The sequence below is a fragment of the Coptis chinensis genome, chromosome 2 (assembly GCF_015680905.1).
Source record: "Coptis chinensis isolate HL-2020 chromosome 2, ASM1568090v1, whole genome shotgun sequence".
Taxonomy (NCBI): Eukaryota; Viridiplantae; Streptophyta; class Magnoliopsida; order Ranunculales; family Ranunculaceae; genus Coptis; species Coptis chinensis.
Genome location: NC_141457.1, coordinates 2,353,647 through 2,425,735, shown reverse-complemented (window position 1 = coordinate 2,425,735; position 72,089 = coordinate 2,353,647). Strand labels below are relative to the sequence as shown.

General features: G+C 37.8%; 2 protein-coding genes, 1 long non-coding RNA gene and 2 pseudogenes across 4 annotated transcripts; 4 read left to right on the top strand and 1 right to left on the bottom strand.

The window, feature by feature from the left end:
- Positions 1-27,673: 27,673 nt before the first annotated feature.
- On the top strand, positions 27,674-29,100 carry LOC147514347 ((S)-tetrahydroprotoberberine N-methyltransferase-like). Its single transcript, XM_086594370.1, has 3 exons — positions 27,674-27,926; positions 28,036-28,144; positions 28,719-29,100. Exons 1-3 carry the CDS (start codon positions 27,743-27,745, stop codon positions 29,080-29,082), a joined length of 657 nt encoding a protein of 218 aa, XP_086450496.1. The 5' UTR covers positions 27,674-27,742; the 3' UTR covers positions 29,083-29,100.
- A 4,549-nt stretch (positions 29,101-33,649) lies between these two features.
- LOC147514346 (uncharacterized) lies at positions 33,650-39,934 on the top strand. Its single transcript, XR_015213191.1, has 3 exons — positions 33,650-35,005; positions 35,098-35,187; positions 39,567-39,934. It is a non-coding gene; the product is annotated as an uncharacterized LOC147514346 (long non-coding RNA).
- Positions 39,935-47,439: 7,505 nt separating this feature from the next.
- On the bottom strand, positions 47,440-48,819 carry LOC147514345 (transcriptional corepressor LEUNIG_HOMOLOG-like). The gene is made up of 5 exons (XM_086594369.1): positions 48,706-48,819; positions 48,294-48,389; positions 48,123-48,220; positions 47,755-47,864; positions 47,440-47,675 (listed from the first exon to the last, which is right to left on the bottom strand). The coding sequence occupies exons 2-5, from the start codon at positions 48,323-48,325 to the stop codon at positions 47,469-47,471; spliced, it is 447 nt and encodes a 148-aa protein (XP_086450495.1). The 5' UTR covers positions 48,326-48,389; positions 48,706-48,819; the 3' UTR covers positions 47,440-47,468.
- Positions 48,820-51,146: 2,327 nt separating this feature from the next.
- Positions 51,147-54,294, top strand: LOC147514344 (L-ascorbate oxidase-like; annotated as a pseudogene). The gene is made up of 6 exons (XR_015213190.1): positions 51,147-51,348; positions 51,441-51,530; positions 52,022-52,234; positions 52,337-52,525; positions 53,711-53,814; positions 54,086-54,294. The product of XR_015213190.1 is annotated as an L-ascorbate oxidase-like (transcript).
- Positions 54,295-57,064: 2,770 nt separating this feature from the next.
- LOC147514343 (methyltetrahydroprotoberberine 14-monooxygenase pseudogene) lies at positions 57,065-71,218 on the top strand (annotated as a pseudogene).
- Positions 71,219-72,089: the final 871 nt, after the last annotated feature.

Sequence of the window (72,089 nt, the reverse complement as noted above, 5' to 3'; positions counted from 1 at the left end):
TTCACTTGCATAAGAGTTCAGCTCCCCCACAAATCTCTTTGATGGTGGCTCTAAACTCTAGTTCACCGTTATGAGTTCTATCTCTAGAAATTCACAACGATAAACTTGAAGTCCTAGTTAAGAGACAATAAATATTCTAACTACCAATCATCCCCACGTGGCTTTATAAACCCCCTCTAATGGAGGTTTAGCCTTGTGTCATCGGACTCATATTAACTAAATAATTAAATAGAGACATAATGATAAAAACAAGAATTGAAAGTAACTAAAAGCTTTTATTGAAGAACAGTTTAATGGAGGCTACAAGAATAAACTAATTCTAACCCTAAACTAAACTAAAACTAATGAAAGACTAAGGGGTTTGAGAGATAGAAGAGGAGAGCTTAAGTTTAGCCTTAACCCTCTTTATATAGAAGAGGGTTAGGGTTATATTTTCATGCATGGGTAAAAAAGGGAACTTTGGGTCTCTAATGTGAGCCTAAAGTCCATTAGGTTAAGTCTAAAGAGGCCATAGCTGTTGGAAATTACTTCAGTATCTTTTTCATCAACTTTTATAGCTTTGATTAGGACAAAGCCATATTCATTGGAAATCTGATTCTAAGCCAGTCGTTTTGACATAAAGTAGGCCCAATTCCGATACCCGAGTCCAAAGATACGCCCATCTGAAGTTATGATGGATTTTCGTCTTTTTTCTACCCGGATTGACTTTGACTTCCCAGCTTTGATTGGGCTTGAAAAAGGTTTTTCTTCATGATTCTTGGGTTTTAAATATATAACTTCCTCAACAATCATATTGACTCATTTTCCATGAAAAAGTGGTGTCTTTAGTCACCTAATCAACTTCAAATCCTGAAATGCACAAAAACACGAAAACAGTACTAACTCTTATTTATTATAAACATAATTGGCCTAAATAGAATGCTATTAAGGGGTTTAAACTACACTTTTGGAGTGCTTATCACCTACAAAATTCATTGCATGGGTAATGACATGCATTCGCATTAACACTTATTTCTCAATTATGATAAAATGCTCGCCATATGGCTACTTCAAAATTCATTGCCTTGTGGAATTTCAGGTTTCTAGCTTCAGTTAGAAATAAAACCACTAGTTAGTTTTAGCTATTTGACGGTGGAAAAAAAAATAGTAAACAATCTTTACATGTCGCTGATGTTTATTCGGGATAAGGATCTCGTAGCATATGGCTCTACTTGATTAGTGGAACTTACATTCATTCTTGTTTGCTAGCAATTATGTTGTAAGAGTGGGATTCTTTTGATAACATTCATCTGTGTAGATTATCAGTATGTTTGTGTCTTGGTTCTTTTGTTACTATTCTCATGAACTCTCTTACTCTCCTACATTAGCTACTTTGAGTATTTGCAAGATGATGCACATTTAAGATGTACCTTTAATTAATTAGCTAAATGATTATGCAGCTAGAAAGAGACGCTACATCTGAAGCTATTTGTTTCACCTATGTGCATGTGCAAATATAGCGAATTGATCGAAGGCTCGAAATCTGGTGAGATTCTCTTTTTTCTTTAATTATTTGATTTAGTTTTGTAATTTTAGTGTCTATATTCAAACTTTTTTAGGGTAGAAGTCTATATTTAAACTTGTTGATTTCTATGCTATTCTATTCGAGGATATATATTTATTTGTTTTTTAGCTTTAAATGGGTCACTTTAATTTGATGCACCTGTTCCAACCTTCACATTCTTCACACAATATGATCTTATTGGTAATTTGCTAGACAATTTTCATTGTGTTTTATTTGCAATTGCTTGAGGGTTTCTCAGTCTTGCATTGATAGTCTTCCCACACACTATGCTTAAGCACCTACTGATCTTCTTATAACTTGCTTGGAAAGTTGTTTTGTCGACTTTCTTGGTGTTTCTTTAAGTTCTATTTTCTCCCTGCATGCCTCTTTATACTTTGTTGTATTCAAAGGGCTGGGATTGTTTGTGTTTAATAATTAATTGTTTCGTTTAGACCTTTTATTTATGTGGTGAGCAATTGTTTGTGTTTAATAATTAATTATTTCGTTTAGACCTTTTATTTATGTGCGTGGTGACCTGGTTGCTAAGTGGACATGAGTTTAGACTATACATATCTATTAAGAAGCTTTGCACGTCACTACACCAGAACAGTCATTTTCTAACAGACCAAAATTTCTGTTAGTAACGGATATATCCGTTATATAGTGTGTCACGGCTATATTTGTTACTTACGGAAGAAATCGTTAGGAAATATCGAGAATTAAAATTAAATAACCTGGTCACGGTTAGTTTGGCATTGTCTAACGTTTATAACCGTGAGTAATATTTCAAAACAATTGAAATATATCCAAAAAACAAAAAATGAAAAAAGAAAAATTGAAGCAGCCGCTTTTGGTCATGCACGCATCTCTGTTCTTCTCTCCGTCTCTTTTTCTGCTCCACCATTTTTATTCTTTCGCTCCCCCCAGACAAAGGTAAACAATGGTTTCTCATTCTCTCTCTTTCCCACTAACCCCATTTCATTCTCTGTCTCTCTCCCAATTAACTGGAGATTTTCGATTATATTAGTTTAAATCTCAGAAATCCACCACCTTAGTTGAGAGGAAAAGAGAAAAATTTAGGAAGATCTGGAGAAAAAGAACGATCTTTAAAGGAATTATACGTAAGCTAACTGATCTCTCGTTCAGAATCGTACTCTCTATTTCATTCAAATTATTTCCCTCAAATTCTCTGTTAGCAGTTCTAGGGTTTCGACGTTGTAATTCTCTCTCTCTAAAAACAATTAACTAAGCATTCTGTTGTTTCTATTATTCTTTAATGTTTTATACTTCGTTGAGTTAAGGTTATCATTGGCCAGAACTAGCTTCAATTTAATGAGTTTGTTTCTTCATTATTATTTTTTTATTTATTTAATTAGTATATTGGGTGATGCATCTTTCTTATGAAATCTATTTGTTTTGCTAAGGGTTTGTTTCATTTGGGGTGAATTATTAAGTGAGGAGTTGTATTTGGGTTCAGTTGATTGGATTTATAAGAGATGAAAGATTGAAAAATGTTTTATTCTTGTTTTTGTGACTTTGATGTTGTTAACATCTATTGTCTTTATGTATGTTCATCGATCTTATTTTTATCATCGTCCAACTCGAGCTTAGAATGAAATATCGGGTTTCATAGTATTTCGATTAATTAGTACTCGTTTGATCTTGTAGTGTGCGAGTTTGTACTTGTTTGTTTTGTTTAAGTTTGTACTTGTCATTTGTAGATTTTTTTTTTTTCATTAGGAGAAATTTTTTTAATAGGACTAGTTTTTTTTATGTGTTGAAATGCAAACTGTGATGATCGGGTTGATCAAGAGTTTGCTTGAGAACTCAAACTAACTATGATACAAAAATGAAAAAGAGCAGAAAAAGTACATGAAAGTTTAATGGTTCATACTAGATTTTTGCCAAAGTTATGGCTCACACTTTTTAGGTACATCATTAATTGAATGGGCCATTTTTCCTTATGGAACAATAGATCTTTTACGGAAGGATATCCCGGTTAGTATGTTTTTCATTGGAAATATAAATATTTACAATTTACAATATCATTCGTCTTTTAACTAGAAGTGTATAGTAGCCGAGGCCGAAAATAGTCTTTAAAATTAGAAGTGTAAATTTATAATATTAGGCTGCGTTTTTACTCCGTGTATCCATTTCAACTATTGTTGTGTTATCGTGGCGGTTGTACAATTTCTAGCCTTGAGATTAGCAAAGCATATTTACTAGCTAGAGTTGGATCTTGTTCTTCATCCGAGTACTCCCCCATTGCCTTCTATGTGTTCTTTGCATATCTTTTTTTCTGTTTTATCCGTCTCTATTCTGAGAACCATTTGATTGTCTAAATGCTATGGATAATGTCATTAGTGGGTAGCAGGGTTAGGTGGGCTTCGTAGTTCTTTTTGCTCCTTCCTCGTGGCTCGAGGTGATCTCCTCTCACCTCCCCTTTTTGTATAATCTATCGAGTTAAATTAAATTACCAAAAAAAGAGAAGGGCGATCCGAAACCAAGAATGGATCTGAAAATTACTAGGCTTTCCTCCCAAACATGCATCGATTGTCTCTACCACCATCATACGCTTGTCACAAACTGTTTCATCCAATCCTTTTTCGGAAGTTCAAACTGAAAATCGGATGGTTTGGCTTTTGGAATTTTCTAGAGGTTGAACTTGAGAATCCAATAAATATTGATTCTGAAAGTGAATGCTATAAGTCATCATTACCCAATAGTTTTGCTTCTCTTCAGGTCATGTCGGTGCTTCTCTAAGTCCCATGTTGCGATCTAAGTTGGTTCCACTCGGTTGACTCTGCGTTGGAGTTCAATACTTCCGGCGTCTTGGGAGTGGTTATGCGCCACAATCATCGAGGAAGTAGAATGATGTTTGATTCCTTCGACTTGTTTTGAGCGAGAGGAAGTGTACAAGTCCGTGGTTTGGTTGTCCCAACTTTTGTTGGCATTGGGAGTTAAAGCCACCGCTTGAAGAATATTAAACTTGTTTTAGTGATTATTTTTGTAAATTTGTCGGTAGAGTTGGATGTTTTTAAGCTATTGTTAATTTTTGTTTTCCTCTTGAAGGTTCCCATATCCTTGGCAATAAAGGTTTTGTCGGATTCGAGGGACATTGTGGATACATATAAAGCCACCTCCTTCCGACCCGGTTTGTGGTTTGGATTCACATCAATGCCTCGAGATAGACTTCAACCTCGAGTCTTCCGTAGGAGACCACAAAATTTCTAGCGCACAAGTAGCTTTGCTCTGGGGAATCGGTTTAAGGTCGGTTCCGCGGATGTTCTCTCTCAATTCTTTAATTTTTCTTTTATCGAATGAGGATATTACGTACTATATTTCTCGATAAATTTACATATATGCAGTATTCATTTTGCCTAGCCGATATAGTTATAATTCAATGTGGTCACTAGAGAGGGTTTGGTAGTTATCCTGGTTCACTATGGGAATGTTATGTAACATTGAGAAGATTTTCTTATGTCACTCTTGCAGGCATCCATCCGTGAAACTTTAGTTCTTCCGAACTGTGAGGGTGTATGCATCCCATGGATGTTAGCGAGAAAAGGATGACTGGGCTCCTCGAAAGATCGCGCCATTTGTGCGGATTAATCAAGAAACCGTGAATGATTCTATATGGGTGTGAAGTATCCATTTGTCAACCTTGTGATGCTACAACCAAACTTGAAGCTAATACATCCAACAAACAAGGCTTTAACCGCCATATAGAGGTCAAAGCGTGAAAACCCGTACCAAGTGTTCAAGTGACTAACTTCGTGAACTATTTTGGGGATTTGGGATGTTTATCCCAAACCGGCTCAACTCCATCATGTTCCAACAGTTCGTCCAAGCCTCTGCAAGAATTGAGAACCCCACTATTGATTCTGAGAACCATATGAGACCAACAATAGCCGATTTGGAAAACCCGGATAATCAATCAGCATCAAGGTCAGTTTCAGTGAGAGAGAAGCAGACACCCATTGGCGACGATGGGAATTCAAAGAGAGTTTTAGGTACATCACATTGAATGGGCCATTTTTCCTTATGGAACAATAGATCTTTTATGGAAGGATATCCTGGTTAGTATGTTTTTCATTGGAAATATAAATATTTACAATTTACAATATCATTACGTCTTTTAACTAGAAGTGTATAGTAGCTGAGGCCGAAAATAGTCTTTAAAATTAGAAGTGTAAATTTATAATATTAGATCTGTTTTTTTACTCCGTGTATCCATTTCAACTATTGTTGTGTTATCTGTGTGGCGGTTTGTACAATTTCTAGCCTTGAGATTAGCAAAGATATTTACTAGCTAGAGTTGGATCTTGTTCTTCATCGAGTACTCCCCAAATCCTTACATTTGATCACAGTTCATAGTTGGTACGAGAATCACATCTGATAGAAATTGTACCATAGGTTCATATGTTTTTTTCCCCGATTGGCAACTTATACAATTGGTGCGTGAAGGGATCCCCTTGTACAGTGCTTCTTAGACAAATCAATTGACTTTCCCATGATCTTAGATCTTTGCAATTTCATTGCATTTTTTCTTTCTTTCTTTCTTTCTTTTTTTAGTTTAAAGGTTGTTGATCATAGACAACCGGTGCTTGCAGGAGTGAAATGGGTGCGGTATATTAGAAAATCCGGTTGAAACAACTAGATCCGGAATAAGCTCATCAATTTGAGAGAGAGATTGATTCTTTTGACAAGGTAGGTATAATCTTTGTTATCAAATTACTTAAAAGCTTTTGGTATTCCTTACCGTTAGAAATTCCTTTCTATTATTTTGATTTTCTTTGGAGCCGAGCGACTAATATATTGGATGTATTTATGTACTTAAGTGCATCTAGAATTGCATGTGGAGTCTTAGCATGCATTTTCCCTCTTGTCTATTTTATCATGGAGTTTTTCTTTTCATTTTTTGAGGTGGATATGTTCTCTGTAAGCTTGAGCTTGAGCTTGAGCTTGTTTCTCTTATTTCTTCAACACCAGAGCTTTGTTTTTTGATAAGTAGGACCCCCGACCACAAAAGAAAAAAGCATAAAAATTTGTCTTGTGGTTATTTCCCTTTTTTCTTTTACATATATCCTTTTCTTTCAGATATGAATTTTAGAATTTTATCTATTCTAAAGTGAATGCATGCTCATGCCAGTATACATTGAGGGGCTTTGACTAGGTAAATGCTTTGACTCACGCCTTAGCATTTAAGAATATATTCTCCACTTAGTGTGATTTCTGCCGTCAGTGAAATTGTAGAGTGGCTTGGTAAATGAGCTGCAAGAGCAATTCTAATAAGCGTGTCGACTGGCTACCTACAAATACCATTTGGAATGTTACTCAAAAAAAAAATTGTTCAAAACAATGGACACAAGAAAACTAGTTCTCATGCGTGTCAAATGCGATAATAGTATGAGATCTCTTATGTTCAGTCCTTTTCTCCCAAATAGTATTTTGAGATTGGTGAAGTTGCTTGTTGGTTAGGAGATTGTTTAAGGCCCCGGAGGCTCTTGAAACGATCCCATCCTTACATCCTATTGGGACTTTCTAGAATCCTCCCCATAGATATGGCTTGAGATTTATTTTATGTTACTGCCGTTGTCATGACATGGAATTATTTTGGGGTTGGGTTTATATCGACTTTGAATTTTTATGTCATGGCTGGGAATCTTTAGAGTACATGACTTGTGTAGTAATTATAAAATAGCTCTTTAGTTTCCAACTATTTTTGTTAGTTATATATATCCCGATTTACCTTGTAATTAATAAAGGCCTTTTTGTAGTTGTGATTAGGTTGCATATGACAACTAAAGTGGAGATGAAGAGATATTTGGAGCAATTAGTGGTCGGTCGAGGGATATGTATACCCTTTATGTTACTAAGAATGTCGTAGGTTCATAAAATGGGATTTGGATTGCTCTGTTATCTTCGGTATGTTGGGTAAGCTTTTTTTTATTAGGTGGCTTACGATTATACTTGCATTGAATTACATGTGTCATATGGATCTAAATGTTTTACTTCATTCCTAAGTATGTGTGAGCCAACTAAAGGGTGAAACTTTATTGCATTTCCAAATGCTTACAAGTATTTGTTGCACTTTTACTTATGTCTTGGCATTCTAGTATATTTGTTACTTTCGTTCTAGGAGACAATGTTATTGTCATTGGTTGATCTTCTTCCCTCCATTTGTGTCCATGTTCTTGTCTCCTCTTTGTGCTAGATATTTGGTTCTTGCAAACATTATAGCGGTATAACAAGAAATCCATTTGACGGGTAGGAGGCAAAGCTGGAAGTTCTTACTAATTAACACGTAAGTTCTTAATTTGCATGTCATATTTTTTTCTTCTTGTTTATATACATTCTATTTTCGTTTTCTTCTAAACCTTAGATAATGTGCAGCAGGTTAATGTGCCCAAGAGAGAATGAATGATGTGCCACAACTGCTTGTCTCCTTAATTTTGGATATGACTGTATTTGTGTCTCACTCTATAGCTGGACGAGGAAGCTTTTTAATGGATTTGCTCCTACTAATTTCTCCATTGTTGTGTATGAACATCTATATGTATGTTTGATTTGTAAATTGGGATTTGGATTGTTGGCTTTATTTTATTAATGTTTAATCGGTTGGTGTTTCTTGTTATTCATTTTTTTTTCTTCGATAAGTGTTTCTAGTTATTCATTTGTCACTTGACTCGTGGAATGTGATATCTTTGTATGTACAGGGTGAAAACTGTGCCCGGGAACATTTTGGCCCAATTTTTTTTTTTTTTTTTTATCATTGGACTGTGGTTTAGTAACGGATATAACCGTTACTAAAATTGTTACTAATAAGTGCGCCAAATTTTACTAACGCTAATATTCGTTACAAATGAACTATTCCAAGAGGCAATCACCCGTTGACTATTTGTTACAATATATATACTAACGGATATAACCGTTACTAAAACTAATTTAAGTAACAGATATATCTGTTACTAAAATTTGCGTAAGTGACTGTAACACTCCAGAGCTAACGGATATAACCGTTAGTAAAAATATAAGTAACGGTTATGGCCGTTACTAAACACCTTTTATGGTGTAGTGCGTGGTTGTTGATAAGCACCCAAAAGTGTATTATGAAACCCCGTTGAGACATATAAATTTGGTTAACTATGTGTTTAATAATCATGAAATAAATATGTTTTCATACTTTTGCAGGTATTCGCAGTAAACATGGAAATATGGTTTAAACCTGCAATAAAGCACGAGGAGCGACATGTATATGAATTCTTCCAAATCCGCATGAAGCATCAAACTTCGAAGCTCCTACCTCTTGAACCGGGACTCGAATCGACAAGTGAGCTGCTTTCGGACAATCGTATGATGAACTCTATGCATAGGCGGGGAAGTTGTAAAATTGCCCAAAGACCGGACCGCCATGGACTGCACATAGGACCCACTATCACGGGCCCACAAGATTGGATGAGTCATCAATCATGGAGCATGTCAAGACAAAAATGACAAATTATTGGTGCAAAGTTGACACCTTGCATGTAATTAATTAGATTAGGTGTTAATAGTGAAAAAAAAGGCAAGGTGTCACTTTGTTTTAATGTGGTGGATAAAAATGAAGTAAATGTGGTTTGATGTTTCACATGGGAGGAAATGAGATGTCTCTCAAATAAAGAAGAAAACAAAACAAGGGGACACTCCATTTACTCCCTTGACTTCTTTTCCTTACCTTGTATTATTTTAGTTCCTTAGTCATTCTTCTTATTTAGTTCCCACTCTCTTCCTTTCTTCCCTTTCGTTTTTTTTTACGTTTTTTTTCGGATTTTCACTCGAAAACAACCTGTTCGCTCACGGATTGTTTGCTGTGCTTCCAGGTACCAAAAGTTAGGACTGGGAACGTACACTTCAGGCGATTATAAGAGTTCTGTGAAAAGTTGAACTCATTGTGCCATCAAAGACACGTGTGCGCGGTATTGGACATGCGTCCGCTAGTCTTACCCTCGTCCACGGGTGAATTTGTTATGTTGGTGCTACTAATTTACCTCCAGCATCCCCTGATCTACCTTGATCCATATCCAGGCCTAAATCTCTGGACCTGTACCTGAAATTTCGAATATCTATTAGGATTAATCACGTCGACGATTGAAACGTCTGTTTCACTCTTTGGCGGTTTAGCGGGAAGCTACAAGTTCCAACGCTTTACTGTTTTTTTTATTGCATGAATGCCATGTACGTAGTTATTATAAATTAGTTTATGGATTATTATTTACGTCTTAGGCTAAAAATATGCATGAATCATATTAATACACCCGTAAATATTTATATGCGATTAAGTGGGTATGAATTGCATATTAATGTATATGTACATATCAATGGTATTGTTTTGCATGGGTATCTATATTTATATGTATAAGTGTCTATTATTGCATGTTTAGTATTTTCTCACGATATCATTACCGCGGTATTGTCTAATAAGTTGATTTTGTCAAGAAAGAGGAGAACATTCCAACGAGGGTTAAAATCTGAGTTGGGTAAGTTGTTTCTAAACCTACGGGGGGTAAAGCTGCTCTCTATATGACACTCGCAATCTCAATGAGTATTGTCGAAATCGAATTATTATGCAATACAAGAGTTGTTTTTTAGTTTATGTATAATACTTTGCATGTTTAGTTTTGTCGTATTTATCTGCGTATGTATACTATATTCGCATGCTAATATATTTAGATACGTATGAGTGATTCAAATTTGCCTGTTACTGTTGATATACGTTTACGTAATATCGATTTACAAATTAGCATACATATACGTATTACTAATGTATATTTGCCTGTACGTATGGAAGTATTTATCGATGACACAAGCTTGCCTATTCGTATAGCTATATGTATGAGTAGAGTATCTTCACATGCTACTGCACCTAGTATTGTATAAGTAGATCGTATTTGCATGTTTGTATTTTAACCCTTGCATAAATCTTAAAAATAATAATAATAATAATAATAATAATAATAATTAAATTAAAATTAATACCGCCTTTGCATAAATTTTAATTCCATAAATCTTAATCATATTCCAATGGTGTCTAGGAAACTTGAAAGATTGAGGTTACTTAATTAGAACCATGCTTGCACAGAAAGCCTCCCTCATATCTCTCTTGTGACCTGGCTGTTGGTTTATGCACACGTATTCCTAGATTCACTGCTACGTTAGCAGCAGTTTAGGCCTATGTTGTTCAACTCTAATGTTTAAGATAATAATAAAATTCGAGTCCTACTAAATTCCTTCTGTAAGTTAGATCTAATTTTATGCTTGCATGAGATTAAGGTCTGGTTCCACTAAAGAAATTGAACATACCTATCGTCGAAAAAAATACGATAAGCAATTGCGTAAGTTCTCACCTAAAAATTGTTCTTCTTCTGTTAATTACCTTCATCACGATCCTTCGTCGCCATCAACTTTTGTCATTATGGCTGACGATCCTCCTCCCAACCGAGAAGCCCCTCTCGGACTTCTATCTTGCATTACAGGGAAGGACCTTCTTCCTATCAAACTTGAAGACATTGTCGGTGATTTTCAGATCCCACCAAACGTTTTTCAGTTTGTTACCTATATATCATGGTTTGGAGCACGAAAAACCTTACAATCATCTTCGTGAGGCTTCAACAAGTGGCAACAACATTTCACCATCCAGATCTCCAAGGAACAACTCTTGCTTCGACTATTTCCATTCACTTTAGCGGAAAAAGCGTCAATTTGGCTAGCGGGGACAACAGCCACGATCCATAGACACATGGAATAAACTAGTTCAAGCTTTCATGCTTCAGGTTTTACACTTTCGAAAAAAAACAACCGAAATGCTTGAGAAAATTCAATTCTTTCTTTTCGTCAAAATCCTCATGAATCCTTTTTACGAAGCATGGAGTTGTTTTTATCGATCTTCGTTAGAATGTCCTCATCACCAATTGGACAAAGGCGTCCTTGTTCGTTCATTATTTAATGGTCTTTTCGATCATCAAAAAAGAAACTCTTGATATAATGAACGGCGGTTGCTTCATGGACAAAGGAGCTCTTGAAGCTTTATACTTTTCTTAAAAAACAAGCGAAAAAAGGTACACACTGGGGTAACACTGAGTCGTCTAGGTCATCAAAGGACAATGTTACAAAAGCCACATCTATTTTTGAGGTAAAACCCGATCCCAAAATAAAAAATTTGATAGAATCCCTAACTAAAAAAGTAGATGCCCTTGCAGTTCAAGTAAACGATCAACTACCAAAACCAGTCATGAACGTTGACACTGCCCCATGTGTTCTTTGTCTTGGTCCTGACCATCCTGATGCATATTGTCCCTTGTTATATGCTTCCCCTACTCAACCATCGAAGGAGGCATGTACATTCAACATTCCCAATGCACCGTGGAGACAACATCCAAATTTCGCTTGGCACCAAAATAACCAACAAATGGGGGCTCCTCCAGGTTTCGCTAATCTACCTGTTCAACCTACCAACAATTTTATTCCATACCGCCAAGGAAATAATCAACAATACCAACAAGGTCAATTTCAAAATAATTCCAATGCTAACTATCAAACCAACCGCAGCCTTGTTCCAGCTAATCCAGATCCCAACTATAATCAACAACTTCTTAGCAATAGTCGTGAACTACTACCTGTTGCACAACCTGCGCAACCAGTTTCGGATAGGACAAACGAGACTTTCTTAGCTTACATGAACCAACAGTCTCAAATTTTAACATCTATTCAACAATCACTTCAACAATTGGCGCAAGAAAAGAGTCAGAAAGGCGTGTTTCCTGGACAAGCAGTTCCAAACCCTAAACCAGTAAACACAGCCTTTGAACTTACTAATGCACCTGGTACAAGCACCTCCAATCAAGGTGAGGTGCATGCAATCACTACTCTACGATCTGGAAAAATGGTAGACAATCAAATATGTATGCCAGATGATCAACCAAAGGAAACCGAAGGTTCCAATGAATCTATTTCTAATAATGAACCTCACTGAATGATTCACGGATCAAACAAAGTCAACATCTCAGAATTTAGGAAATAAGCAAGAAGACCCTTTTCCAAATTCGTCCTAAGGGCACCGTTTCCGGCAAAGAATAAACCCGATGAGATTTTTTTGCTGAAATTCGAGAGACTTTTAAAATTTGACGATCAACTTACCTTTTTCGATGCCTTAAAACTATTACCAAAACATGCAAAATTTCTGAAGGATATGTGCACCACAAAAAGGAGAACTAATGTTCCTTAACAAAGCGTTCCTCACCCGAGCGGTTTCCATCTATCACATAACACAATGGTATAGTCAAATACAAAGACCACGGTAGACCAGCGGTTCCATGCACCTTAGGTGACAAATATCACGACTCTTCCGCATTTACTAGACCTAGGAGCTAGTGTGAACTTACTTCCATATTACTTATTTAAACAACTAGGTCTTCATGAGCTCAAACCTACCACCATGACTCTACAGTTAGCCGATCGTCCCATAAAGTATCCAAAAGGAATTATGGAAAACGTCCTCGTAAAAGTCCAAGACTTCTTCTATCCTGTAGACTTTGTTATTTTGGATACAGAAGTTGCATGTGATTCCATTCCTATCATCTTAGGATGTCCGTTCCTAGCAACTGCTAATGCTCTTATTAACTGTAGGGATGGTTCAATGACCATGTCCTTCGAAATCTATCGGTAGATGTAAATGTGTTCAAATTGATGAAACAAATTCAGAGCGACATTGATGGTGAGGTGAAGACGGGGTTTGACAAAGATTCGCAAGAGTATTTAACAAACTCGTCCCCGAAGATGAAGTGTACCAATTTCTTTCTTTTAGCGAATCGAGTTTGAGGGCGATGATTATCTGAAAAAGTAAATGAGTTATTAGAGTCAATACCATTATTTGACCCTACATTTGTGATGTCCGAACTTGGATGAACATCAATGCATTTCTTGCATGGATGATGACTTTCCTCAAGAATCTTTAATACCCCTCCGCCCACCCCCAATTTAAAACCTCTTCCTTCGAATTAAAATCGTACGGCTTGATCCAAATGGTGGTCGTCACCCGGTTATCATTTCTTCACAATTAAGCGATAATCGGGGAAGCTCGTTTAATTAATGTCATTCAACAACATCGTTACGCTATTGGATGGTCCTCGGCCCGACATTAAAGGCATGCACACCTACTTGTGTGCACCCATCGCATACACCTTGAAGAAAATGCTAAGGCGTCGGCGTGAACGAACAGCGTCGACTAAACCTTAGCATGAAAAGATGTAGTGCGAGGCGAAGTTTTAAAATTACTTTCGATCGCGGGTATTATTTACCCTATCTCGATAGTGTTTGGGTGAGTCCAATACACGTTGTTCCCAAGAAATCGGCATTACGGTTGTGAAAAATGATAAAGATGAATGGATTTCATTTCGTATCAGTGAAATGGCGAATATGCATTGACTATCGCAAACTTAATGCCGTCACTCGTAAGGATCACTTTCCACTCCCATTCATCGATCAGATGCTCGAACGTTTAGCTGGTCATGCATATTACTGTTTTCTTGATGGTTATTCAGGTTATTTTCAGATAGTCATAGACCTGGCGATCAAGACAAGACCACGTTCACCTGTCCATTTGGTACATTTGCATATAAACGAATGCCTTTCGGCCTTTGCAATGCACCTGGTACTTTCCAACGCTGCATGCTTCACATTTTCAGTGATATGGTTGAACGTTTTATGGAAGTGTTCATGGACGACTTCTCCATATATGGAGATTCTTTTCGATAGTTGTCTATCAAATCTTGAAAAAGTCTTTACACGTTGTGAAGAGAAAACCTTGTTTTTAATTGGGAAAAATGTCATTTCATGGTTACAAAAGGAATAGTTTTAGGACATATCGTTTCAAAGGACGGAATCGAAGTCGACAAAGCTAAGATAGAAAAAATTGCTTCACTTCCTATACCAAAATCAGTTCGAGACATTTGCGTATTTTTAGGACACGCAGGTTTCTATAGGAGATTTATTCAAGATTTCTCAAAGGTTGCTCGACCTTTAACCAATCTCCTGCTTAAAGATGCTGTTTTTTATTTCAGTTTCAATTGCAAACAAGCCTTTGAAATTTTAAAAACCGCATTAACTACCGCTCCCATAATTCAACCACCTGATTGGTCTAAACCTTTTGAATTAATGTGTGACGCGAGCGACTATGCTATTGGAGCTGTACTAGGGCAACGCCGAGAAGATAAGCCAGTTGTCATTTACTATGCGAGTAAAACCCTTAATGAAGCTCAACGTAACTATACCACCACTGAGAAAGAGTTTCTTGCCGTTGTATATGCTTTGGATAAGTTTCGTCCTTACCTAGTGGGTTCTCCAACTATTGTCTACACTGACCATCGCACGCCGTTATCTATTAGCGAAAAAAGATGCAAAACAAAAGTTGATCCGATGGATTCTCCTTTTGCAAGAGTTTACTCTAGAAATTAGAGATAAAAAAGATTGCGAAAATGTGGTTGCAGACCATTTATCACGAATTGTCAGTGATGTTGATACTAATACCGAACCTATCTGTGATTCCTTTCCAGATGAACACTTGTACTCTATTTTTTCGTCCCCTTGGTACGCTGACATAGTAAATTACTTAGTTACCGAAGAAGTCCCTTCATCTTGGTCTCGTAATGACCGGAAAAAATTCTTCTCCACTGTGAAATTTTATTTCTGGGATTATCCCTACCTCTTCAAGTATTGTTCAGACCAACTAATCCGCCGTTGCATCCCTGATTGGGAACACAATGATGTGTTATCCTTATGTCATGAACAATCTTGTGGTGGTCATTTTAGTAGTAAGAAAACTGTGGCCAAGGTCCTACAATGTGGATTCTATTGGCCAACTCTGTTTAGAGATGCACATGAGCATTGCAAAGCATGCAATCGCTGCCAGCAGCTAGGACGCATTACTCAACGAAATATGATGCCCTTAAATCCCATTTTAATTGTGGAAATCTTTGATGTATGGGGCATCGACTTCATGGGTCCATTTCCAAATTCACATGGCTTCCTATACATTCTAGTAGCAGTTGACTATGTATCAAAATGGATTGAGGTATTGGCATGTCGTGCTAACGATCATAAAAGCGATCGTTTTTTGTTAAGTAAAAGAAAATATTTTTCTCGATTTGGTGTTCCAAAAGCTATAATTAGTGATGGGGAAAACATTTCTGCAATAAAATTTTGAATCATTAGTAAAGAAATATGGAGTCACGCACAAAGTGGCAACTCCGTATCATCCTCAAACCGATTGGTCAAGTAGAAGTCTCTAATAGAGATCAAATCCATTTTGGAAAAACTGTCAATCCATCTAGAAAAGACTGGTCTCTACGATTATCGATGCCTTGTGGGCATCTGGAACAACTTTTAAGACACCTATAGGGATGTCTCCTTATCGCCTCGTTTTTTGGAAAACCTTGTCATCTGCGGTTGAACTTGAGCACCGCTCTCATGGGCCATCAAAAGCCTCAATTATAATACTAATGTGGCGGTAGCGAAGAAAAAATTGCAGTTAAATGAGCTTGAGGAAATTCAGAGTGATGCCTATGATCTCTCGAAATCCTATAAAGCCAACATGAAAAGAGTGCATGACAAGCACATATTGAGAAAAGAATTCAAAGTGGGTCAAAAAGTTTTGTTGTACAAATCAAGATTACACATTTTTCCAGGAAAATTAAAGACTCGATGGTCTGGTCCTTTCACCGTCTCTGCTGTCACCCCTTATGGGGCTATTTCTTTGAAAACGTAAAATGACAATAAATTTCAAGTAAATGGCCAACGCCTTAAACATTATCATGAGTTACGCTCTCCAGATGTCGAAGAGACTCTTCTAAATGATCCAGTCTACATAGACTAATAGATTTGATGGTGTACTTATTTCCATGTGTTTAAACAGAGAAAGTACGCCATTTGGGTAGCCGGGCCCTCTTCTATTTTCTTTTCTAAAAATCCCTAGAGTGTGTGTGGTTGCAAGCGGAACCATAGTCCACAAAAACTCTACTTGGTGAACCGTAAGTATAAATGTCTTCTGATAATCGAGCAAACGTGCCTCTTGAAAAACAATGGGTACCAAAAATTTCAACTCCTTCTTTCTCCTCCCTTTTCTATTCTTTTCCTCACGAACTCCAACTCATCATTTGGTCCAAATCTCACCCATCTCGAATAGGTAATGGTCGTAGTACTTTTGCTCTAAAGCGAAGAGCGAAAAGGATGGGGTGGTGTTTGAACTGTCAAAATCCTTTCTGTCCAGGTCTTGATCTTCTATCCGAGATGAGCCGGTATAAGGTATATTATTGTCTGACACCAGCTCGGCAGCGGGATAAACTTCGTCGTCGTCCGTTGTTCCCACAGGTTGGGATTCGATCTTGAGGATCTGACGTTAAAAGACTCACATTCGTCTTGAGGATCTGACGTTAAAAGACTCAACATGTATATACTCGTTTTTCCATTAGCACCAAGCATGGTGCCCAAAGAGAGTCGTAATATGCAACATCGGACATTTCCTAGTTTGTGCAGGCAATGGATTCCACCAGGCCAACCCCGATCGGTTTTCTATGTGACTGTATCAAGGGGCGGTTTGAGGCTATACCATATGTACTAAGGGTAATATTATTACTAGACCATTGCACATTGGTCGGGGATGGTACCGAATCACGAACCCTAGGCCCCATAACATAAAGGTTAAGCCCACGATCTGGCGGGATTGGGTTAAGCCTTGAGCCGACATGAAAGTTGCACGAGTTAAGGCTGTTGTGATGTGTTGTTTTATTTGGACTTCAGGTGTTGTTGACACGTTCCTTTCGTCTTGTGCATTTGTATATAAAAGTTTTTTTTTTTAGTTTGAATGTGATTATGTCATATTCCAGTGAATGGAATTTTTAATGCCGATCATTTTTATATATCATTGGTTCAATTTGGAGTTAAAACGAATCGAAATTCCAAGTTTGAAATTTCGGAACAATTCGGGACATAAGGGGAATTTCTGGAATTCATTTGGGCTTGGGCAAAAAATTGGACCTAACCCAAAATCATTGACCCGGCTACAAAAACCCACACGCGGGGCACCCACGCGTCCAACCCTCTCATTTCTTTCCCTTTAAAATCCGGATCTTGGTCTCTCTCACACTCCCCTCGCGCACGTGACTCTACAGCAGTGAATTCAACCCGTGCACGCGGGCCAAACTCCACCAAATTGAAAATCCTTCCTCCAGCACCATCTCCTCCACCAATCCTAGCTATTTCAACCCTCAAAATATCATCTACACCGCGCTATGGCAGCACGAAGGAGAAACACAGTTGAGAGGAATTTCGAAAACCTCTACAATTCCGGGATGTTTCACCCATTTTTCGATGAGGAAATTGCTAGTAAAGAGTGGGAATATCTATTGCATCGAATTCTAGCTCAGTACTCCGAAGATTTAGTGTTGAAATTTTACAACAATGGAGGTTTCCGGGGTGATGAATTTTGGATTACGGTGGATGGGTTGGAGCGTGAACTCATATTTGGAGTTAATATCGAATCTGACACGATTAGATAAACTTTGATAGTCCGACCCTGTTATTGTCAGAGTATCCGACTATGAGGGATTTGATGTTTTACACGCTTCTCGAGGGAGAGTACAATGATGGCTCGAACTGCGTGTACCAGCACTCGCTCAGACGAAACCAACTAGCCGTCACTCAATGGGTCGGGCTTGCAACGCGTCATTGGAACTTCAAAGGCGTCGGCGTGAACAAGACATTCTTGCACCTGCTGTGGATCCTCCAGGAGAAGAAGCACACTTTCTGAATGGTCCATTTTCTGGGCCATATTCTTACGACCGCGTCAAATAGGTCAGCTCCTCTTGCTGCACTTGTTACTCAGCTTATGCTTAATTTAGGGTTCCAGTCCGCTACTCCTTTCATTCCAACAAGGTCTTTCAAGAATTTTGGAATTTTCGAGACTTGTGTTCTAGACCACTGGGACCCAGTAGCTAGAGATGACATTGAGCGTGATAACGTACCTCCTCCTCCCCCTTCACCACCCGACTGTTTTAATGAGGCTACCATGCACCGAATAAACACTCCCATGGAAGCCTTGAGACACATGAACACTAGTATGCGCAGGATGTTTCTTAGTCAGGAAGAGATGATTACTTCCCAAAATGACTTCCAGCAAGAAATGCGCAATCGCCAAGGCCGTTTCCAGAGAATAATGTTGGCAAATCAGCTGCAATTCCAAGATCAATTGCTATAGTCTATAGGCCACAATCCGGACCGATCATTTCGCCCGAAGTTAAGTTAAGTGGCCGATGACGTAGAAACCCGGGTTCATCTTCTGCTAACCCGGAGGATTCCCAGTAGCTGTTTATTTCCCTTATGCATTGCATTTTTAGTTTTCTTGTGATAAAAATATTATATATCGGTTGATTTCTCATAATTTTGTATCTCCAGACGGTTTGAATGAGAAATTATTTAAGTTATGCAATTATTGTAATTCCTACTATATTAGTTGTCCTTTGATGCATTGGGCCTACTCTCAAAGCCCAACGGTCAGAACCAAACGGACTGATTCCAACGGTCAGATTCCCAACGGTCAGAAATCAAGTTATAAATACAACTTTTCTTTTCCACTTTCACTCATTCCCTTCTCTCCCTCTCCACAAATTCTTTTTCACATATTCTCAATTTCTTGAACATAATGAATCAAATAGAGCAATGGGAAAAGGAGCAATGCGAATGGGCTATCACAGTATTCGTGATAACAGTGTTTATCATTATTCTCCTGTCACTCATGCATAACATGACCCAAAACATCTAGATCCATGTAACCATCTCTTTTTATGATTTTCATTTTGTATATTAGTATGGTGTGTTAAATAATTCTCACACATTTGTACGGGTTACGTATTAAATGGAGAAGTTCCGTATTAAATATTTGTGTATATTAGTTGTCTTTTCCTCTCTAAAAATAATAATAATAATAATAATCATAATAATCATAAAATAAATAAGTAAATAAATAAACAAACCATAACAAAGAAAGGCCGTCCAAAACTCACCAAAATAATTAATTGTTACATATGGTGTTCAGAGAAGATCGTGTACGCTACAAGGTACGCATAACACTTGTCACACATGCAGCTCGATTATTCTATCCATATTCTATTACTGAGTTATGATCATCATTTCTGAAATTACGTGTAAGTCTAACTACCCTGTGAAACTTTCCTCCGTATTTTCTAACATTGAACCATCTCATTAATTGTATTTGGATATCGACATGACAAGACTTCTTTGTGGATCCCCTATGATCTTTGTTCATAATCACATGGGTCATTAACTACACTTGGAATTCAGATTGGTACGGACTCATAGATTGGCTATAAATCTCTTCTTTTTCAGCCATTCTTATTCAAACAATTTTCACTATCATTCCCTCAAGTAATACTACCAATGGATCAACCAAGAAAAAAATAACAAAGAGAGAAAGACTACCACGAAAACTTTCAAAGATGGCGGTTTTCTCCTTATTTTGACACCAAAATCATCACGTCGCGGATGGGCGCCTCTTCTATATCATTCATTTGGTTATTCCCAAGAATTGGTTTTGATGTTCTACCAATTTAGCGGATCTGAAAATGGAAAATTCTACTTCAATGCCTATGGACAACGCGTCGAATTGACTAAGGAAATGATCTCCGACATACTTCAAATCCGGTGAATACCCGGGGTCCCTTTTTCAAGAGTCATCATTTGATTCTCCAAAACTTTACTCACGAGCTACCGTGATCTCATGACGAAGTCAAAATACACATCACATTGTTCTTCAACGCTCTTTGAAACAGAATCAGCGTGTTGTGCTCCAATTGGTTGGGACACAATGTGGTAGGTACATCACACCAATCGAAGTCACAAAGCCTCAACTTCACTTACTTTGGATTTTTGCGGACTCAAAGAGATGACTTTTGTCTAATCCAACACCTCCGGAACGTAATCACCAAGAAAACAAGAAGGTCGGACCCTACCCACTTTAGTAACGTAGATTATGATGCGTTGGGGTTATCCAATAATTTCTCCGAGACACCCCTTCAAAGAGCACAAATAAAAGTACTCCAAACAGATTACTCCGTTGGTTTTGGACTCTCGATACTCACGATAGAGGAAACGAGCGACCCAAGCTCAAATTTGACCATTTATTTGATGAAAATGCCATCTTTGAACATTATTAATCCCATGGAAGGCATTAAACTTCTTCATCATGGTTTGAGGGAACTACACGCTTCGTCGAATATCATCATCACAACTCTTCGGGATTTCTAAGATCGTCAAGCAATGCATGATGTTGAGCGGGAGGAGATCTTGGAAAATCATTCTCGATCCTTGCAAAATCCACGTTCTCCTAATGGAAAATCAAGCGTACTCTACGCCCGGCCAAGGGGACATTCAGATGCAACTCGGCCAACAAATGGAAGACCTAAACAGTCTGGTGCACGATATGCGTCTCCAAGATCAACATAACAATCCATAATTTTCTACTAGTACTAAGTCCATAAATAAATGCTCATATATGTTATTACATTTTTCGTCGTATTATGAATTTTGTCTTATTTTTGTGTCTTCTTTTGTATGAAATGCTTAATAGGATTGTCATCATTTGCGTTGTGACTAATATAATTTAACATGTGCTTATAGGAGCGTCTATTCTCTTACATACTCATTTATCCATCCAGTTTGCCTTTGTCGTTACCCATTTCTTTACTTCATCCACTATGGCGTCTTCATCAATTGCATCTTCATCAAACATGGTACCTCCCAAACTCATTCTTGAGCAATCCTTTCAGTCTATGATGGATTCCAATACCTATGGCCATCTCTTCCGTGACTACATTACAAACATCGGATGGTCTTCCCTAATTCTTCAACCTGACCAAACTTATTCTCCGAGTTTAGCTACATACTTTTATGCTAATATGGAAGACACACCAGCATTCAACCATGCACATGGTTTCTACTTAGACGGGCTCACAATCCAAGTTGCTAACACACCTCATATATTTTCTGAACAACAACTTGCACTAACTTTGGATCTTCCATATCACGATCCTGTTGCATCATGGCATTACATCTATCATAATTCTTACCGTGCCTTTCAGTGGCAAGCGTTTCGTGAAACTTACGGTGATGGTCTTGAGATTAAATGAGAAGGAAATGGCCATGTGGCATGGCGTGACATCACCATTCCCTTAGCAAGCATGACCATGAACATGGAGACTGCGATGTTATTTGTAATCCTAAACATTATGGGAGATTGGCATTTTTCTCGCCAATGAGGTGCTAGCGTTGTATTGATTGCCCTAGCTTAAGGTCATACATTGTTTAACATCATAGGTTGTGTTATCTCCAACCTGAAACGAGCTCGCGACTTTTCGGGGATCGATATATACTTTACCGGTCACCGCTTGCGAATCATGAAGACACATTTCCCACAGTTTGCAGCTACTTTTCATGACTGGGTCAAGGTAGATTCTATGTGCCCAGCAAACAGAATCATTCGTTCATTGAGGTTTTGGCAATGGAAGCGTCCCGCTCGGTACCTGAGGCATGTTCGTTGTTACCCGAAGGATGAAAATATGAAGACACATTTGAGGAAATCTGGAAACGAAGACTGGGCAGAAATTTGGCAGACTATTATCTTTTGGCGCGATGCTAAGAAAATGCATTTCCTTCAAGAGGATGCCAGAACTTCACATCCTGCTGGATGGTAAACTTGAGCTTGCCATTGTACATATATCTAGCTAAACCTTATGTTTGGTGTGCTATTGTTTTTCATGTTTCGTATGCTATTGTTTTTATTTCGTGTGCTATGTTTAGTGTGCTATTGAACATTTTCTTGTTTTTTATAAATAATATATTATGTTCTCCAACCTTTCTGTTCCAGCAATCTAGCCCTAATTTTGCTCACGGTTCTCAGGTACTTTCTCTCTTTAATTATTGATACTTCGAGGACTAAGCATCATTCTGTTGGGGGTGCTTTAACCCTGTAGCAAATATTAGGCAAATTGTAACTTGTATATAGTTTTTATTTTCATGTTAATAATTGTACTTAGTGACAAAGTCTTGTTTCCTTTTCAATGATGAAAATTGTCTAGAAATCTCACATTAGTATCCGAATTAGGAGTTGTTTTTAAGAAACTTAAGATAATATGTATGCAATAGTTTATACATCTTTTCATGAACATTCATGTACTGAGTATCATCGATTGTACATAGCAGTAAGTTTCTGGAACCAACGGTTAGTTACTTAAACTATAAATCCTGTGAGAATCTAACTAAAAACCTTGACATGAGTGATTTGTGTGTGATGACACAGAGGAGTAGTTTTCCCGATTAGAGAAAATTACGCATTTACTTACTTGATCACCACCCGAACCCTAGGCGAGAATTTAGGCCATCTTTGGATCGACATAGCTAAAAATTCTTACCTGTTACAAATTTTACCGCTAGTCACTCCACTGAACCTTTCATCAAACCTTTCACTTTCACCAAAAAAATTCCTTACCCATCTATTAAACCAAATAAAAGAACCTACCTAAGTGATGAGTATGAGAAATATGATGAAATGTGGAAAGAATAAAGAGAAAGACTTGTCCCAAATAAAAGTCAGTTATTTGCTTCAGGAAAGAAAAATAGAATCATGTTCTTAAGCCATAAAAAAAAAAAAAAAAAAAAAATCCCATTAGAGGCTTAAGAACAAGGTTGGAAAACTCAGTTAGAAGAAGGAAAGAAAACAAAGATTTCTCTAGTGTAAATATATGAAGACCCTATTCTCTCATACTCGTAAATTTTAATTATCCATTTCCATTTTCTTGTACACTATCACCTAAGCCCCATAATACCTAATAAAGACCTCTAGCTCAATTAGGAGTAGGGTGGTGTGATAATAAGTAGTAGACGTGATTAATCGACATCAGCTCCTCTGACTATCATTGAGATGTGAGGAAACGTGTGCCTACTGCACACTGGAGTTAACAAAACCTGAGTGGAAATTTTTTGAGTGAAATTGTGTTTTGACACATACCTATGAGAACCCATTTAGGTACACTCTCCAAAGGATTCAGAAACAACCCTGCTAGTACATTTCAATGAAAAGTTCACTGCATGCATAATCATATGTAGATGTTTTAATTATTGAATACATATTAACTTGAGTTTAAAAGAAATCAATCCTCGTTCCCTGCTAAGGAGATGTATGGATATCTAAGATTAATTTAGGAAACGAGTTTCTGTCACTGAGTCGTTGTAGTATAAATGAAGTTTGTGAGTATCTTCTCTGGAAAACTCTCACGAGGCTATAACTCGTCCACTAGGAAATTCCTAATGGTTTAAGGCCTTGTTGCATATGGTCAATGCAACCGCACTCTGCGAAACGAGAATTAGTTAGGACTACACATTTTTTGGCCACTTATCTGTTTTAATGTCTCTTCTTTGCTTGAGGACAAGCAAAGTGCTTTTTGGGGGTAGTGTGATAAGCACCCAAAAGTATATTATGAAACCCCGTTGAGACATATAAATTTGGTTAATTATGTGTTTAATAATCATGAAATAAATATGTTTTCATACTTTTGTAGGTATTCGCAGTAAACATGGAAATATGGTTTAAACCTGCAATAAAGCACAAGGAACGACATGTATATGAATTCTTCCAAATCCGCACAGAAGCATCAAACTTCCGAAGCTCCTACCTTTTGAACCAGGACTCCAAATGCGACAAGTGAGCTGCTCAGACAATCAGGGCGATGAACTCTATGCATAGGCGGGAAGTTCTAAAATTGCCCAAAGACCGGACCGCCACTGGACTACACATAGGACCCATTATACGGGCCTGCAAGATTGGATGAGTCATCAATCATGGAGCATATCAAGACAAAAATGACAAATTATTGGTGCAAAGTTGACACCTTGCATGTAATTAATTAGATTAGGTGTTAATAGTGAAAAAAAAAAAGGCAAGGTGTCACTTTGTTTTAATGTGGTAGATAAAAATAAAGTAAATGTGGTTTGATGTTTCACATGGGAGGAAATGAGATGCCTCTCAAATAAAGAAGAAAACAAAACAAGGGGGGACACTCCATTTACTCCCTTGACTTCTTTTCCTTACCTTGTATTATTTTAGTTCCTTAGTCATTCTTATTATTTAGTTTTGAGTTTTAGAAGCTTGTAATAGTTTTAATGGAGGAAACCTTGGTTTTCTTCTAGAAAATAAATAAAAAGCAAGTGAGTTTAGTTAGTTTATCTTCTTCCTCTTTCTCTCTCTCTCTTTTGTTCTTTTAGTTTGTAATCCTTTATCCCAAGGATCATGAGCTAACTTCCCTTTTGGGGAGTTAATCCAACTCATGTGAGGGAAAATAATTGTTGTTGGTTTGGTAGGTTGTTAGGAAGAACAACTAGACCTACATCCTATCCCAAAATGATAGTTGGTGTAGTGTCTAGTTAGGAATCAAGGAATGAGCTTAGAGATAAGTCATTGCTTGATTCCAATTGCTAACATGTATGAGTTTAGAAATGAGCCATACATGTTAGGGATCAAGTTTTCTTCCATTAGGGCTTGTCTATGAGTCTAGGAAGAATTAAATGAACTTTTTTTCAAATCAACAACTAAATGTTATTTTCACATGAGGAGGATTAGCTCTCCACCTTTTATTTAGTAAATTGTATTTTGTCTTAGTTGCATATTTCGAATCTTAATGTTTTTATTTAATATTTGTGTAGGTAAGAATCTTATTTTTTTAATATAAACCTACTCACTAGTTCCCTAAGAGTAACAACCAACTTGTAGTTGTCCTAACCTTTAGGTTGGTTCGATCCTTACTTCAACTTTATGAACGCGAAGATCGTGAGTAAGAAACTTTGAGTTCGCTTTTGCATCAAATTAGAGAGTCAAATCTCTAACGTAGTAAAAAAAAGCTAATATCAGTTTTGATATGAGAATTTGGGTACAAACTTCATAGTTGTTGCATGTGGTACTTGATTTAGAAAAGACACCTATAAGAGTATGGTTATCTTATGTAAATGTACATCAACAACTAAGAGATACTTGCAGGTTCTGCTCATGTTGGGCTAGCTTTACCAGGAGTTGGATCTTGGTAAGGTTGTCTACTATAACTTAACTACTTTATTTACGTACTCCTTATGTGCACGAGTGTTATATTATTTATTGATCTGGCTATAAGTAGTCTTGTACAATAGCTTCCAATTTCATTCGAACGAACCGAATTGAATGAAGTCAACTCTTGTGAACTCACTTCTCTGTGTTGAGTAGTGTTGGATTGATAATGCTCTTCCTGTGTTGTTTGTCTCGACGTGGGCTAGCTCCTAGAAAACTCTCAAGGTTGTTTACCGTCATGAAAGGCTATGCGATTCACATGAAAGAACAAAATGTGCAAAGGTGATGAAGATAGAAATTTCAAATTTCAAATTGTTTTTTCATTATGTTTTTATTCTTCCTTGTATACTTTGAAAGCCTAGTTGTTGGCAATCATAAGCTTGAAAACATTGTAAATTGGCAATTATCAATGTATATATCAAATTTTGAAATATGTTGTTTAAGTATGTTGCTTGACTAATTGATTTTATAATTTGAGAAATCTTAAATCAGGTAGTAGGGTGTCTTGAAAAATAGATTCTACAATATATATATATATATATATATATATATATATATATATATATATATATATATATATATATATATATATATATATAATAAGCCGGCTCCTAAAAAGGACCTTAAATAAGTATCAAATCTAAAACACCCACAACTTTACCTACAAAATGATTTAAACCCTAATCTTTTGTGCATATGATCTACTAACTATAAAGAATATCTCTACAAAAATTTAACTCATTTGATATCCTCTAACTTAGATAAAATTGTTTTCCACTTTTGAATATATATATATAAAGGTCCAGAAATGTCTAGTTTTTGCAATCATCTTTTGCCACTGTTAAAAATTGTCAAACGAGTTGAATTTTTATAGAGATGTTATTTATAGTTAGTAGATCATATGCACAAAAGATTAGGGTTTAAATCATTTTGTAGGTGAAGTTGTGGGTGTTTTAGATTTGGTACTTATTTTAGGTCCTTTTAGGAGCCGGGCTGATATTCAGCCCGGCTCCTAAAAGGACCTTAAATAAGTACCAATTCTAAAACACCCACAACTTTACCTACAAAATGATTTAAACCCTAATTTTTTGTGCATATAATCTACTAACTATAAATAACATCTCTACAAAAATTTAACTCATTTGATATCCTCTAACTTAGATAAAATTGTTTTCCACTTTTGAATATATATATATAAAGGTCCAGAAATGTCTAGTTTTTGCAATCATCTTTTGCTAGTGTTAAAAATTGTCAAACGAGTTGAATTTTTATAGAGATGTTATTTATAGTTAGTAGATCATATGCACAAAAGATTGGGGTTTAAATCATTTTGTAGGTGAAGTTGTGGGTGTTTTAGATTTGGTACTTATTTAAGGTCCTTTTAGGAGCCGGGCTGTATATATATATTAAAAAAATTACTTTAAACTAGTAGGACGGGGAACATTGACGTTAATTGACTTCCCAAAATGAAATACCACGGAAACGCATATCCTAAACTTAGGACACAAATTTACGACGGTTGGTTGAGTTCCAGTTTTGAAAATACGGATTGCAAAGCAAATTTACGACGGTTTTGAATGTCTTATATATAACAACGACAACCACTGTCTCAAGCCCGTCGCAATTGGAGTCTGGGTCACCATTTCCTGTTGTAAATCTCGTTTTAGGACGGATTTATCCGTCGTTTTTGGTCATTTCTGGTGTAGTCGCGTGGGCTTTAAAGGTTTTGTTAAAAATGCCTCTCTAACCATCGTGCTCCTCCATAAAAAAAAAACGGAAACGCTTCTAATTCAAAAAGAAAATTCCAACTCATGCAACGTGATTATCGTGGTCATTTATTTCTCGACTCCCAGGGAGAGTCCCAGGTTGCATGACCCTTGTATAGTTGTATTTTCTTCTCTATAACTCTATATGAAGAACGTTCACTTCCCTCTGCTATTCTGTACTATCAAAACATTCAATTAATTCTCACACCTATCTCCCTATGACCCTGTATTTTAGCCATGGATTCTAAGCATCTAAATAACAAGGCATCAACAATGCAGATCCTTGACAGGTTAGATAAAGGACTCATTCCGGACGAGGAGCTGAGGAAACTTGTTTTAATCCAATTTAAGAGGCGTCTACAATTGGGTTACAAGCCTACCTACGCACAACAACTGGAGTTCAATCTTAACATTATAAAATGTCTCCTCCTAGTTTATACCACTCGGAATATGCAGTATTCAGAGTACCTTGACTTTGTTGCCTTTTCTTTTAATTTATTTATTTAAAACTTCGTTTTATATATATGCAGCTCTCAAGCAAATGAAAATGTCTGGAACGATGGATGTCATCAACTCTGAATCGTACGACTTACCTGCAGCTTTCCTAGAAGCTATGTTTGGACAGACACTCAAACAGAGGTAAAATAGTAGAAAATAAATATTTTTATAAGCTACCATGGGAATAAGCCTTATTCAGTACTTCTCTAAGCCATATAGCATACGATTATTCTAAATTTCGCTCTGCGTAATCATCTTTTAAATTTTCAGTAGCTAACCATATCAATTTGAAATCTAAGTAATTTAAATTTTCTGAGGTACTAGGTACCTATGCCTCACGGAAGAAATGCTCTCAATGTGCCTTTGGGATTGGCAATGAGTGGAGAGCCGGTAATAAAATTTTATAGTAATTTGCAAGGCTTTAAGTGTACCATGTTGGATTATGTATATTTCTCATCACCCTGGTCACGTGCGGCGCTATTTAATTGAGCCTAACACTAGCTGATGTGGAGCAAATAACGAGACCCTTGAGCCGAACTGAAATAGCGTGTTTTAATACCATCTTAAACTTTGGAGCATCTAACTCAAAACCCATTGACAACGAGTGAAGCGGCTCCAAAAACTTATAAATTAATCGGCCCTCACAACAAAATAGAAGAACCTCTCTTTTTATATAGATTCTAACTTATCTATGCATGTTAACATAATTGTACAGCTTTTGTTACTTTGAAGACGAATCAACAACATTGGATGAAGCTGAGGCAGCCACGCATGATTTGTATTGTGAACGAGCACAGATACAAGATGGACAACGCATTCTTGACATCGGTTGTGGGCAAGGAAGTTTCGTTATTCATGTTGCTCAGAAGTTTAAGGGTTGCCATGTTACAGGAATTACGAATTCAACAGCACAAAAGAGTATTATAGAAGAAAGATGCAAGTCAGTCGTCAGTCTAATTAATCTATCTTCATACATAATATTTTTAATTAATCGATCGTTTCATTCATGCATACTGGACTTAATGTGTTGCTTAGGAACCTTGACCTATCAAATGTGGACATCATACTTGCTGATGTGACCAAATACGACACCAAGGAGACATTCGACCGAATAATTGTTATAGAAACAGTGGAGGTATTGTTGGAGTTATCCCTCACATGAGGAGAGAAACAGAGCTGGAGAGAAACAGAGCTGATTCGTTGGTTGGATATGTCGAGGCGAGCGCAAGGCTCCGAGGGCGACACCGCTTCGTGCTTTTGAATTAGTCTAGTGTTTGGCGACTTCGCCAAAAGGTGCACCCGCTCGATCTCGGTGTTTTGGCGACCAGCTCAAAGCGCACCAGCTCGTGTCTAATTTTCGTGGGCTTCGCTACAGTAACCGCGAAATTTGGTTTTTGGAGATAAAACCAAAATCAAGGTTTTGGAAAAACCTAACCAAGTCAGAAGGATTGGAATCCAGACTAAAACAAAGAGAGAGAAACCCAATCTTGAAAGCTATCAAGATTGAGAGATAACATTTACAGAGATACAACCCTGTAAAGAGATAAGAGTGATCTAGTAAGGTGAGAGACTGCAAGGAGTGATTGTAATCTTCCTTCTCACTTTATAAAGAACTGGCTCTTGTAGAAGTAGGCATCATTGGCCGAACCACGGTAAATCTTTGTGTTGTGATTTGCCTTTACTGCTTTGCATTATTATTTGTTGTTGATAGTTGTTTAGCGAGTTGGGCATGTTAGTATAGGCTGTAGTTGATATTTAGATTTTGTTCGGAGTTGAATTGTGTTCATATACAAGTTATCTGTGTAGTGGGGGAATCGATTGGTATTGGTATAATCCCCGACAAGTGGTATCGGAGCCTTGGTTAGAATAGCCTAGGGTGTTATCTGAATCTTGGTCAGAAGGTGTTTGACGAAATTCCTGAGAGAAGATTTGAGGTTAAATAACTTGTAGAGATGGACCATTCCGTGAACACTCGCATGATGAGTCTGAATAGAAAGAACTACACCATCCGGAAAGCCAAGATGGAAGACTTGCTATCCGCAAGAACTTGGCACTTCCCATCGAGAATGAGGGAGTAAAACCGGAAGAAAAACCATGAGGCCGAAAGTGGAAAAAGCTTGACATAAAAGCGATTGGATACATTCGACGGTGGATTGACGGCGATTGTCTTTCACCATGTGTCCTAAGAGACTACGACCTTGATGCGTGGAAGAAACTTCGAAGACCTTTATGAGAGGAAGTCGGGTGGAAACAAAGTGCTAGTCGTTAAGAAGTTTGCGGAACCACGAAGTACCAAGAAGGTTCTTCAATGTCCGAAAGCATCTTAATGAAGTACGTAATATCATCAATCGATGCATTTGATGAAGATCAATTTGGGAGACGAAATTGAGGCTTTGTTTCTATTAGGCTCTACCGAAAGTTGGGAGACATTAGCGGTTTCTACACGCGAGCGACCAAAGGATGGAATTGTTACCATGGAGATGGCTACCACGTCTTTGTTAAATGAGGAGACTAGAAGGAGTGCAAGAAGCTCTCTTCTCACTCGGAGATCCTTTTCACGAGAAACGGGGAGAGGTCGAAACAGAAAACCATCTCGTTCTAGAGGTGATGACGTATAAATCTAGGGGTGAAGCTAGAACTCCTAAGACAGAGAGGCAATGTTACTATTGTGCCACCAAAGGCCACTTCGGATATGAGTGCGAGAACATTGAAGAGGGATGAGAAGAATAAGCGTGTACATGAAGACATGGTGCGGAGGAGCGAAAAACAAAGCGAGATACTACCGCACTAGTCGGCGACCTAGTGGAAATTGTGTCGATTGTGGTGTGTCTTTGTCTTAGTACCTCATGTCGGGATACGAGTGGGTGATAGATACGGGGAGCATCCTATCACACGTCACACACCAATACGGGGATTCTTCACTACTTACAGCTGTGGTGAATATGGTGAAGTAAGGATGGGTAACAGTGGAGTCTCGAAGATTATAGGCATTGGAGATGTTAATGTAGAAACCAATGTCGGCTACACCTTGACACTCAAGGATGTAAGACATGTCCCTGACATACGGTTAAGCCTAATTTCGGCAAGGAAATTAGATGATGATGGCTTTGTAAACTCGTTTGGTAATGGGGTATGGAAACTGAGCAGAGGTTCCATTGTAGCAGCCAGAGGAAAGAAAACTTGCTCTCTTTACAAAACACAGGCTAGTTTGTGTAAAGCAGAAGCGAATGCGGCAGAAGAAGAAGCTTCATCTAAACTATGGCACAAGAGACTGTGTCACATGGGCATAAAAGGGATGGAAGTTCTTGCTAAGCAAAAGGCCGTGCCAGACATTAAAGGTACACATTTAAATACATGTACTCACTGTTTGGTAGGAAAGCAACATAAGGTGTCTTTCCAAAGATTCCCGTCTCACAGAAAGGACACTGTCCTTGAACTAGTGCACACAGACTTAAGTGGTACTATGAGAGTAAAGTCCCACCAGGGAGCTTCGTACTTCTTGACATTCATTGATGATGCGTCAAGAAAGATATGGGCCTATAGTCTGAAGACCAAGGATGAAGTACTTGGCGTGTTTGAGAAATTCCACAGCATGGTGGAAAGAGAGACTGGGAAGTTGTTGAAGTGTATTCGCTCAGATAATGGGGGTGAGTACATTGGGCCATTTGAAGAGTATTGCCAGAGTCATGGGATTCGTCATGAGCAGACCGTTCCCAAGACACCGCAACAGAATGGAATAGCAGAGAGAATGAACCGTACCATTGTAGAGAGGATGAGATGCATGCTATCTCACTCTAAGCTACCTAGAAGCTACTGGGTAGAAGCAATGCGTACAGCCGTGCATGTGATCAACCTGTCGCCGCCAAAGCCTCTGAATAGTGATTATCCAGAGAGAGTATGGTCAGGTAGAGATGTTGATTATGGATACTTGAGGGTATTTGGGTGCAGGGCATTTGTGCATATTCCGAAGGATGAGAGATCCAAGCTTGATGACAAAGCCAAGCAGTGCATTTTTCTGGGTTATGGAGATGAAAAGTTTGGTTACAAACTCTATGATCCGATTAACAAGAAGGTAATCCGAAGTCGAGATGTTGTGTTCTTAGAAGACTAAACCATAGCAGACTTTGAGGAGGGTGAGAAGCTACAGGCTTTCACCAATGATCTTGTTGATTCAGAATCAGAAGTTCCTACTGTGGAACGTGCAGAAGGCATTGAGAATGCAGAGAACCATGAGTTTGAAGCTCATGATGAGAATCCTATTGCTCATGATGGGATAGAACCTATTGGTATAGAAGATGCAGATGAGATGCATGAACCACCACCGAGCAAGCAAGCGGAAGTGCATCCTCCCGAGGCACCAACGGATGGGGCAAGGAGGTCCGGAGGAGGGAGACTAGCTTCAACGGGTATCCACCACATAATGCGCACGTGCTACTATCGGAATGTGGAGAACCTATGTACAATCAAGAGGCACTTGAAGGTACAGAAAAAGAAAAGTGGTTGAAGGCCATGCATGACGAGATGGATTCTTTGCATAAGAATCACACTTATGAGTTAGTTGAGAAACCCACAGGGAGAAAAGTTCTCAAAAATACGTGGATATATAAAGTCAAGCATGAGGAGAACAATCCTCACCCAAGGCACAAAGCTCGCCTTCTTGTGAAGGGATTCGGTCAAAGGAAAGGGATTGACTTTGATGAGATTTTCTCTCCTGTAGTGAAGATGACTTCTATCCGGGTGGTATTGGGTATGGACGCAAGTATGAACCTAGAGGTTGAGCAGCTAGATGTTAAGACAACTTTTCTTCATGGAGACCTTGAAGAAGATGTCTACATGGACCAGCCAGAGGGGTTTGATGTCAAAGGCAAGGAGCACCTAGTATGCAAGCTGATAAAGAGCTTGTATGGGTTGAAGCAAGCACCGAGACAGTGGTACATAAAGTTTGACTCTTTTATGGTGAAGCAAGGATACAAGAAGTCTGCTTTCGATCATTGTGCGTTTGTTCAGAGATTTCCAGATAGGGATTTCATAGTGCTATTGCTGTATGTGGATGATATGTTGATAGTTAGCCCAAACATCATCAAGATATCCAAGCTGAAGAAAGACTTGAGTAAGTCCTTTGAGATGAAGGATTTGGGTCAAGCAAAGCAGATACTTGGGATGCAGATCACCGCGATGAAAAGAGTGGGAAGTTGTGGCTTTCTCAAGAAAGCTACATTGAGAAGGTGTTGAAGAGATTTAACATGGATCAAGCGAAGCCAGTCAGTTGTCCGCTTGGTGGCCAGTTCCGCATAACCAAAGAGATGTGTCCTAAGGGTGAGCATGAGCAGAGTTAGATGGAAAAGATTCATTATGCATCCATGATGGGCGCTTTGATGTATGCCATGGTGTGTACTAGACGGATATTGCTTTTTCGCCGTTGGGGTTGTAAGCGATTTTACATCAAATCCGGGTAAAGAACATTGGGAAGGTGTTAAGTGGATATTGAGATATCTCAAGCGCACTTCCAAATCGTGTTTGTGTTTTGGTGGAAGTAAGCCCTTACTTGAAGGTTACACCGATGCGGAGACATGGCGGTGATGTTGATTTCGATGAAGTCCACCTCGGTTATCCGGTTACTTTTGCGGGGGGGAGGTTTCTTGGCAATCTAAGTTGCAAAAGTGTGTTGCCCTCTCCACTACAGAAGCCGAGTATTTGCAGCCACTGAGTGTTGCAAAGAGATGCTATGGATGAAGAGGTTCTTCGACGAACTAGGGCTAAAGCAGAAACAGTTTGTAGTTCTATGTGACAGTCAGAGCGCCATCCACTTGAGCAAGAATCCGAGTTTTCATTCTAGATCCAAGCACATACACGTGCATTATCATTGGATTAGAGAAGTACTCGAAGACAAGCATTTGTGTATCGAGAAGATCCATACCGACAAGAATGGGTCGGATATGATGACCAAAGTCTTACCGAAAGGTAAGTTTGATATTTGTTGTGCTACCGCCGGAATGGTAGCAGACTCCTCCTGTTGATTTGGAAATTGCATGGAGGTATCCCTCCTCACTGTTTGGGAGGGGGAGATTGTTGGAGTTATCCCTCACATCAGGAGAGAAACAGAGCTGGAGAGAAATGGAGCTGATTCGGCGTTGGATATGTCAGAGCGCACCTGCGCTCTGAGGAGGCGCACCTGCGCTCGTGCTTTTGAATCAGTCCAGTGTTTGGGCGCTACCCGCGCTCAAAAGGGGCGCACCTGCGTTCAGTCTCCAGTGTTTTGGCGCGACCTGCGCTCAAAGGGGGCGCACCCGCGCCCAGGTCTAATTTTCGTGGGCTTCGCTACAGTAACCGCGAAATTTGGTTTTTGGAGATAAAACCAAAATCAAGGTTTTGGAAAAACCTAACCAACCAAGTCAGAAGGATTGGAATCCAGACTAAAACAAAGAGAGAGAAACCCAATCTTGAAAGCTATCAAGATTGAGAGATAACCTTTACAGAGATACAACCCTGTAAAGAGATAAGAGTGATCTAGTAAGGTAAGAGACTGCAAGGAGTGATTGTAATCTTCCTTCCCACTTTATAAAGAACTGGCTCTTGTGGAAGTAGGCATCATTGGCCGAACCACGGTAAATCTTTGTGTTGTGGTTTGCCTTTACTGCTTTGCATTATTATTTGTTGTTGATAGTTGTTTAGCGAGTTAGGCATGTTAGTATAGGCTGTAGTTGATATTTAGATTTTGTCCAGAGTTGAATTGTGTTCATATACAAGTTATCTGTGTAGTGGGGGAATCAATTGGTATTGTTATAATCCCCGACAGGTATGATCATCACTCGAATATTTTGATATGATATAGATCCATATCTATCTGAAGAGCAAAATTTCATTTTTATTTTGTTTCCTCTAAATATGTAGCTTATGAAAAACGTTGGTCTATTTCTGAGGAAGCTGTCGAAATGGATGACAGAGGATGGTCTATTGTTCTTGGACTATATCTGTCACAAAACTTTTGGTCACCACTTTGAGGTTCGCTCGTTAACCTATTTTTCATCTTCATTAATTATTATGTATATACGTGAGTGTGTGTGTGAGTTTATGCATGTAGCTGTGGATTTCAGGCTATCGACGAGGAAGATTGGTATTCAAATTACATTTTTCCGAAGGGGTCTGTGACCATACCAGGAGCTTCAACTCTTCTTTATTTTCAGGTGAAAACAAGTCATTTGCTCTTTTTATCTTTTTACAGTTGGTGATTCCATCGGGCACTCATCAAATTGGATTGGGCAACCCCTCAAAAAATAAGAAATTTTACAAGTTTGCCATCAAAGCCCAAGCCTAGCAACCAATTCAACCGGTATCACCAAAACGAACCATCCGGGTCGTTTCTACTTACACTCAAACTACATGACCAAGTCGTTTGAGTATACACTCAAACGATATGGCCACGTAGTTTAAGTGTTAGTATGAGTAACATTCAAACGACTTGTCCATGCAGTTTGAGTATACACACAAATGACTTGGTCATGTAGTTTGAGTATACACTCAAACGATATGGTCACATAGTTTGAGTGTATACTCAAACTACATGACCAAGTCGTTTGAGTATATACTCAAACGATATGGCCACATAGTTTGAGTGTTAGTGTGAGTAACACTCAAACAACTTGTCCATGTAGTTTAAGTATACACTCAAACGACTTGGTTATGTAGTTTTAGTATACACTCAAACGCACTCAAACGACGTGGCCATATCGTTTGTGTGTGCATTTTAGATTTGGCTAATCATTTGGTATCACATGCAAGTGGGTCGTTTAGGACTTATATGGGGCGATATGGTGAAGTCGTCTGGACATAAACACCAATTACACTTTTCTTATACATAGACACTAACACTTTTCTTATAATACAAATAATTAATCGATCATAAGTGTATAATAATTTATTTAAACAATTATGTGCAAATTTGAATTAGTAATAATCAATTATCAACACATTCCAATTGAATTAGGAAAATTGAAATTCGATTTAAAAAATTGGGTTAGAAACAACATAATTACATCAACACAACTACATGCACTCTGCACTCTTTATCTGTTATGACATAGTATCTTTATAACCAAGTTAAAACATGCAATCAAACATGCTAAAATCTAAAATAATAATTTGTTTTATATCTAAACTTATTATTATTATTATTTTTCAATTGTGAATCATAAACTAGTTTGGGGTTTGGAGTTCAGGCTTCAGGGTTTAGAAATTTGGTACCAACATATTTCACTTAATTATTTAAAATAATAATTTGTTTTATATCTAAACTTGTTATTTTTTATTTTATTTTTAAAATTGTGAATCATAAATTAGGTTGGGGGTTTGGGGTTTAGGGTTTAGGGTTGTTTACAAATTTCGTACCAACATATTTTACTTAATTATTCAAAATAATAATTTGTTTTATTTATAAACTTATTATTTATTATTTTCTTTTTCAAATTTTGAATCATAAACTAGTTTGGGGGTTTGGGTTTAGGGTTTACAAATTTCGTACCGACATAAAAAAAATTTTAATTTCAAACATATTTCACTCAATTATCCAAATCTAAAATAATAATTTGTTTTATATCTAAACTTGTTATTTTTCCATTTTTTTTTATTCAATTGTGAATAATAAACTAGTTTGGGGGTGGTTTAGAGTTTAGGCTTTACAAACATATTTTACTCAATTATTCGAAATATATCAAATTTTCAAATATATATAGAATACTCATTACTCCTCCTTGCTCATTTTTTCATCAAAATTCTTACTCCTTACATAGAATACTCAAGTTTCTCTACATACTCAAGTTTTTCTACATATTAGAATACTTAAGTTTCTCTAAATGGAACATAAAGATGAAGAAGAAGCATTTGAGGTAATGTTTGAGGTACAACAACAAATTAGAAAAGAACAACAAATTAGAGAAAGAGAAAATAGAAGATATGTTGAAAGTGAAGAAGTGGAACAAAATGTTGAAGGTCAAAGTGAAGAATTTGAAGATGCGACAAGTCGAACAAATGAGATGCTGAGAAATAGTCGACGACAAAGTGAAAGAGAGGTGTTTGGATTCGGAAAAATGGGCATACATCTATTATTACTTAAACAGATGCTGATTGGGCAGGATGTCCAGTTGATCGGCGGTCTACTTCCAGTTATTGTACCTTTGTGGGAGGTAATTTAGTCACTTGGAAGAGTAAGAAACAGAATGTAGTGGCTCGTTCTAGTGCAGAAGCTGAGTACAGGGCTATGACTTCTAGCACCAGTGAAATCATATGGCTTCGCTCTCTTCTGAAGGATTTGTGTTTTGGTTTGCATCTACCAACTACACTTTACTGTGATAATCAAGCTGCTATGCACATTGTTGCAAATCCAGTGTTTCATGAGAGAACTAAGCATATTGAAGTTGACTGTCATTTTGTGCGTGAAAAGTACAGTCTAACATTGTCACTACCTCCTTTGTTCGAAGTGACCAACAGCTTACAGACATTTTTACCAAGGGACTTAAAGCTTCCAAGTTCCATGATATTCTCTCCAAGTTGGGCTCGCTGGATATCTTCGCACCAACTTGAGGGGGAGTGTGGGAGAAGTCAGAGAAGGCGTGTGAGCGCTTATGTTGTACATGATGAAGGCGCGGGCGCGCCCTAGTCGGTTTTGACAGAGGTTCGATAGATTCGTATGTTTTATATAAAGGAAAGTCTCCACTCCTTTTAGAAACTAGAGATACGAGTGTGCACTCATGTTGTGCTATATATAACCCTCTGTAATACAAAACCTAAATTAATCAAGCAATAAACCTTTCTTCTCATGTGGAGGTAGGCTGCCGCATTGGCACCGAACCACTATAAATTCTTGTGTTTTGTCTCTTTGATTGGTTGTTTTATATATATATATATATATATAATTACATATACATATAAGGATACACCAACTCCCACTCCCAACCCACTCCAAATCGTGACCACTCCCATCTCTCGATCTGGATGGTTGCAATTAAAACAAAAAAATAGATTGGGAGGGTAAAATAGTCATTAAACCAAAACCCTTAAACCCTTCGTTTGGTTTAAACCAGCGCGAATTCATCTCTTCTCCACAGCAAACCTTCTGCTATCTCAACTCTCTCCAAATTTAGATCGACTTCTCAAATAGACTTCAAGCTTAGAGATTTCTCAAATCATTTAGAGACTTCCGATCTTCTCAAATCATTTTCTACTTCTCAAATAGACTTCAAACTTCACTTTGTTCTTCAGGCAAGTCAAAAACTTTCATTTTTTTCTCCATTACTTAAGCATTGTTAAGCAACTTCTAAGTATTAGGTGTGAAATTTGTTTGTTGTTTGTTTTTTGTCTTATTTTTTGTTTTAATTTAGTATGAAGGTATCGAAAACAATTATAAAGTTACACTGAGCTACTTGGTATCCATGCATGTTTTTATCTATGTTGAAATTGTGATGATTACACTATCTACTTTGAATTTGGTTCAGTGTATGTGTGCATTGTCATAACCTGATTTTCGTTGGTGGTTGTATTGCATTGTCATGACCAAGTTTGCAAATGAAAAATGAGGTTTCCTTGTGTTATATAGTCAGTTCCTTTTGCCAATGATGATAAATCCTATTTTTGGTTTTGAGTTGATTAGTAGTTGTGTCGCAACAAATTGATTGCATTGTATCATTTCCACTATAATACTCTATTAATTGTAGCAATCTTTTGGCAAAATGGGATTATTGATGCATTGTAGAAAAAGAAGTAGAAGTGGTTAGAAGGTTTAATAAGAAAAAGAAGTAGAAGTAGTTTTGAAGAGTCATAACCTGTCTGTGCATGAAGAATAGTATGTCATTTAAGATATTTTGTAGTTCTACCACTTTTGTTATTAGTTCTAATGACAAGTTTAGATGGTTTTGCAAGTAAATAGTAGTAACATGCACATGCAGCACAACCATAAATAATAATAGGTTTTATAATCATAGTCACGAAGACTCGATAGATATTGAGACCCTAATTAAAAAGGTTATTTAAAATCTTTGGTTTTTAGTGGACAAGAGGAGATAGCCAGAGACTGATCATCATGTCTCATTAGATTGCAAACTCTTTCTCTCCATAACTCAATACCAATTACCAATATGGAAAAGCAGTAAAAACAAAAAAAATAAAAGACACTTGCTGACCATTATTGTCTGAGAGAATTGTGAATTCCATTGGTTTCCATTACTTGATCAAACAATCCAAAATTCAGTTATTTCAACTACATCACTTAACCATTGTTATCCCTCCCCATTTTTTTTTATCCATTTAGTTGATTAGTAGTTGCTAGATTTCTTGTTGTCGCAAATTGATTGTATTATATTGGATCATATTCATTGTATCAATTGTATTAATTGCAACAATTTTTTGGCAAAATGAGATTATTGATGCATTGTAGTTTTGGTTTTTAAATTAGATTGTACAACTCTCTCTAATTGGTTATGTTTCGTTTTTGTTTTGTGGATGAAACTTGTTTTTCAGATTATTAAATTGAAGTTTTTGGTTATTAATACTTGTTTATTACTATTTTTTGTAGTAATAATGGGTCCTTGATCAAAGAATGTGAAGAGTATAGCGAAAACCATCTACACAGGTGCTAAGAAATTACTTAGTGGCGGCAGTAGTAGTTCGCCTGAGAAAAAAAGATGAAGGGGAACGTCAGCATCCGCCCGTAGAGGGGATCGACAAACTGCCGATCCGAATAATGTAGTAGGTGTAGGTGATTTAGAGGTATAGTAGAGAAAAATAAAAGAAGAAAGGGGAAAGAAATAAGGGCATTTATTGTAGATGAAGATTTAGATTTAGATTTTTATATGAATTTTGAATTTGAAGTTATGTATATAAATTTCGAATTTGAAATTATGTATATAAATTTGAATATGAAAATGTTGCGTTTGAATTTCACTTTGAATTTGAATATGAATATGAATTTTAACGTGAATTTGAGTTTGAATAGTCTAATCCTAAACAATTATGAGACCAGCCAACAATGAACACAGATGAACTTCGACATATAAAAATAAATTTAAGTGGCCATTCCAAGTCTAAACATCGAGACTTTGCAAATAATCTATAACTATCATGTGATCTTGACTAAAACATTAGGGGTTCAGTATAATGTTTCATAACTATACATTAGATAGCTTTTAGGCACGCACAAGTACAATCACATGAAGCTTTATACGTTTGATTCAGGAAGCTTTAATCAGGAGGGACCTTACATACTACGGCTAGCTATTGACAATTTGACAGCACAAATACATTTTGTGGTACATTAACTCACAAATGTGAACGAGAATACCGAGAACTGTGCAAATCACAAAAAAAAAACAACACGTTAATTCTTAATATGCACCTTCTAGCCCATCCTTAGTACACGCCTCCCTAGAATATATTTTGGGTTTTCAAAGTTAGCATGTCAGAGTGAAGTCAAATTCTTTTTAGTGTCAAATAATCAGACTGAAAGTCTGTATAAGATATCACTCAGGGATCCTGGTACAAACCCCATCTTAAAAAAATTGCTCAATGTCTGACACCTCCATACAGATGGGGAATAACAAAATGAGAGTTAGCAATTTAGAATATGCGCATAATATTATAGCCTGTATAATCTAATAATACATTGTAAATCCCTTCACTATAACTATAGGGGTGATAAACTTATGGAAGCATGCATCTTTGATTGTGAAACCCATAAATGCAATTCGTATAGCGATGTAATTCCTAGCCCAACAACAAGACCCATTCCCGGCCTATTCATCATTTATTGTACAAAGAAGGAAAACCTATACTTTCTTTTTACAAAGTGAATATGCATTCATAATCCATGACGCGTTACTACATTTGTACTGCAATTCAATTATTATTTTCTAGTCCCAAATATTGCACCACAGTTAAACTCCAATTCTCGTCACTACTGTCATGCTAGTTATAAGCCTTACACGACAAAACAAAGAAAAAATTAGCAGCGAAATAGTTATACCTTCATAAGGAAACTGAGCTGGCCCCAAAATCATGACATTAAAATACCGCATATTTTCTTCATGAGCTATAAATTTCAAAAAGAGTCGTGCTACGGGGACAGCTATTGGCTATTACCTAAGTGACAGACCAATGGCAAATCTCCACGTAGATGTTGTGAAACTGGATATTGGGTTATTTAAAGAATGATGAAAAGGGCGAAAATGTAAAATAAAAAAGAAAAAGAAAAACGTGAATTATGGAAAAATAAAAAATTAAGGGGAATCGTAACAAACAAAATAAAAGCACGGGATTCTGCATCACTTCCCGCTGTCCTTCGGCATTCCTTATTCTTCCAACCATTTTCTTAATCAACTAAAACAGCGGCCTCACATCTTACTCTTCATTCCTTCTCTAAATAACCAAATTTCAAGATTTAGATATGGAAGATGTAGAAGGTGAAGACTGTGAAGTTCTGCATTATACTCTTGGCAGCGAAAACAATATAAGCAATGTGGAACTAAAACCAACACTTGGTATGAAATTTTCAAGCTTTGAAGATGCTAAAGACTTTTATATTCGTCATGCTATGCAAAAGCGGTTTGGTACAAAAATCAAGAATTTGTATAACAAGAAAAATACTGATCAAAATCAATTCACGCAGTTCTCGTGTTCTAAAGAAAGATTTAAGGTTGAAAAGGAAGGAGTTTTGTACAAAAGACCAAACTCAAGGGTTGGTTGCAAAGCACATATGAAAGTAAAGTTGATGGATTCAGAGATATGGGAGGTGATTGGCTTTGATTTGGAACACAATCATGCATGTTGCCCCTCAAAAGCCCGAATGTTTAGATCACACAAGCACATTGATAATGGTATCAAGAAAAGATTAGAATTACATTGTGAATCGGGGATGAAGCTAACCAAATCATATCATAGCATTGTAGTTGATGCAGGAGGGCATCAAAATGTTACATGTGGGCAAAAAGAAGCAAGGATCTATGTTGACAAGTACAAGAGACTAAAGCTAAAAGATGGTGACGCAGAAGCAATATAAAAATATTTTACAAGAATGCAACAGAAAAATCCAAATTTCTTTTTCAGAGTAGATCATGATGATGATGGATGAGTACGAAATGTATACTGGGCTGATGCAAGGTCGAGAGCCGCTTATGGTTATTTTGGGGATGTAATAACGTTTGATACAACATACTTAACTAATCGGTATGATTTGAAGTTTGCTCCATTTGTTGGAGTGAACCATCATGGTCAGTCTGTGTTGTTTGGTTGTAGGTTACTTGTAGATGAGACAATTAAGACATTTGAGTGGGTGTTTAGGGCTTGGCTAGATGCAATGTCTGGACACTCTCCTAATGTTAAAATCACCGACCAAAGTAAGGCAATGGCAGCAGCTATAGTCAATGTTTTCTCTAACGCTCGTCATCATTTATGCATGTGGCATATAATGAAAAAGATTGGTGATAAGTTAGGAAGCCTAACTGAATATGAAGCAATTAAAGTGGCAATGAATAATGCAGTTTATGATTCTCTGAGGATTAAGGAATTTGTAGACGCTTGGAATAAAATGATTGAACAGCACAAACTTCAAGAGAATGTATGGTTGGATACATTATACAAGCTGAGGATGCAATAGGTTCTAGTATATCTCAAGGTGTGGCAAGAACCTTGGGCAGGATCAGCAATGGCGGATGTGGTTCAGGGTATAAACTGGAGGGAATTCTTCGCAAAGGTATCAGACCTTATCATCAATAACCAATGACACATAGCAGCCCCTATTCAAGAAGTTCTTTTGAAAGCGGGCATCAATGTAAACCACCTAAACCCCCCAACAGGTGAAGATCATGATATTAGAATCTGGAAACCCTCTCATGATGGTGTTTTCTCAGTGAAGGATGGATTCGAGGTGATTAGGAAAAAAGAATCTAAGATAAGCTGGCATAAGTGGGTGTGGGCAAGACACATCCATCCTAGACAAGCTGGCCTTGCTTGGAAATTGATTCACTGTGTGGTACCAACAGATGACAAAGTGCAAAAGAAGGGAATTCACCTTGCTTCGCGATGCAGGCTCTGTAGAAAGGAATCAGAAAGCGCCAACCATATCCTTTGGGAGTGTGAGGAGTCCAGGACACTGGCAATGGGTTTCGAACTATTTTAGAGTTAAGCCCACAAACATCAACTTAAAATCGGTCATGGAAGCAGGACGAGGACACATCCAAATCAGAAGGGAACTTTGGAATTTTGTGTCTATCAATCTCATGGTTCAATTATGGAAAGTTCGAAACAGTGTTTTCTTTGAAGATGCGAAGATAAATTCTCTGAGAATAAGATGCGAAGTTCTTAAAGGGGTAAGCATAGCTGGTCTCCTGCTAACTAGAACAATGAGTAACTCTACCATCGATTTTCAGATTCTAAACCAACTGAACATCAAAATAAGAGTGAGGCCATCGAGTATAATCAGAGAAGTGTCATGGATTCCTCTTGATCTAGGGGTAGCTAAGGCCAACACAGATGGTTCGGCCTTAGGAAATCCAGGCAATGGAGGTGCAGGAATCATCTTCAGAAACAACAAGGCAGAAATTCTAAGTATCTTAGTACAGGGCCTAGAGGTTACTACAAAATATAAGGCAGAAAGCTTGGCAGTGGTTTTGGCTGCTGAAACTGTTGTGGAAAAAGGTTGGCACAAACTCTGGAAAGAGAGTGACTCAATGGTCGTAGTCCTTGTGTTCAAAGGAGGTGAAGTTCCATGGTGGCTAAGAGCAAGATGTTATAGAGCTTCAAATCTTATCGACTGGAAAATTTCACATACACTCAGAGAAGCAAACTTTGGGGCGGATGCGGCATCAAAACATGGATCGATTTTGAGTAAAAGAGTGTACTCTTGGAGTCCCAATAGACCCCCTTTCATTAAGTCCTTAGAATGTCCTCACCGAGCTTACTACATATTTGATACTTAGAGTCTGTTGTAAATCCATCTTGTCAGAGTTGTTTTCTTTATTACTTATTATTAATAAAATATCCTACTTGCATGCAAAAAAAAAAAACAGTATATCTCAAGGATGTTTTTTTTGCAGGTATGTCTACCACTCAACGTAGTGAAAGTATGAACGCATTTTTTGATGGTTATGTGCATGCAAAAACTTCTTTGAAGGAATTTGTGGATCAATATGAGGCAGCCTTGAGTGATAAATATGAGAAAGAGAGCCAAGCAAATTTTGTTTCATTCAACTCTACTCCTTTTCTAAAGACAAGGTGTGTTTTTGAAAGACAAATGGCTAATGTCTACACTAGAGCGATGTTTCTAATGTTTCAAGAGGAAGTTTATAGCATGCCTTCATGTTCGAAGACACAAGTTAGAGTGGATGGACAAATCACAACATTTGCAATTAAAGAACGGGTTGTCGATAAGGATGGAAAACTGCATACTCCAAAGGCTTATGAAATTCTTTTTATCAAGGCTGAAATTGATGTCTATTGCATCTGTCGCCTATTTCAGCACAAAGGGATTTTATGTAGGCATGTTTTATATGTTCTTAATGAGTTTGTGGATGAGATCATTCCTTCTCACTATATACTCCCAAGGTGGAGAAAAGATTTCAAGCATAAATATGTTGAAAGTTGTGAATCACTTAACTTTGAAGCTAGTAAACCAGTTCAACGATATGGTATTTTATATCCTTGTACAATTCAAATTCTTGAGGAAGGGGCATCATCAGAATCAAAGTTCAAGACTGTTTTGGGTGTGCTTCAGGATTTGAAGAGAAAGCTAGTAGATGAAAGTAATAACTCATATAGTGTTGAGGATGAATTGGTTGGAACTCTTCCAAGTGAGTCGCCCGAAAGTGTGCAACCAGGGTATGTGAAGTTTTTAAATCCACTTCAAGCAAAGCTAGTGGGACGACTGAAAGGTAGATTGTTATCGGAGTTAGAAAAAAACTGGAAATCCACCACCAAAAAGGTACCTTCATTGCCAATATTCTTCTTGCTTTATCTTTTTAGATTGTCATAAAGAATTATACTTTTGTTGTTTTGCAGCAAAAAGTTCTACCTACAGTAACTACAGTTCCCAAGTCGGGCAACCACAAAGCAACCAACAAAAATATATCCTGTCATGACACTTGTGGCAATGAACACAACATAACAAGCAACCAGTTTCAGGAAAACATGAGTATGGTATGATTATTTTTTTACAATGGCGAGTATGTTTATTATCCATACTATAGGTGTACTTATTTGCAACAATGTTAGGATGATACTTTTGGTGGCTCTGCAAACAAGTTCTTTGATAATAATAATGTACTTGGATTGAGAAGCGGATATGAGGTATGACAAAAATTTATGCGGTAGTTGAACAAATTAATTTCTTGTAGTGTCCACACTAAACTTTGATTACAATATCAGGATGGTACTTTTGCTAGTTACCCGCCTGGTTTCTTCACTAGCCAACTACTTGAACCTCGACAACTAAACAATGCAAGTGGACAACATCATTTTCCTCAATTATTTCTACCAGAACAATGTAGCCAAGCACCACATGCTTTTCCTAGCACAAATAATGATGGAGCAATACCTTTGAGTAGCCAATTTGACTTGAACAAATCTCAATGGGTATGTGGATAATTCTTTAGTGCCTAATTTGTTTAAGATACTTCAGTTGGATTGCATTTCACGTAAGTTTTATCTGTGTTGCAGGTTTCAAGTGACAACTAGTGAAAAGGACTATCAAGTTTTCGGTTGCCCCGTTTTTGGATTTTTTTTTCCTGTGAAGTTTGATTGGTGAACGGAGTTGTCTCTTTTATTCGTGGATACTTATGTAACATCTCTTTGGTCTTTCATTCATGGATACTTATGTAACATCTCTTTGGTCTTATATTCATGGATACTTATGTAACGTCTAGACTTGATGAGAAATATTTTTACTGTGTTTGGTTGTCTAAGTATACCAATATTAAACAGTAGGTACAACTTATCTTTATGCTTAATAAAAAAACTCATAGTAGGTTACGTACTCTACATTTAGCTGTCTTCGTTTCTTTCTTATGTTGTTTTATAATTCTTATCAAGCAATAACGTGCACTAAAGAGAAAACAGAACGCGCAACACCTTCTCTGCACATTGATGAAGCCATTCTAAATAAAACTCCGCCTGTTCTTGAAGGAACTGAAAAAATTGCCTCTTCTTTTGTTCATGCCCGGGTAAATAGTATCCATAGGCATAGGTCCATTTAAGAACGTGCCTGCATCCAATTATCTGCAACCAGGCCTCTGTTGTGAACTTGAGTTCTGCTTCCGATACACATTGTGTGTACATTAGCTTCTTGAAACTCTCATCTTTCATTTTATGTAAATCCGTGATTGCCTTTTGCCTTGACAACTGATTGGTTGCCCATCTTACATAGAATGAATATATCTATCTGAAAATCTTTTAGCCAAATCTCTGCTCTTATTAGCTTCGTTTTTCTTTTCCATCTTATAACGGTTACATGCACCATGAGATTCCAAACACGATTCCAGACACAACCAGCAAAACTTAAAATTACATATGCAGGTCATAAGCATGTTACCTTGGTGTTTCTCAATTGGCCGCTTGCACTTTGGACAAGCCTTGGTATTAGCTAATTTCCAGACCATATTTCCGAACTCATCCTTATTCTTAAATATTCACTTGCCCATGGTGTCGCAGTCCATTGGACTGTGAGCATCCTTATTCCAAACAAATCCCACAAGTCACTTTCTCAGGATCTTGATGCTGAACTATATGTTTCTCTAATAATTCAACTTTCTTGCATACTTTTTCTTGATCACCGAACTAAGCATCGATGACCTTGTTATAATCCCAATTATAGTGGAGGAGCAGAATAGTAGCCCAAACTGTTGATATAGAAAGCACACTAGAAAGCCTTGTGATATTTGTCATCTTGATGTTGCTGTATATCATCCTTACTCAGTACAGTAGTATCGCTCTGAGTTTCATCATCAATATCATTATACTCAGAGGCATAAGAGCTGATGCATGCTAATACCAGTATCATCATCACTATCGCTATAATCTATATCACTCTCGATATCCATATGCATATACCCCATATTACTATAGGTAACAAAGATGACAAAGAAAAAGAAAAGATGGTACCAACTGATTAATGGAGGAAACCCATTGGTTTATATTGATCGTCTTTTGCTCCAAGAGCTCCAAGCGAAATTTGGACCACACACTTACACTTATTTTATGTATTCAACGCAAGCTATCAAGAAACACAGTCCCTAGCTCCACGCCTTGGCTAGTTAGACGATCTTTCTACAAATCATTGAAGGATCTTGGTGGACTTGAACCACCATCTCTTGAGATACATTGGAGACATGGTCCAATTCTCAAACGCTTTTTCCATTTAAGCTAAAGATCCATTACCCATAGTTGTTAAGCACATAATTGTAATGCCAATAGTTTCATGTAATGCCATTACCTATAGTTTCATGTGTTCACCATACATTTTTGCTGCCAATACACTGGCTGTAGACCCTCCAATCATTCCTTCAGCATTAATAGCATTTCCAGGCCCACCAATTGAAGGATGATTACCATCCCTTCGCTGCAGAGCATGACGTTGCTGCATGATTTGCAATTGCTGCATTTGTAGCTGTTGGTGCTCTCTTGACTTGATTTGTTGTGTCTGTCCTTCCATAGAGAAACTATGAATCAAGTAAGAGACTCTGGAAACTAATGGATGACTCGATACTGATTTCACATGCCTCTATATAAGCTGCAGCATTCTCAGAATGTTTCTCGCTCGTCCTTGAAATAAAAATGTCCCAAAAGACAGACCACCACTCAAAGAGAAACCCTCCAGGAGCATCAATCGCTGCATACCAACACAAGGTTTTCATTATAAAAAGCTTTTGCCCTAATATGCTCAAACATCATTCTAATAGCAACTTCCATAAGTACACAATTCATGGAATACTATTACTACATGATCACTTTGCATGGACAAACAGTTCAGCCATAAACCTCGTAAACTATATTGTCTGTTCATAACTGATATTAGTTGTATGTTACAATACACTTATTCAAACCTCTATAGTTAAAACTTCCATTATAGACTCCAATATAATTTTACCTACTGGATCCGCAGCTACTTTCCCTTCTGTCATAAAAGCCTTTGCCGAATTATGAAGATTTCTTTTGAACAAGTAATCATAAATATACACATCAAGCCTGCCCAAAAACCAAAAAAGAAATATAATTTCAAAACAACAATTCAACATAATAAGTAATTAAGTTCACATACATCTTATCTGCTTCCCAATTACTATGCGCCATAATTTACTCTCAATTCCCACAACAAAACATACAAAAACTATTCTCAATTATTCACTCTTCAATCCTGCAAAATAAATCAAACCACTTCAATTCAATAACCAATTTAACCAATAAAAAAACAAAATTCAAGCTGCATTACACATGCAAACACAATTCCAACACATCAAACATGAATCAAATCAAAAGTAAAAAGAAAAAAAAGAGTTCAAGATCGTGATCTAACCTTAAAAAAAACTACCGAAACTAATACAACCAGACAACAATTCTCTATTCTCAGTTCAAATATTTCTAAAGATTATAATGTGTGTTACGTCTGCATAAGTTCACGGAAGGAGTTAACTGATAGAGTGGAAGAAAAGGAAAAAGTGAGGATCACATACCAGTAGAGACAATAGGTGTATGATTCTTCGTTTTTTCGAAAAAAAAAAGTAAAGAACGGAAAGAATATTGTTGTGTTCGAGACTTCGAGTTTTATTGTTCTTCGAGATCAGTTTCACTATTCGGTCAGATTTTGCTTATCTCTTTACTCTTTTGCCCTTTTTTCTCTATGTTTTCAAGAAAACAGGTGATAATGGTATCTAGTTTCACAGTAATGATGTGGCAATTGGCCATTGGTCGGGTTGCCGCAAGATCCCATATCCCACGGAAGGTGGTTCTCGGGGGTTTTTTTCTCTTTTAAATTTTTTTTAATAGCCACCGTAAAAAAAAGTTAGTTGTCGCGAGATGATTGTGTTTACTAAAATGGAGTCTTTGCTTATGTTAATTATCAAAACTCTTCTTCATTAATTTGATCACAAAATTTTCTTATAGCATATGAAAATATTTTCCGCGAGATAGCAAAATTATGGCTCGATTGTATATTTTTTTTGTCATGATTTTGGTGTTGTTCTTGGAGTGTATAAAGAAGCTTTAAAGAAGAAAATGAGGTATCCATATGTCGTGTGTGTTCAATACGCAAAATTTGAAGTGAAAAAAAACAAAATACACAAAAGAAATATTCCGTGCAACTACTTGCCATGGGATATGGGATCTCACGGCAACCCAATGTCGTGGATTGTGCGATCTCGCGGCAACCCGACACCGTAGAACTATGGGCATGTGGGGTGTAAAATGACATATAAGAAATAACCATTATTGTTTTACTTTTTGCCAAAGGGGTGCCAATCCCATAAAGTCGGGTGCCAATACCGCGGCCCTTAATAATTACATATGAAATGTTATGTTGTTAAGGGGTTTAAACTACAATTTTGAGTGCTTATCAATTCAAAGAGCAAACTATACAATGGAAAATGCAGACATATACGTTTGAAGCACAAGTTTATAAAGTAGTTGCTGGAATCTGGAGTAGCTCTAGATTATGTGAGGTCAGAGTTGAAATTGGCAGATCCTCTAACAAAACCATTTAACATGAGGCAAGTGGATGAAATGTCGAGGGGGATAGGACTTTTGCCTAATATATAGGGCGACACTAACGGCAATCCTGCCTATATGATTAGAGATCCCATGAAGTAGGTTCAAAGGGAAAATTAAGTCACCTCGTCACCCTGTTGTACTATCATCTTCTTTTACTGAGACATCCCACCCTATGACAAGATGGTACAATAGTATACATTGTATAACTAGAATTGTCATGAGTAAAGATCAGTTCTTTAACTCTTATTGGATTCCATAGTCCTTTTAGTTATGAGATGGTGTATTTAAACTGCAATGTGCACCTGATAGAAATCCACCTATGTGAATGTACACTACTAAAAAAAGGGCTTTTTATGACGGCTATTTTTTTTCTACCTTGACGACTTCCGTATAACCCATCATTATTTCTATCTCACCATTAATTTTATGACGCTTGATGTCAAATGTTGACGGTTATAGGTCAGGCGTCATAAATATATGTGACGTTTTTTTATCAATGTGTCAAGTTAGTGACTAACAATTGTATACCAACCGTTCACTTTATGATGCATAATGTTAATGTTGACTATTATAGGCTAGCCGTCATAAATATCTTTAACGTTTTTTATCAATGTGTCAAGTTTGGTGTCTAATTTATGAGTTCATTTTCACAAACGTTAAGTAAAAAATTGTCTAACTTTTTCCTTCCAGCATGTCCGGTGTTTAATTAATTGTCTAACCATTTGGGAGCAATTAAAAACGAACCCCTTGTAACTGACTGGTCGAGTGAACCGTGAATAAGAATAATTGGGTTAAGTCTCGGGTCACTAATAGTATACCACTATACCCAATTCTTAATAACCAAACTTTTTTTTTTTTGGTAACTCAATAACCTAACACTACACCAAAATGGATATTCTAAGACACCATAAAAGACGCGTGTTATGTGTGGAAACTTCCGATGCTTTAGAAGGCGCCGTTTTCAATCACAAAAGTCGCCTCGTTTGGAAACAATTTTTGCGTTAAAACAAAAAATAAGCCCACGACCAAATAAGAAAAGCCCAAAGGGAAATAAGAAAAGCCCAAAACTAGATTTCCTCCACTCTCGTCCCCATTTCTCAAAAACGGAAAAAAAAGAGACCTCCACTCTCTCTCTCTCTAGCAATTCCACCCAAATTGAGGATAGAGATTTGTTGATCCTCAAATTCCTGAATGGAGATTTCGCAAAGCGTGATTATTCAATAGTGAATCAACAATGGAGAAGAAAGGTGAATTTTCTTCTCAAAATCTAGTTCACTTATTGTTTTTTATTATTGAGTCTCTTTGTTCTGTAAAAACCCTAGATTGTTGCGCTTATTAAATCTAATCAGAAACCCAATATTATTGAGATGTTGGGTGTGTGGAGAAATGATATAGAATGAGCAGAGTACCCATTCTATATTGGGTCACTTGCTGATGTGCAGAGTTATTTATTCTGGTCACCTGATTGTGTTGAGAACGTTGTGATGGGGATCAATGGTCAGTATCCTGGACCTACTATCCTTGCCAAAGCTGGAGATACCATAGTTGTTCATCTCCATAACAAGCTCCACACTGAGGGAGTTGTCATTCATTGGCATGGAATCAGACAGGTACATATCTTCTCACATACACCTATTTTCATACTTGAATGCACAAAGATAAAGTGCTCAATCTAGTGCTAAATCTTGTTTTCCGATCTCAGTTTGAGACGTGGGCTGACGGAACTGCATCAATATCTTAGTGCGTTATCAATCCGGAAGAAACCTTTATTTACAGATTCAAAGTTGATAAGGTAACAACTTTCATGCATTTCATGCCTTACATGTTAGTGTTTATTATATTGGCTTAACATTCACTACATTTTCAATAAATGAGTAATACCTCCAGACACATATTTGACATTTTTAGGAGTAACAAGTACATTACATCGATGTGCAGTTTTAGTGCCTTTCATTTTCCAAATTTTCTTAGTAAGAGTTTTCTATTTTTGGTGTAAAATTTGATGCTTAGACAACTGATAATGTCACTTTACCTTGAATTTTTCTTTAGTAATACGAGGATTTTCTTTTTGGTCGGTTATAGTTAACAACAATTGAAGGTTGGCATTAGTATATCTATTTTTCTATTCAATGTACGCACCAAAAGACCAAATTTTCCATACAAACCGAACTTCAATTTCTAATTCTATGGATCTTGCAGTGCATATTTCTTTCTTTTGATAAGGTTTATGGATCTCTGATGAACAAGAGAAAATTTATTTCTGGGAGAATGTTAATATTATAGGACGGAACATATTTCTACCACGGGCACTATGGGATGCAAAGATCAGCTAGGCTATATGGGTCTCTTATTGTAGATGTGGCAGATGGTGAAAAGGAACCATTCCATTATGAAAGAGAACTCAACATGCTCTTAAGTGATTGGTGGCATCAAAATGTTCATGGAAAAGAAATTGGTATATCTTCCAATCCCTTCCGTTGTATCGGTGAGCCTCAGGTATTTTACGTCCATTCAATCTTTTGACGTACATTGACCTTCGGATCATCAGTGTCTTGGATTGGACCATGTAACGTGTCTTTTGTGTGTGCAAATTTTCACTCTCTTCTGATGAATGGAAGAGGGCAGTTCAATTGTTCACTTGCGGACCATCTTAACAACTCGAGTGTTTGTAACATTAGAGGAGGTGAGCAGTGCGCACCCCCAATTCTTCATGTTCTGCCAAACAAGACATACATGTTGAGGATAGCAAGTACCACTTCACTTGCTTCCCTGAATTTAGCAATCGGGGTAAGCCAACTTTATCTCAACACTTTATTTTTCGTCAATTGTTTATTGTTAGAAAAATCAAACTTACATTTTCTACTTTTTTTTGCTTTTGGTAATCATACTTTCTATATTTAATTTCTATACCATTCTTATAAAGTTAATATAAATTCTCAATTTGGGTAGCATTTAAGTAATAAAATTCCAAGAGAAAGGAGACAAGAATTTTGATAAATAAATGGTCTCTCCTTCTCACTAGTTGTCTTTCTCAATGTATGCCTTAATAGAGCACTAAGTGAACTAAACAGTACACCGCAATTAAAAAACAAGGTATGTGAAGTTGTGAATATTATGTCTTGCGGTTCATAAGACATTTTATGATGGATCCTAGTCAACCAATAAACAATAAAGTGTTGTTATGCAGTTTCTTGAGATCTGGGTTCTCCGATTTTTGAAGATCTTATCTTGTATGAAGACCATGAATAAGCCAGATCTAGGTTTTTGTGGGTGTTCTGTTGGTGGTGTTTGGTTCAAGCTGGTTCCTCTAAGTCTAGCATCTCTCAATCGGCGTCAATGTCATGGGTTCAGCCCTTTGAGTCCGTTTTTCTGGTTTGGTTTCAGATTTTGTTTGTCCAAAGCTATGGCTCTCTCCCTTTATCTATCCCCTCTCCGGATTGCTGGATTGGGTACCTTGGTTAGGCCACCGCTCAATTATTGGGCTTATGGTGGGGCGTTCTTTTTTGGAATTGCTAATCTGCCGCCTTTGTCGTGGAGTTTTATACTGTGCGATTTGTTTGTGGAGACTTTCGAGTCTTTACTCTGGGAGATCCAACACGGTGGATGTACGAGCAAGTTTGAAGCTGGTCCGGAAAAGATGGGGTTTCCAATGTGGTTTTGTTGCTGCTGTTGGGTGCTTGGATTTGGTGGAGTTTATGTTAAGAAAACAGGATGTTTAGTGTTCTTGTTTGCTACAGTTGTACTGATTACATCCTTGTTTTTCTTGCTTGCAGCTTATTGTCCTGAATGTAATGTTCTTATCTTTGAATGAATACAATCAGGCAATTATCAAAAAAAAAAAAAAGTCAACCAATTAAGACAAAGGTTAGCGAGTCTTTCTTGTTAATATATTCTAAAATATCTATGTAATTCTTTCTTGTAAACGTATATCATATATACTAAATTCTTTGTTGACTTGACGTACTCGTGTAGCTAATGGAGCTGGCCAACACTATCACCTATACCACTGCTGAGCTTATTGAAATTCGTATGGAGTTTATTGACTTTATCGAACGATTTATCTCACCAAGCCAAAGGTATGTGTATGTATTGCGATAATAGTATTTTGTTTTTATTTTGTTTGCTGCTTTAAGGTATGGGCTGACTTTAAATGCAGTAGTGTATATCTTGAACCACAGCCCATTTGCATTGTAGGTATTTTCATTTATTTTTTCTTCCGTTGTGAGAACTAGGTCCCATCGCATTGTTATCCTCATGCCTATATAAAATAGTCTGCTTTTGGATAGTGGCTTGAGATTTTGGTAGCAAATTTACTAATAATGTTTCTTTACTTTATTTGTTTCTTAGGTTTGACAACGTTCAATTGATCGATGGATAATACTTTATTTGTTGATGATGGAGTTGATTAGAATGATTTTTAGTTTGGTTGAATGTGCTATCAAATAAATGTATCTAGCATTTTTCAGTGGTGTTGGATAAATGATAAATTGATGTAAGGAATAAGTATTTTCGAATGGTTTGAAAATATATGGGTCGAAATTAATGTGGATGTTCTAATTTTATTTTTGAGAATTTTATAGCTGTTTTATTGGTGAAATAAGTTTATAGGTTAGGAATTGAATTACATGTTATTATGCAGTATTTTTTAATGGAAAAATATAATAATAATATATATAATATAAATTTAAAAAAAAATAAAAAAAATAAATGACAGTTGTAGAAGAATTGTCACAGTGTAAACTATTTGTTGACGTATTTTTCTTCTATAAAATGACGGTTCTATAGTAGTTAATAGGCATTTCATGACGATTCCATAGTAGTCAATGGGCATTTCATGACGGTTCCACAGTAGTCAATGGGCATTTCATGACGGTTCCACAGTAGTCAATGGGCATTTCATGACGGTTCTGACTTGAACTATTAGAAAATATTGTTAATTTCTTAACGGTTCTAACTATAATTAATGACGGTTATATATGAGGTGTCATAATAAAATTTACCTACTATGACATTTTAAAGACTAATATATATTATAATGGAAGGACCTTTTAAGACGACTTTCTATGAACCGTAATAAATTTAATGACGGTTTTGGTTGACTTTTTATGACACTCTCAGTAATGACGGCTAGTTTTTCAATCAGAAAGTGTTATGATATGTATTTCATGACAGCTAAAAATTGTTATAAAAAACCCTTTTTTTAGTAGTGGTAGAACCGGATCGGTTCTTATGGATATTTGGGCAAGTATTCTAAAGCATTCGTGAAGCATAGGTAGCCAGAAAGCACAGCACTGTAAAAGAAACAATATAATGAAAAAGCAATGTGGGTGTTTGTCCTCTATTTCGCTACAAGAGAATGTTGATTCAAAGATTTTTATCTACTACTTTCACATAAGATAAGACTTGATGCCTTATGACTTGTTGAAGCCCATAAAACACCAATATCTTATGCATTGTTATTTCATTTCTCTCTGGCACTTCGTTAAACCTTTTGTAATATTCTATTCCAAAATAGTGGGAGACTATAAGTATTTTAAAATAGTGGGGGACTGTTGGAATTCTCATTTTGTATTTCAAATTACTTGGGTATGCAAAGTGGAGAAGAAAAATAATGAATGTTCCTTCTCATTTTGTGTTTGTGTGATAGCTTAGTCCCACATTAGTAAGCTGCCACTAATTTTGTGAGCATATCTAGACTATAATTAGTTTAAGAGCGTGCCCTTAAGGTACTAAAGTTTTTGTACTTGGAAAGGAGACTCACTCAAAGGCCACACACATGCGCGTGCCTGCCCGTACTGAACCAAGCCGAGTCACATTGTGTCGTGACATGACTGGTCAGGTTCGGGCCTGGGCTTTTTGTGTGTGATATGTTAGTGGCCTTGGCCAATTCCTTAAAATGTTTTTTGCTTCTCCACCACGTTTTTGGTTTCCTATTTACAGTAGGTTTTTATCTCTATTTTAGAAGCCAACCTTAATTTGATCTCTATATAAACACGACTCACATCCAGATCTATTTACTCAATTACATAAACCTTTAACCTTTTCTTTCTCTTCTTCCTTGAGCCGCCAGAGAGAGTTGTGTTGTTGTTCTATATATAGTAGAGTAGTTTACTGAAGTGTATCTTAGTCTACTTTAGTCAGAGGAGAAATCAGTTTTAAAAACTAATTTCAAACAAAATTAACGCATAAAGATTAATTAGGGCAAATAAACATGACATTGAATCCTGTGAGTAGAGATCCATGGTGAAGCTTTTTACACCATTTGAGGGGGTGAAATATCTTCTTTAAGGACAATATATTCACAGGCCTTGATTATTCGTGTTTCATCTGTTCTTTACGTCTTTTCAATTTTCTAACTTTTACAACTATTTTTCACACACAATAAGAGATATTAATAATAATAATTAAAGAATGATACATCCAGAGAGAGCATTACATGCCAATTAATTAAAGCTTAAGACTACAAACACCCTAATCAAATCTGGAGTAAGTCTTGCGAGGACATTCTATACTGGTGATGAATAGGGGTTTGGTTGTGCTCCAAATTGTTTCTCCCATGGTCATAGAAGATCCCTTCTTTGTTGCAGCATACGCAACAAAATTGATTGGCCTCTCGCAATGTATGTGAGATGCACCAGTAAGTGATCAAGTTTTTGAGCTGCCCTCTTCCATCTTACTGTTAAGGTCCATGGAATGGAGCCTTTCCTAAAAGAGAGAACTGCCGGCATTGAGTCACTTTCTAACCATAGCTTCCTCCAGTTGTTTTCCACAACTCCATCCATTGCTAGGACAATTGTTGTACATTCGGCCACATAATTACTGATGCATCGGTCCAACTACAAAATGAAATTGATGGATGATACCTTGGGAAGAAGACAAGGGGAGTTCTGAAACTCATATAGCGTTTGAAATATTTTATTATTTTAAGCGATCAACATCTCGTTTAAGTCGCGTGATCATATTTCTTGAGCATGCAGAGTAGGTGTGTGTACAAGTGTACAACAAAACAATCAGGACTTTGGCATGATACTCTGTGTTTTTCCCAAGGACTTTATGAACATTGTAATGTAGATTGCCCTTACATTTCAAGGTTTTGTATTCAAATGCAGCGTTGGTAAGAAGACAATGGGAGTTCTGGAACGCATATAACATTTGAACCAAGAGACCTCTATAAATTAAGGTTTTTTAGCTACCAAAATACACTACTTGCTCTCCAAACAAGTCGTAGGAACAGTAATCTTTTACCATGACTAACTCCTCGATTCCCACTCTAAGTCACATACATGCAAAATCTACATCTTTACTAATGCACAATCCCAAACTTTAATGGTACCGGCACCTATCATTGTTAGTTTTCTCATAGTGGTTCTCTTCTATATCTTTAAGAAGAGAAGTAGTTACATGATCAAGACCAAGAAGGCACCTAAAGTAGCAGGTGCATGGCCTTTCATTGGACATCTCAATTTAATAAGTGGCCCTAAACCGTGTCATAGAGCGCTTGGGGAACTAGCCGATCAATATGGCCCAGCCTTTACCATCCATGTTGGTACGCATCCAATATTGGTGGCGATTAGTTGGGAGCTGGTGAAGGTCTGTTTTGTTGGGATAGTATCTTGTTACCGATAAAGTGAGTTGGAGATGGTAACTTGTTACCGAGCAAGTGAATTTTTTTCGGTATCTTGTTACCGAATTTGATTTCGGTATCCCAGTGTTGAAAGACGAATTTTTTTTTTGTATCCCCGTGCTAAAAGAATTATGACATCTCGGTATCCCAGTACCGAATGTAGTCTGATATTTTGGCATCCATATGCTGAAATGAATCGAAATTTTGTATTCCACCAAAATTTCAGTTACATTATAAAACAAAGTTAGGGTTTTAACCCATGATGAATGAGAGATTTGTGAGTTATTCTAAAAGGGGACTTTGGGTGTTCTATTAAACAAGGTGAGTGTAACACTATTTGATTCTCTCAATTTAAAGCTTTTCATTTGGTTGTGGATTAGGCGTAAGCCAAACCACGTAAATATTTGTGTCTCTACTACTTGGTTGGTTATTTCTTGTATAGTTGATACTTTGTTTACTTTGTTTGTTTGTGATTCATCACCCTTCTCAAGTTATTATCGCCATTTGTAATTGTTATCGCTTCCATTGCATAACAAATTGGTATCAGAGCCTAAGGTTCTACCTAGGGTTTGTACTTGCAGTTATTTGAGGAGTCAAGTGTTTGAAGAAATTCCCAAGTGAGTTTCTTTGTTGATTATTATGGTTGTGGTACTTAGGTTCTCTTGTGACTATCAAGTGTTTGTTGAAATTCCCAAGAGGGTGTTTTTTTAGTTATTGTGGATTGTTTGGGGTGTGTGAAAGTTTGAGAATAGTATGTCGACGGAGTCCACTATTACTCCTACGAATTATAATTCTATGTCTAAGGAGAAATCTCCTATGACTTTGAATATCAAACATACGAGAATTGATGTGGATAAATTTGATGGATTTAACAATTTTAGTATGTGGCGTTGTGAAGTTATAGATACATTATGCCAACAAGACTTGGATAATGTGTTAGATGAAAAGCCATCGGATATAGAGAAGAGTGTTTGGTCTAAGAAAAATTGGCGAGCTTGTGGTATCATAAGATCGTGTTTGGCTAGGGAGGTGAAGTATACCTTGTTCTCAATGAGATTTCGGCCAAGGAAATCTGGAGAATCCTTGAAGAGAAGTATTTGGATAAGATAATGGAGGGCCATGTCTTTATGAAATCAAAGTTGTATGATATGAGAAAGAAAGAAGGTGTTCCACTATCCCAGCATATGAATGAGTTTAACAAATTACTTACCGATTTGTTGAACATTGAAGAAGAAACGAATGATGAGGACAAAGCTTTCCATTTGTTGAGATCTCTTCCTAAGGAGGAGTATAGGCATATCAAAACCACCATTATGTTTAGAAAGAAATCTTTGAACTTTTTTGAGGTGCAGACTGCGTTGACAAGTTGGGATATGATGAACAATAATGAAAGGGAGTGAAAAGAGTCGATGAGTTCTGCTTTTGTGGTAAGAGGGAGGTTTAATGATCGCCTAAATTCTGGTAAAGGAAGAGGGAAATCTTGTTCTAAGTCGAGAGGGCGAACTCTAGCCAAAGATGAGTGTGCTTTTTGTCATGAGGTTGGGCATTGGAAAAAAGACTGCAAGAAGTTGAAACACAAGAAGAAAGATACCGAGCAGAAACAACCCAATGTCAACATTGCTCAAAGAGGTAATGATTTGGATGGTTCCAATTTTTCTTTTGTCGTTACATCTAGTATTTGTTTCATTGACTCGAGTGAATGGATTTTGGATACGGGTGCTACCTATCATGTTTGTCCCATACGGGAATGGTTTTCAAGCTTCAAGGAGCTTGATAGTGGTGATGTGTTGATAGGGAATGATCAACCTTGTCGCACTTTGGGGATAGGTAATATTCATCTCAAGGTGTATGATGGAATGGTTTGGGAAGTAGAGGATGTTAGATATGTTCCCGCATTAAAGAAGAATCTTATCTCTGTTGGTTTTTTGGAGGCTAAAGGCTACAAGGCAGCTATTGCAAATGGTGTTATGGAGTTAGTCTCAGGAGCAATGGTTTTCATGAAAGGCATACAGCGGAATAACTTGTATTATTTGAAGGGTAGTACAATTACAGGAGAAATAGCTGCTACTGAGCATTCAGAGACAGTTGCTAAGGAGGCCACCATATTATGACATATGTGTCTTGCACATGCAGGTGAGAAGTCCTTACAAGAATTAGTGAGGCAGGGATTACTGAAAGGTGTTAAGACCTGTAAGTTAGATTTTTGTGAACATTGTGTTCTGAGCAAGCAGACAAGGGTGAAGTTTGGCACCGCTATCCACTGTACGCGTGGAACCCTTGATTATGTTCATTCGAATGTTTGGGGCCCTTCTAGGAATGCATCTCTTGGAGGGAACAAACATTATTATGTGACCTTTTTTTATGATTATTCTAGGCATTTGTAGGTATATACTATGAGAAACAAGGATGAAGTCCTAGATATCTTTGTGAAGTGGAAGAAGTTGATTGAAACTCAGACTGGCAAAAAGATCAAAAGACTCCGTACTAATAATGGTGGTGAATACATGAGTGGTCCGTTCTTGCAAGTATGTCAAGATGAGGGAATAGAGAGACACTTCACAGTGAAAAGTACGCCGGAACAAAATGGGGTATCTGAGCGCATGAACCATACTCTAATGGAGAAGGTGCGGTGTATGTTGTCCAATGCAAGATTGGGCAAAGCGTTTTGGGCTGAGGCTTTGAGTTATGCATGCTACCTTGTTAACAGGTTGTCTTCGTCTGGAATTGGAGGTAAAACTCCTTTGGAGGTTTGGTCTGGTAAACCTGCTCAAGATTATGATTCCCTTCGTGTGTTTGGGTGTCCTACTTACTTTCATGTCAAAGATGGTAAGTTGGATCCTAGAGCAAAGACAGCTATCTTTGTGGGTCTGAAAAGTGGAGTTAAAGGTTATAAGTTATGGGATCCGCAAGATAAGAAGTTTGTCTTGAGCAGAGATGTGACATTTGATGAGGCTTTTATGTTGAAGCCTACTGACTCTCAGTAAGTGGAGAGTATGACCAAAGCGGTATTGCAGCAGGTGGAGAATAATGCGTCCTCACCTAGTCCAGATGGTTCTGTATCTAGTAGATTGGCAACCATAGGTAGTCAATCAGTTGATGTTCCAGTTGAAGGCACATAATTAGTGAATACAGGTGATGGAACATATAACGATGCAGAAAATATGGCTCCATCAGAGGAGCAGATTAATGTTGGTCCTTTGGCTCCGGTTCATTGCAACTGGTAAATCTAAGAGGAATGTTCCCCCATTGTATTAGCTAAACGATTGTGTTATCTATGCACTTCCCATTATTGAAAGCCTTGATGAAGACGCTCCTTCTTCATATTATGGAGCAATTCAGTGCTCGTAGTCAGAAAGGTGGAAGACAGCCATGGATGAGGAGATGCGCAATCTCTTCATAAGAATGATACCTGGGTGCTTGTAAACTTACCTAAGGGTAAGAAGGCGATTGACGGGAAATGTGTGTTTGCATTGAAAGAAGGATCTCTAAGTGATGAGTTACGTTACAAGGCAAGATGGGTAGCTAAAGCCTATGCTCAGAAGGAGGGGATTGATTATAATGAGGTGTTTTCTCCGGTTGTGAAACACTCCTCCATATGCATCCTTTTGGCCTTGGTAGCTCAGTATGATTTGGAGCTAGCCCAACTCGATGTAAAAACTGCTTTTTTACATGGTGATTTAGAATAGGAGATCTATATGACTCAGTCGAGTGGGTTTAAAGTTGAATGAAAGGAGGATTTGGTGTGTAAACTGAAAAAAGTCGCTATATGGTTTGAAACAGTCTCTCAGGCAGTGGTACACGCGGTTTGATCAGTTTATGCTATGGCTTAAGTACACAAGAAGTCACTATGATCATTGTGTCTACTTTTGCAAACTACATGATGGTTCTTGCATCTACTTACTCTTGTATGTTGATGATATGCTTATAGCCTCAAGAAGCAAGACTGAGATTGATAAGATGAAATAGCTTTTCTCCTCAGAGTTTGAGATGAAGGACTTGGGTGAAGCTAAGAAGATTCTTGGCATGGAGATTCAAAGAGATAGAGCAAAGGGCAGTTTGTTTGTCTCAAAAGACATATTTGAAGAAGGTACTACGATGGGAAAACTAAGTCTGTGAGTACACCTCTTGTCCCTCATTTTAAACTTAGTGCTACTATGTCTCCGAATTCTGATGAGGAACGTGAGTACATGACTCATGTTTCATATGCTAGTGCTATTGGTAGTTTGATGTATGCGATGGTGTGTACTAGGCTGGACATTTCACAAGTTGTTAGTGTTGTTAGTAGGTATATGCACAATCCTGGTAAGAAACATTGGCAAGCTATGAAATGGATTCCACGATACATTCTTGGTACTGTAGATGTTGGTTTGAAGTTTGAGAGGGATATTACTCAGCTCTGTGTGGGTTATGTGGACTCTGACTATGCAGATGATTTGGATAAACGACGGTCCACTACTGGGTATGTATCTACTTTAGCTGGTGCTCCGATGAGTTGGAGGTCTACTTTACAGTTTACGGTTGCATTGTTTATGACATAGGCAGAATATATGGTAGTGACTGAGGCTATGAAAGAGGCTATTTGGTTGCAGGGTTTGTTGGATGACTTGGGAATTGTGCAGGATCGGCTTTAGATTCATTGTGATAGCATAAGTGCTATATATTTGGCCAAGAACCAAGTTTATCATGCCCGAACGAAGCACATTAATGTACGGTTTCACTTTGTTAGAGAGATTTTGGAAGATAATGATATCTTACTTACTAAGATAGACACTAAGGAGAACCCCGCTAATATGTTAACCAAAGTGGTTTCTGGAGTCAAGTTCCACTATTGCTTGGACTTGATTTCTATCCTTCATTAGAGATGATTTGGCTCTCATGAGCATATGTGACTTGTTAGAGTTATCCCTCACATGAGGAAGAGGAGAGAAATGGGTTGAAGTTTGCGTGAAGAATGCTGAGCGCGCACACGCTCAGATTGGTCTTGCTCAAGGCTCGGCCGCGCCCATGCCGTTGAAAAGTAATAGTACATTGAGGGTGCGTGCGCTCGACATTGGCCTTGCCAAGAGCGCTCCCGCGCCCATGTCTATTTTCGTAGTTTCTATTTGCTTTAGTAACCGTGAGATTGCGGGTTATTATATAAACAAAAATAAGGTTTTGGAAAACCTAACCAACACGAACCAAGGCAAAACAAGAGAGAGAAAACCCAATCTTGAAAGCAATAAAGGTTGATAGATAACCTTTACAAAGAGACAAACCTGTAAAGAGAGAGGAGTGATCTAGTAAGGTGAGCGACTGAAAGGAGTGATTGTAATCTTCCTTCCCACTTTATAAAAAGATTAGCTCTTGTGGAAGTAGGCACCATTGGCCGAACCATGGTACATCTTTGTGTTGTGGTATGCGTTTTACTTCTTTACATTATTATCTGTTGTTAATAGTTGTTTAGAGAGTTGGGCATGCTAGGTTGGTTGTAGTGAATATTTAGAATTTGTTTGGAGATTGTTGTTGGTTCAAATATAAGTTATCTATGTAGTGGGGATCGATTGATATAAGTATTCCCCAACAAGTGGTATCAGAGCCAGGTTAGATTAACCTAGGGTCGTTATCCAAATCTTGCTCAGAAGGTGTTTGATAAAATTCTTGAGAGAAGGTTTGAGTTGAAATAGCTTGTAGAGATGGACCATTCCGTAAACACTCGCATGATAAGTCTGAAAAGAGCAAACTACGCCATTTGGAAAGCCAAGATGGATGACTTGCTATACTGCAAGGACTTGGCACAACCCATTGAAAATGGAGGAGAAAATCCGGAAACGATTCCTTTGGCTGAGTGGAGCAAGCTTGACAGAAAAGCAATAGGGTACATTAGACAGTGGATTGACGACAGTGTCTTTCACCACGTATCCTAAGAGACTACTGCTTTTGGCCTGTGGAAGAAACTCGAAGACCTCTATGAGAGGAAGTCGGTCGGAAACAAAGTGCTGCTCATTAAGAAGTTTGCCAACACGAAGTACAAAAAAGGTTCTTCAATGTCTGAGCATCTTAATGAAGTACATAATACTATTAATCAGCTACATTTGATGAAGATTAATATGGGAGACGATGTTGAGGCTTTGTTCCTATTAACCTCTCTACCCGACAATTGGGAGACGTTAGCATTTTCTCTAAATGGAGCCGCTAAGGATGGAGTTATTTCCATGGAGGTGGCTACCGGGGTATTGTTGAATGAGGAGACAAGAAGGGGTACAAGAAGCAGCTCTTCTCACTCAGAGATACTTGTTATAGAGAAGCGGGGGAGAGGTAAAAGCAGAAAACCATCTCATTCTAGAGGTGATGACAGAAGTAAATCTAGGGGTGAAGCTGGAACTCCTAAGGCAGAGAGGCAATGTTACTATTGTGCCACCAAGGGTCACTTCAGGTATGAGTGCAGAACACTGAAGAGGGATGAGAAGAATAACTATGTACATGAAGACATGGTACAGAGGAACGGAAACACAGACAGAGATACTACCGCACTAGTCAACGATGATTTAGTGGGAATTATGTCAGATTGTGGTGTGTGCTATCTTAGTACGTCATGCCAGGATACAGAGTGGGTGATAGATATAGGAGCATCTTATCACGTCACAACCCACAGGGGAATCTTCACTACCTACAACTGTGGTGAATTTGGTGAAGTAAAGATGGGTAACACTGGAGTCTCAAAGATTGTAGGCATTGGTGATGTTCATGTAGAAACTAATGTCGGTTACACCTTGACAGTCAAGGATGTAAGACATGTCCCTGACATTCGGCTAAACCTAATTTCAGCTGGGAAGTTAGATGATGATGGCTTTCTAAACTCATTTGGTAACGGGGTATGGAAACTGAGCAGAGGTTCCATTGTAGCAGCCAAATGGAAGAAAACTTGCTCTTTTTACAAGATACAGGCTAGTCTGTGTAAAGTAGAAGTAAATGCGGCAGAAGAAGAAGCTTCCTCCAAACTATGACACAAGAGACTGTGTCATATGGGTGAAAAAGGCATGGAAGTTCTTGCCAAGCAAAAGGCCTTGCCAGACATAAAAGGTACACAGTTAAATAGATGTACTCATTGTTTGGTAGGAAAGCAACACAGGGTGTCTTTCTAAAGATTCTCGTCTCACAGAAAGGACAGTATCCTTGAGCTAGTTCACACTTACTTATGTGGTCCTATGAATGTAAAGTCCCACGGGGGAGCTTTGTACTTCTTGACTCTCATTGATGATGCGTCAATAAAGATATGGGCATATAGTCTGAAGACCAAGGATGAAGTACTTGGTGTGTTCAAGACTTTCTATAGCATGGTGGAAAGAGAGACAGGGAAGCCTTTGAAGTGTATTCGCTCAGATAATGGGGGTGAGTACATAGGGCCGTTTGAAGAGTATTGCAAGAGTCATGGGATCCGTCATGGCAGACCGTTCCCAAGACTCCACAACAGAATGGAATAGTAGAGAGAATGAACCGGACCATTGTAGAGAGGATGAGATGCATGTTGTCTCACTCTAAGTTACCTAGAAGTTACTGGGTAGAAGCAATGCGTACAGCCGTGCATGTGATCAACCTATCGCCATCAAAGTCTCTGAATAGTGATTATCCAGAGAGAGTATGGTCAGGCAGAGATGTTGATTATGGATACTTTAGGGTTTTTGGGTGCAGGGCATTTGTTCATATTACCAAGGATGAGAGATCCAAGCTTGATGATAAAGCCAAGCAGTGCATTTTTCTGGGTTAGGGGCATGAGAAGTTTGGCTACAAACTCTATGATCCGATTAACAAAAAGGTAATCTGAAGTCGAGATGTTGTGTTTTTGGAAGACCAAATCATAGCAGACTTTGATGAGGGTGAGAAGCTACAAACTTTTACTAATGATCTTGTTGATTCAGAACTAGAAGTTCCTACTGTGGACCGTGCAGAAGACATTGAAAATGCAGAGAACCATGGGTTTGAAGCTCATGATGGGATAGAACCTATTGATATAGAAGATGCAGATGAAGTGCATGAACCACCACCTGAGCAAACAGAAGTGCATCCTCCTGAGGCACCAGCAGACGAGGCAAAGGAGGTCTGACAGAGAGAGACAAACTTCAACCAGGTATCCACCACATACATATATTTTACTATCTGATGGTGGAGAACCTATGTACTATCAAGATGCTCTTGAAGGTACATACAAGGAGAAGTAGTTGAAGGCCATGCATGATGAGATGGATTTTTTGCATACGAATCACACTTATGAGTTAGTTGAGAAGCCGAAAGGAAGAAAAATTCTCAAGAATAAGTGGATCTACAAAGTCAAGCATGAGGATAACAATCCACACCCAAGGCACAAAGCTTGCCTTGTAGTGAAGGGATTCGGTCAAAGGAAAGGTATTGACTTTGATGAAATTTTCTCTCCCGTAGTGAAGATGACTTCTATCCGGGTGGTATTGGGTCTGACCGGAAGTATGAACTTGGAGGTTGAGCAGCTAGATGTTAAGACAACTTTTCTTCATGGAGACCTTAAAGAAGATGTCTACATGGACCAGCCATAGGGGTTTGAGGTCAAAGGCAAAGAGCACCTAGTATGCAAGCTGATAAAGAGCTTGTATGGGTTGAAGCAGGCACTGAGACAGTGGTACATAAAGTTTGATTCCTTTATGGCGAAACAAGAATACAAGAAATCTGCTTCCGATATATCATTGTGTGTTTGTTCAGAAATTTCCATATGGGGATTTCATAGTGCTCTTGTTGTATGTGGATGATATATTGATAGTTAGCCCAAACATCAGCAAGATATCTAAGTTGAAGAAAGAATTGAGTAAGTTTTTTGAGATGAAGGATTTGGGTCAAGCAAAGCAGATACTTGGGATGCGGATCACTCGTGACAGAAAGAGTGGGAAGTTGTTGTTTTCTCAAGAAAGCTACAATGAGAAGGTGTTAAAGAGATTCAACATGGATCAAGCGAAGCCAGTAGTCAGTTGTCCTATTGGTGGCCAATTCCGCATGACCAAAGAGATGTGTCCAAAGGGTGAGCATGAGCAGAGTCAGATGGGAAAGATTCCTTATGCATTTGCAGTGGGCAACTTGATGTATACAATGGTGTGTACAAGACCAGATATTACTTTCGCCGTTAATGTTGTAAGCCGATTTCTATTAAATCCAGGTAAGGAGCATTGGGAAGGAGCCTTGGGAAGGTGTTAAGTGGATATTGAGATATCTTAAATACACTTCCAAATTGTGTTTGTGGTGGAAGTAAGCCCTTACTTGAAGGCTACACTGATGTAGACATGGCAGGTGATGTTGACTCGATCAAGTCCACCTTCAGTTATCTGGTTACTTTTACAGGGGGACTGGGGAGCAGTTTCTTAGCAATCTAAGTTGCAAAAGTGTGTTGCCCTCTCCACTACAGATGCCAAGTATATTGCAGCCACTGAGTGTTGTAAAGAGATGCTATGGATGAAAAGGTTCTTCGACGAACTAGGGCTAAAGCAGAAACAGTTTGTAGTTCTATGTGACAGTCAGAGCGCCATCCATTTGAGCAATAATTTGAGTTTTCATTCTAGATCCAAACACATACATGTGCGTTATCATTGGATTAGAGAAATACTCGAAGACAAGCATTTGTGTATTGAGAAGATCCATACCGACAAGAACGGGGGATATGATGGCCAAAGTCTTACCAAAAGGTAACTTTGATGTTTGTTGTGCTACCGTTAGAATGGTAGAACATCCTCCTGTTAATTTGGAAATTGCATGGAGGTATCCCCCCTCACTGTTTGGGAGGGGCAGATTGTTGGAGTAATCCCTCACATGAGGAAGAGGAGAGAAATGGGTTGAAGTTTGCGTGAAGAATGCTGAGCGTGCACGCGCTCAGATTGGTCTTGCTCAAGGTGCGCCCGCGCCCATGCCGTGGAAAAGTAACAGTACGTTGAGGGCGCGCGCGCTCGACATTAGCCTTGCCGAGAGCGCGCCCGAGCCCATGTCTATTTTCTTAGTTTCTATTTGCTACAGTAACCGCGAGATTGCAGGTTACTATATAAACAGAAACTAGGTTTTGGAAAACCTAACCAACACGAACCAAGGCAACACAAGAGAGATAAAACCCAATCTTGAAAGCAATAAAGGTTGATAGATAACCTTTACAGAGAGACAAGCCTGTAAAGAGAGAGGAGTGATCTAGTAAGGTGAGAGAGTGAAAGGAGTGATTGCAATGCAATCTTCCTTCCCACTTTATAAAATAATTAGCTCTTGTGGAAGTAGGCACCATTGGCCAAACCACGGTACATCTTTGTGTTGTGGTATGCGTTTTACTTCTTTACATTATTATCTGTTGTTAATAGTTGTTTAGAGAGTTAGGCATGCTAGGTTGGTTATAGTGAATATTTAGAATTTGTCTAGAGATTGTTGTTGGTTCAAATACAAATTATCTGTGTAGTGGGGATCGATTGATATCAGTATTCCCTAACATGACTATGATTTGCTTGATCCCATTTATAGGGTACGTAGGTAACCATTATGTGGTGAAGTCATTGTTGGTCCTTCTAGACATTTGTTTGGTTCTTCGGGACATTTGCTTGTTGGTTCTTCAGGACATTTGTTTGTTTGGTTGGGTGTAGCGGATTGGTCGGCTCAAATTTGATAAATTCTTGCCGAGGTGGAGAATTGTTGGGATGGTATCTTGTTACCGATGAAGTGAGTTGGAGATGGTAATTTGTTATCGAGCAAAAGTGAAGTTTTTTTAGTATCTTGTTACCGAATTTGATTTCGGTATTGACGAATATTTTTTCGGTATCCCAATGCTGAAGGAAGTATGACATCACGATATCCCAGTACCGAATGTAGTCTGATATTTTGGCAGTCATATGCCGAAATGAACTGAAATTTCGTATTCCACCAAATTTCAACTACACTATAAAACAAAGTTAGGGTTTTAACCCATGATGAATGAGAGATTTGTGAGTTCTTCTAAAAGGGGACTTTGGGTGTTCTATTAAACAAGGTGAGTGTGTAACACTATTTGATTATCTCAATTTGAAGCTTCTCATTTGGTTGTGGATTAGGCATAAGCCGAACCACGTAAATCTTTGTGTCTCTACTACTTGGTTGGTTATTTCTTGCATAGTTGATACTTTGTTTGTTTGTGATTCATCACCCCTCTCAAGTTGTTATCGTCATTTGTAATTGTTATCGCTTCCGTTGCACAATATGTTTCACTACACACGACAAATCCTTCTCCAGCCGTCCAGTTCACAAAGCCATCAAGTTCATGTTCTACAATGAAGATAGTCTCATTCTCACGTTATGGACCTTATTGGCGTGAGCTACGTAAGATGATTACTTTAAATCTTCTAACAAATCACCGTTTTGAAATGCTTAAGCTCCAAAGGGTTTCTGAGGTGGAAGCTTGTTTTAAGAAGCTGTACGAGCTGTGGACGAAAAGAAAAGACGATAATGCATTGGTATTGGTGGATATGAGTAAATGGTTCTTTGAAATTCCGTTCAATGTGATTACCAGAATTGTATCTGGAAAACATAATTTTGCTTCCAAAGTTGAAAGGTACAAGAATGTGATGGAAAAAACACGTAGTCTTATGGATACTGTGGCTTTGTCTGACGCGGTACCTTACTTAGGATGGTTGGATCGGTTGCGAGGACTGGACAATGCTATGAAGCAGGCGGCCAAAGAACTGGATTCCGTCCTTCAGAGCTGGGTTTCGGAACATCGTCAAAAGAGGGTGGCAGTCTCAGGTGGAACTGGAGGCCTTGTAAACGTAAATGAAGAGGACTTGGAGGAGGACTTTATAGACATTATGTTATCGATTATGGAGAAGAACCAATTACAAAGTGACGATCCTGATACTTTAATCAAGGCTGTTGTCCAGGTATGTGAATCACAATCTGATCAGATTAGTAAATATTTAAGTGGATCTGTACAAGCCGTCAAGCCATGCACTTAAACCAGTTAATTGACAGTGTCATGGACAAGTAAAGTATAGTATGTCGTCCCGGTCCTTGACCAGAACAAACATTAGATGTCAAAATCACCCGACAAGCCAATATGGCGGAAAGCCCCTGCTATCTCAGTGTCTCCAATAAATAAAATTATACATTCTATTCAAAAGTCTCAACTCTCACAAAAAAAAGTAAATAATATTAAAACGTTGTAACTAAAGCTTGATTACCACCCAAATTTACGCACCCATTTCTATTTCAGCCTCCCCCAACAATTTGGGTTCCATCGACGTGTGCAACACGTTGTTGGTCTCTCCATGGTTTTTCTTAATCATTCGGTGACTCAAAACAGTTCGAAGAGTTCAACAGCTAGCGTGAGAGAGGAGAAAAATCATCGAGACCGAAAAGAGAGGACGATACTCGTAATAGAGTTATATCCGATTATGAGACGAAGGAAGAATAGAGAAAAATCATCTAGACCAAAAAGAGAGGACGTTATATTCGATTATATTCGTAATAGAGACAGGCTATTGAAATGGCTCAGTTGGATTACGTTTTTGGCTCGCCTTACAACTCAATCTCCCTTTATGTCCCTTTGAAGTATTAGCTACCGGCGTGTACCAATTCACTAAACGGTTTTGCATAACCTTGCCTCAGACATCTTCGAAATATCACTTTTACGTATGGGGAACTACAACTTAGCATATTTGTCAGCACAAGCACCGTTGCTCATTCGGATTTTACATGTCAAGCTAGTTGCAGGATGATGTATATTACGCAGACCCCTTGTTGCATTTGTTCATAAACTGGCCAGGACACCAGTGGCTAGGACTCACAAAAAACTACCAATTGGTCAGAGCAAGGAAGCCCAGTACTTCGCTCAGGCCTCCTCAACTGATACGGCTGCCTGACAAGATAGTGTTTCACCGTCAAATTGTGAACATAACATGCGGAAAGACGAAAGTTTGCACTATCAAATTTAACAACGTGCCCAAAGATGTATTTCATAACCCAAAGGTTTTACGACTTTGCTAGTTGGCACCTGCCTGGTCAGCCCTTTTAAAAACAAACAAATGCAAAAAAAGGTTTAAGTCACAGGGTTGTGCTCGATGTTGACCGACCACATTTAACATTGATCTTAGAGTAAAAGTTCTTACTGTCTATATTATATGGTGCAGGAAATGATCCTGGGTGCGTGCGACATTATAACAGTAACTCTTACATGGGTTCTCTGTTTGCTACTAAATAAGTAAATAATAAGCATGTGTTGAAGAGGGCTCAAATTGAATTGGACACACAAGTTGGAAGGAAAGACAAGTAGAGGATTCAGAGATCAAGAATCTACCCTATATCCAAGCCATCATTAAAGAAACGATGTGACTGTACCCACCAGTACCAGTTTTCGAACAAGAGTTTAGTGAGGATTGCGAAGTTGGTGGCTTCCGTGTCCCAGCAGGTACTCGACTATGGATCAACTTATGGAAGTTACAACGAGACCCAAATGTATGGCCTAACGACCCGCAAGAATTTCAACCTGAAAGATTTCTAAATGACCAGACGGACGTTGATTTAAAGGGTAAGAATTTTGAATTAATTCCATTTGGATCGGGTAGGCGTATGTGTCCTGGTGTCTCATTTTCTCTTCAAGTCATGCATCTGGTGCTTGCTCGAATTATTCACGGATTTGAGTTGAAGACTCCAACGGGTGCAAATGTTTCGAACCTGTGTTTTATATGTGATGTAATCTAGTATTTGCCCAGTCCGTCATTTTCTTTATTTTTATTTTCAAGTAATTTTCTTTTCAGAGTTTCTTCTTAGTTACACAGTGATCAAATTCTTCTTGCAGAGAGGATTTCTGGTTTAATTATTGTGTGAAATACTGTATCTTACAGTTACTATTTTCTTTTCTTCTAGTTGCGTCTTATTATGAACGTTGGTCGGTCGAATTGTTTACTTGTCAAGAGGTATGCTTTTTCTTTCGAATACATTTTGGGTTAAGGGAGACCCCAACGTGCATTAGTTCTCAAATAAATAGTGTCATTCCCCAAATGGACATGGGAGTTGAGTTGAAGTCTGAGGTACAAATTCAAGATCATGATCAGTTGCTAGAGCAGCAAGATGATCAGTTGTTGCTGGAGAAGAAAGATGATTAGCGACACTATTAGCTTCCCTATATTCATGTACTACATTGACACTACAAACTGTCTAAGGGCATCTCCAATGAAGGGTGTAAATTATTTAAAGTGTAAAATTTACACTCTAATTGTCAAAAACATGTTTCCAATTGGGGGTGTAAATCCCTGGTAATAAGCTAATAGTTAATAGAGGGGGTGAGGAATTCCCCATCCGGCTATTAGTTAATAAACATCACGGGTGTCACTTGAAGTAACATCCCAATTGAAAAGAAATTCGGATGTCACTTAAACTCACATTTGTTTTATTTTTTTTTAGAATTGTAACGTTTGTGACGGATAAAGACCATCATTTATTGGTTGGGCCAGTTTTAATAAACTACAGACGTTACTCAAAGTGACGTGCGTTTTATTTCTTTTTTTAGTTAAACCACTTGTGACGGACTTTAACAGTCGTTTTTTCTCAATTTTTTTATTTTACAAACTCTTAAACTTTGTTGTATTGGATACCATTTTGGATGTGGAAACTATTAATGTGTAAGAGGGGTCATAAAATCCTAGTGGCATCTATGTGGCACTTATGTGGAGGTGTATATATACATTCTCCATTGGAGATGCCCTAATGATCTCATTGATAGCGACAGTAATGTAT

What these genes read in the sequence shown, in the direction of transcription:
- LOC147514347 (XM_086594370.1), top strand. Translation starts at nt 27,743, where the DNA reads ATGGATTCTAAGCATCTAAATAACAAGGCATCAACAATGCAGATCCTT. An exon ending in CAATCTTAACATTATAAAAT is followed by an intron (nt 27,927 to 28,035) that starts GTCTCCTCCTAG and finishes ATATATATGCAG; the next exon opens with CTCTCAAGCAAATGAAAATG. An exon ending in GGACAGACACTCAAACAGAG is followed by an intron (nt 28,145 to 28,718) that starts GTAAAATAGTAG and finishes ATAATTGTACAG; the next exon opens with CTTTTGTTACTTTGAAGACG.
- LOC147514345 (XM_086594369.1), bottom strand. Translation starts at nt 48,325, where the DNA reads ATGGCGCATAGTAATTGGGAAGCAGATAAGAT. An exon ending in AATTGGGAAGCAGATAAGAT is followed by an intron (nt 48,221 to 48,293) that starts GTATGTGAACTT and finishes GTTTTTGGGCAG; the next exon opens with GCTTGATGTGTATATTTATG. An exon ending in ATGCTGCAGCTTATATAGAG is followed by an intron (nt 47,676 to 47,754) that starts GCATGTGAAATC and finishes ATGGAAGGACAG; the next exon opens with ACACAACAAATCAAGTCAAG.